This window comes from Globicephala melas, chromosome 10 (genome assembly GCF_963455315.2).
Source record: "Globicephala melas chromosome 10, mGloMel1.2, whole genome shotgun sequence".
NCBI lineage: Eukaryota > Metazoa > Chordata > Mammalia > Artiodactyla > Delphinidae > Globicephala > Globicephala melas.
Genome location: NC_083323.1, coordinates 1,924,757 through 1,996,417, shown reverse-complemented (window position 1 = coordinate 1,996,417; position 71,661 = coordinate 1,924,757). Strand labels below are relative to the sequence as shown.

General features: G+C 52.3%; 1 long non-coding RNA gene across 1 annotated transcript; it reads right to left on the bottom strand.

The window, feature by feature from the left end:
• Positions 1–23,493: 23,493 nt before the first annotated feature.
• LOC132597947 (uncharacterized) lies at positions 23,494–37,165 on the bottom strand. The gene is made up of 5 exons (XR_009565457.1): positions 37,001–37,165; positions 36,059–36,616; positions 32,297–32,533; positions 24,632–24,680; positions 23,494–24,173 (listed from the first exon to the last, which is right to left on the bottom strand). It is a non-coding gene; the product is annotated as an uncharacterized lncRNA (long non-coding RNA).
• Between the last annotated feature and the right edge of the window lie 34,496 nt (positions 37,166–71,661).

Sequence of the window (71,661 nt, the reverse complement as noted above, 5' to 3'; positions counted from 1 at the left end):
TTCCTAGAAAAGCCAGGTTCAGGCTACCAATGAAATTATTTTCTATGATAGGTAATGGAGTGTATTGGAAAGAGTCCTAAAAGACCTGCGTTTAACTCCTGGCTGTACCATGTACTAAGGATGTGACCTTGGGCAAATTGCTTGCCATTCGTAGTTTAGTTTGCTCATCTCTGAAATGGTTGTAGAAGCATTTACCTTACAAGGTGATTGTGAGTATTGACTGTATTCCCTTCACCTGTGTGCCAGGAACACAGTCAAGTTCCCCTTAGGCAGATGTTATCATTACTGTTATCATTATTATTAATCATTATGAATCGAGCGATTCATCAAAGAAACAATAGTGAAAAAGAAACAAACAAAAGCATTCGAACGACACTTCTTATTAAACCCCTGCTCACATTTACTGTTTTTGACATCCTACTTTACACCTTTTTATTTTCTGTATCCCTTAACTACTTATTGCTGATATAGCTGATATAACTACTTTTGTCTTTTAACCTTGCTACTAGTTTTATAAGTAACTTATCTACTACTTTTACTGTATATTTGTCTTTACCAAAGAGATTTTTCCTTTTGTATTTTTTTATATCTCTAATTGTGGCCTTTCCCTTTTTGCTAAGAGAGGTCCTTTTAACATTTCCTGTAAAGTTGGTTTCATGGTGCTCAACTCTTAGCCTTTACTTGCCTGTAAAACTTTTGATTTCTCCTTCAAATATGAATGAAAGCCGTGCTGGGTAGAGTATTCTTGGTGGTAGGTATTTTCCTTTCATCACTTCAAATATATTGTGCCACTCCTTTCTGTCCTGCAGTTTCTGCTGAAAAGTCAGCTGATGGCCTTATGGAAATTGCCTTGTATGTAACTTCTCGGTTTTCCCTTGCTGCCTTTAACATTTTCTCTTCGTCTTTGATTTTTGCCATTTTAATTACAATGTGTCTTTGTGTGGTCCTCTCTGCGTTCACCTTGTTTGGACTTTCTGTGCTTCTTAGACCTGGATGTCTGTTTCCTTTCCCAGGTTAGGGAAGTTTTCAGCCATTATGTCTTCACATATGTTCTTTGCCCCTATCTTTTTCCCTTCTCCTTCTGGGACCCCTATAATGTGAATGTTAGTACACTTGATATTGTCTCAGAGGTTTCTTAAACTGTCCTCATTTTTTAATTCTTTTTTTCTGTTCATCTTGTTATTTCCACTACTCTGTCTCCTAGGGACAGAGTTATTTCCACTACTTTGTCTTCCCTGGTGGTGCAGTGGTTAAGAATCTGCCTTATGCAGATTCTTAATGCAGGGGACACAGGTTGAGCCTTAATGCAGGGGACACAGGTTTAAGCCCTGGTCCGGGAAGATCCCACATACCTCAGAGCAACTAAGCCCATGCACTACAACTACTGAGCCTGTGCTCTAGAGCCCGCAAGCCACAGCTGCTGAGCCCACATGCCACAACTACTGAAGCCCACGGACCTAGAGCCTGTGCTCTGCAACAAGAGAAGCTGCTGCGATGAGAGGTCCGTGCACCACAGCGAAGAGTAACCTCTGCTCACTGCAAATAGAGGGAGCCTGCATGCAGCAGTGAAGACCCAACACAGCCAAAAATAAATAAATAAATAATTTTTAAAAATACTATAAAAAATAGCATAAGCAAGAGGGAAACTTTAAAAAAATAAAACAAAACAGATTGGCCTAGTTCACAAATCCATTTCTCTCTATCATCTAATCTACTGCTGATTCCTTCTAGTGTATTTTTATCTCATTTTTTGTATTGTATTATTCTGCTCTGTTTGATTCTTCTTTATATCTTCTAACTCTTTGTTAACTTCATTGTGTTCATCCGTTCTTCTCCTGAGTTCCTTAAGCATCTTTAGGATCATCACCTTGAACTCTTTGTCAGGTAGATTGCCTATCTCCACTTCATTCAGTTCTTCTTCTGGAGTTTTATCTTGTTCCTTCATTTGTAACGTGTTTCTCTGTTGCCTCATTTTGCCTAATTCACTGTTTTCATTTCTATGTATTTGGTCAGTTGGTTACATTTCCCAATCTTATAGAAGTGGCTTTATGTAGGAGACATCCTGTGTGGTCCAGAAGCACATTTGCTTATGTTCACTACAGCTATATGCTTTAAGGGTACCCTCCATGTGAGCTGTGTGAGTCCTTCTGTTACAGTGGACTGACTACTCTGTGGACACTGGTAGACCTGGCTGTCTACCAAGTCACAAGGTCATTGGCTACAGAGTACCAGGGGATCCTGGGGCTAAAGCTGGCCCACTGGTTGGGGACCTGGGTCCTGGGGTGTCTGGCTGTGGAGTAGGGTGTCCTAGAGCTAGTGTTGGCCTGTTGATCAGTGTTGCCATAGCCCCAGAGACGGAGGGGTTCCTGGGGCTGGTATCAGCCTGCTGATGGGTGGGGTCAGTTCTTGATATGGTTGGGTGCAGGATCAGGCATTACCTGGAGCTGGTGAGGGCCCACTGGTGGATGGGGCTGTATCCTAACATGACTGGCTGAGGAACTGAAGGTGTCTCAGGGCTGGTATTGGCCTGCTGTTGCATGGGGCCAGAACCCAGGCTGTCCCAGGGTGTGCTGGCATGCTGGTGGGTGGGCCAGGTCTTGACCTGGCTGGCTGCAGTGGTCCCAGGGCTAGAACCAGCCCACTGGTGGCCAAGGCCAGTCCTACAGCAGCTACCTGTGGGGGCTCTGGGGATCCTGGGGCTAGTGCCCCCACTAGTAGGTGGAGCTGTGTCCCAGGATCTCTGGTTGTAAGGCCCTGGTGGTCCCAGAGTTGGTGTCAACCTTCAGGTGGGCTGGGCCAGAGCCCAGGTGGTTCTGGGTCTGATGCCAGCCTACTGATAAGGGCACTGAGTCCTGATACAGCTGGCTGTGTCCCAGGTGGCCCCATGGCTGGTATCTACCCACTGGTGGGTGGAACCAGGTCCAGCACTGCTGGGAGCTCAAAGGATCCTATGGCCACTGGCCTGCTGGTGGGTGGAGTCGTGTCCCTGCCCAGCTAGCTGCCTGGCCTGGGTCATCTTGAGACTGATGCTGAGAGTCTGGTGGGCAGGGCCATGTCCTTGTGCTAATAAGCTAGAGGAGCATCCCAAACGGCACGTACCAGCACCAGTTCCTCATGCTGGGATGCTTTCCCATAAATGACTGCTGCTTGCGTCTATGTCCCTGGGCTGAGCACAGTTGGCTCCTGCCTCTCTGGGAGCTGGGAGGCCCTCCAAGGCCAGCAGGTGAGGCTGGCCCAGTCCCCCATCAAATTACTGCTTCTACCCTGGGTCCAGGAATGTGTGAGATTTGCGTGTGTCCTTTGAGAGTGGAGTCTCTATTTCCCACATCCCACTGGCTCTCCTGGAAGTAGGCTCTACTGGGTTTCAAAGTCAAATGTTCTGGGGGCTCATCTTCCCAGTGCAGGACCCCTAACCTGGGGAGGCTGATGTGGGGCTCAGACACCCTTGATCCTTGAGGAGAGCCTCTGCAATGATAATTATCCTCCCATTTGGGGCACATGGATGTAGATCTTGACTGCACTGCATCTTGGCTCCTCCTATCCATCTCATCATGGTTCCTTTTTACATCATAAGCTGTAGAAGGTCTTTTCTGTTAGTCTTCAGGTCGCTCTCATGGACAGTTGCTCTGTAAATAGTTGCAATCTTGGTGTGCTCCTGGGAGGAGGTGAGCTCCAGGTCTTCCTACTCTACCATGTTGGCCACTTCTCTGGGACAAGCTGTCTTGATGGCCAGCCCGGAGTCTCCCACTGTCTCCAGCCCCGGTACCTCTGATGGCATCATCATGGGAGCCCCGCAGAGGGCTACCCGTTGAGCCAGTCCATCCAAGGGACCTTACCCGTCATGGTGGAGGGCTGTGCTAAGACACACAGTGTTCGGGTGGGTCCAGAGGCTGAGAGTGTGGGGTTTTAACTCGTGCAAGATCTGGGTCCAGCACCATCTCCATCAGCCCCTGGCTGTGTCCCTTCAACCACCACTGCCCCCCCAGGCTTCGGTTCCCCACTTACAACACAGGTGCTTGGTATCAGGTTGAAGTGGCTGATTTAAGGGTCCCATGAGTTAAGTGTGTGGATGGAAGTGCCCCATAAATGCAGCTACAGCTGTTGTTCTAACACTCTAGGCAAACGCATCAGGGGCAGGTGCCCTCTGGGAGGGCAGGTGGAAGTGGAGTCTTTCCTGTGGGGGTCTGGGAGAGGATTCTGGGGGCGATAAGCCCGAGGACCTGGCTTTGCCCATCCTGGGTGTGTTATAGTGTGTACATCCCACACAAGACACAGATTTCCCAAGTGGGGGTGGATGTGTAGCACACGTTGATGCCTATAATATGTGGGGGTCTATGCAGACACATCCAGAATCCTGCCAGGCTGCAGAAATGACCCTCCTTCAATTTTTTCTGCTTCCTGCTGAGGCCCATGGAGGCTCAGTGGCCTGAGGACCCCATGGTTTGTGGTGGACGAGCTGGATTCAAACCCTTCCTATGTAACCCGAGGGCCCATGTCCTATCTGTGTCCACACTAGGCTGTCCCAGGCGCTATGGCTTCCTGGGGGCTGTGGGGACACCTGTGTGTTGGGGCAGCTCCACGAAGACCAGGGTGCACCCGTCCTCAGGACACGCTGACGGCATTGCCAATGAGAGCAGCACACACCACGTGGAGCGGTGTCCCGCAGGCCTGGGACCGGACCCCAGGGACCCCAGAGCAAGGCCACATCACACAAGAGGTGGCAGCTTGTGTTCTAAACCACAGACAAAAAAATCAGGCTACGCCAGCTCTTCATGTAAAGAGCTTTCAGACTCTGGCTCATTGCCGCCCACACAGCTGAGCCAGTTGGCACTGAAGGTGTCATTAGTCACCACGGACGACAGAGGAGGACTCTGATGTCCATGGACACTGGGTCTTGCTGAGGTCCCAGCCAGGACTCAGCCCAGGCTTTCAGACAGCCTGCCCTTTGCCCTTCCAACAGCAGGAGTGAGATGGAATGATCAATTCAGTAAAGATCTGGCCCTATCTCTGTACCCGGCCTTGCACTGGGCACCGGTGAAATGGAGATGACAAGGACAGTCCCGCCCTCGGGTGGGGGGCACTGAGGGGGTTACAGACCAGGAAGAGTGATCACAACTGCTCAGGAGGGCCATGACAGAGTGAGGCTGGTGTTCCAGGGGCCATGAAGCAGAGAGGAGGAGGGGCCAGCCGGTGTTCAGGAGAGGCCACCAGGAATGTGTGACATCTGTGCTTGTTCCCAAAGATAGTGAACGAGGGGCTGTTGTGGGCAGGGGCTGCAGGAAAGATCAAAGTGGGGACCAGCCAGAGAACTGCAACTTTGTCCAAGCCCCTGGTCTCACACGGCCTGGTCTCACCCAGGGGCTGCTCAGCCTGGAGCTTCAGCAAGACACCCTACTCAGCTGAGATGTCCAGGAGTCCTGCCCCGGCTGGTCGGCCACGAGCCCAGCCGCTGACTACACTCTGCATTCCCATCCAGGGAGGCTAGGGAGTTGTATTCTCCTGGGAGTGGGTCAAGAGAGCTGAGAAATTAAAGAACCTTGAAGCTTCTGGAATGACAGGTGTTACCCTCAGGTGCAGACGCCACACACGGAGCGATGGGGAGAGGAGAGACACGTTTGGGCCCCTTGTCCAGCACCCAGATCTCCCCCACCACATCCTCCTTTGAAATCCTTGGCGCCTTCCCCTGCAGTCTGGGCTCAGATGCCCAGATGTCCTTTTGTTGGCGTGGGCTCCACCACCCTCCAGCTCTCGGAGTCTGCTCTGCCCCCCTCTCCGGAGACCACCCTCCTGCCTTCCCGCATGTGGAAGATGGCATGTCCCATATGCTGTGCGCCCTCCCCGTGGGGCCTGCATGTCCAGCCTCGCTGACCTCTGCTTCCTCAGATAGTGACAGCATGTGACCAGCTGGAGCTCCATGCTGAGGACAGATGACAATAACAGTGCATCTTGTCCTTTACAGTGGAACTGAGAAACGGGGCTTTCTGAAGTTATATCATCAGAGGGGCATGTTTTGTACTGGACGTGAGGTCATTTTCTGCTCAGATGCTGGAGGGCAGGTGGCCCAGTGGGCAGTGTCAGCCAGGAGGGGTGGGAAGCCTGTGTGCATCGTAAGAGAGAAGAGCTGCTGTTCCAGAGTCCTCACTGAGTAATGGAAGTCAGGCCAGCAAACTTCTGTGGACAGAATTGGGCTGGGCCACAGATCGAAGGCATCCCCTGGTCCAAGGATGTTCACACGTGCCCGGCCCTCTGATGGCCTCTGAAACCAGTCATAGTCATCACCTAGAGGGAAAACGAGACTCAGGAAGACAGGCTTCCTTGGATGTTGAGTAGAACCCAATAGTTGTGCAGTCAGATAGCGGAATCTGAAACACATCAGGGGGAAGCATGATCATGCCCTCCGTGCAATTACAGTGTAATAAACAGGAAATTGCTGCTATAATTAAAGTGATTTTAATAATAACAGACCTTTATGTTTGTGGAACACTGAAGCGTGCTTGAGTATTGTCATAAAATGGGAGAAAATAAAGGAACACTTGATTCTTCGTTAAATCCTAGAATGCTTTAACTGTGGGACAAATAAAATCAACCACCCAACCCACAAACATTTCTTATGTACAGATGCGGAAAGTGGGCAATTGGGTGAATTCAACCCAATTACACAATCATATCCAAAGGCACAGATAGCTAAACAGAGCCCAAACCTGCCATGGAAAATTCTTAACAATATTGTCTGAAATTTTGCTTACTAAATGTTTTTGCATGAACAGAGAATTAAATGGATTAAGAGTTAATGGCTGGTAAAGAAGATGATACAAATTGCATCTGATCCAACGTGCAGGAGAAAGGGTGAATGTGCATTGTGGCGTGGCAGATGAGAACAAAAATGACCTCAGAGAGCTGGAGCAAAGGCCCAGTTTGGAAAAGCTGACACTAAACAGGAATGGATGTAAAGTTTTAAGCCTGAGTCTGGAAACAACAATTAATACTTGCTTCCATGTGATGGGGCCTCGTCTCTTTTCAGCAGCTTTGCTGTTGGTGACCCAGGAGGATTCTTTGACCGCAAATTTAACACGAACCCACAGTCTGACCACACACACTACGTGAACCCAAGGCGAGAGTCCACGCCAATCTACACCGGTGGAGGTGGTGTATGCAGGGAGATTTCCTTATCTGCAAGTCAAGTCCAGCTGGAGGAAAATCCATCCCCAGATGGTATCTTTCCACTGTCTTTCAAAGCAGAGGCAGTCTCACTGTACAACATCTGGACCAGCACCGAGGGAGGTCATCTTCCAAAGTAAGAGCCAAACTCTTGTATGGTGCCTTGCTGTGGGCTCACATATGTCCAGAAGTGATGTCCTGTGAGAGAAGGAAAACCTTCTGCCTGAAATTTCAAGTTGGAAAACACATTCTTTTCCTTTCGTCCTTTTTTAAAATTTTCAGCCGAAAGGATGATGTAGACTTGTTTACAATTTCTAGTTATTCTTGCCATGGAAGGAAACTCCTTTCACCACGGTCCGCCCAGAACACGGCCTCACATGTTATAAGGAGGGTTCAGATTTCACAAGTGTGCACCCACTGTCCACCCCTGGGGTTGGTTTTCACAACTATCTGGGATGTCTGCTGAACAGGCAGACACTGGGCCATTGAAAAGCTAGGTGATGTGGCTGAAGCCACAGGGCTATCAAGTTGAACTGTCTGAAATTGCCAATATTCAACTATTTTTGGACCTACACAAATAACAATTTCATAGAGTTCAAGCCAATAAGAAAGTAATGAGCCAAGATGCAGGTTTAGGTTTTCTGAATATAAAATTTAGTTCTTAATGAGTAAACAATCTTTTGGGGGAAAAATGGGGATTTTTTTACTTCTTACATTAGCCCCTTTGCATCCTTCTGATACATTGTGTTGCTGGGGCCTCACTAACCCCTCAAGGATGGCCAGGTGTGGGGTTAACCTGAGATCTGAATGAAGACCCAGTCTGTGGGGAGGTCCTGAGCTGGTGAGGGTCTGCAGCTCACCCGGACAAGGGGAATACTCATCTCAAAACAGGTAGGACTCTTAGATTCCCCGTCTTTTCAAATGTTTGCAATAACCCAAGGGTTATGTTCCATTCCCCCATTTTACGAGGTGAAGCTGAGGTCCCAAATCCACACATTTAGCCAGCAAAGGAGGTGGGATTTGTGCCCAAGCCTGACTTGTCCTAAAGGTCCACACCCTTTCTCCCCAGTCCACACCTTCTACTCAGCCTCCCAACTCCAGGCCAGGCTCCCTGATGAACACAAGACATGCCACCAAGAAGGAGATGAGTATTACCCATGAGTGAAGGATGGAAGGTCCTGGAAACCCCAGATGTGGAGAGCATCTGCCTGCCAGTCCCACAACTCAGCACTCAGTCCTCGGCCAACTCTGACTGCAAATTTATTATATGCATTTCAACCTTTTTATTTTCCCCAAATGCAATACTTCTTTCAAAAGACTCAATGACGAATGTTTTCAGCCATCATTACTAACCTTATTACATCTCAGTGATACTACAAACCAAAGTAGAATCCAATTGCAGTGCATATCGAAATGATCTTGCAAAAGAGAGAAGTGATATTCCCAAGTCTGACAAACAATTTTGAGTGCAATATCTTGTAAGACCTCGGTAATTGTTTGTTTGCGCCACTTTGGGAGGTGGCATCTGCAGCCCTGGGCAGAGCCCAATGTGGTGGAGCGTTTGTGACGAGACGCCCTACTGGTTATTCATAAATGATTCACAGGCAAATGGGGAACTCCTGGATGAGAGCTGGGAAGGAACGCCGACAGCCTTCTTGTCTCAAGAATCTGAGTCTTTGGGATGAGATGTGAAGAGTCCTGTGTTAGGACCGCATGGAGCAAGGCTCCAATGGCAGCCCTGCTGCTGCTAACACCAACCACCTGGTGCCTCTGGGTGTGTGAGTCCCTTGCCTTCAGGACAAAGGAGTTGAGTGAGCCTAGTGCCTGGTATGTGGTGAGTATGCAATGCAATCATCATCATCACCATCATCACCACCATCATCACCACCATCATCACCACCACCATCATCATCATCACAATCATCATCACCACCATCATCACCATCATCACCATCATCATCACCATCATCACCATCATCACCATCATCATCACCATCACCATCATCACCACCATCATCACCACCATCATCACCATCATCACCATCATCATCACCATCACCATCATCACCATCATCACCACCATCATCACCACCATCATCACCATCATCACCATCTTTGTGGTTCTTGCTGTTTTTGTTATACTCTGATTTTATTTTTGTTTAAAGAATGGATGACCATCCCATTGGTATCTCAGACACAACACAGACTTCCTGTTGAAAATACTTTGACATTTAGTACATCAAGGTTTCATCTCATCACCCCCACTGGGGATGGCAGGGCACACACTCTGGTTTTCCCTTGACCTCATTGCTGAAAGGGAGCAGATTCAGCAAAGAGCCCCTCTGGGACTCCAACCAGGCTGCCCCAGCCCACCTCCACCTCTTCACTAAGGGAGCCCTGGATAGAACTGCCCCAATTCTCCATAGCTTCTCAAAACCACACCCCAAACACTTCCTGGACCAAACACATTCATCAAAAGATGCAGACGTCTTCTCTCTCTGATCCTTCATTGGAAGCGGACGCTGGCAGGAGGGAGTGTTAACCCGGGACAACAGTGAGAGATGGAGGAGATAAAAGGGGAAGGATTCCAAGAGAGCAATGACTGTGTCCCTTTCTGGAACCAAGGGATCTTGGTGGGAAGAAGGGCTGCTCAGAGCTTAGGACAGAGTCGAGGGTTCCCTGGACCCCAACGCAGAGTCTGCTTGTGCGGAACTTTTACATTTCCTCAGGAAGCTTCCACCAGCATCCCTCAGGAGCCTGCCTCCTAACCTTCTCTGCCAGGATGAGTGCCTGTCCAGTGGGTGGGGTGGGGGCATCTGGACGTCCTATGAGCTGTGCTCCCAAGGGCAAGGTCCAGGTGCAAAGCTGTGCTCTGTGGGGCCTGCCCTCTCTGCTCTCCAGATCCTTCTGGTGAAATACGTTTGCCCTCCTCTCCTGCCTGTGCTCTGCTCACCGTGACAGGCTCTCTCCACACTGGTAAGACTCTAGAAAAAGCATCCCTTGATTATCCCTCGATTGGTTTAAGATTTATCAAGAAAAAGACACTCAGTTAAGTTTCCCCCCCAAACCCCTACATGCAGTACATATTCCAGGAGACCTTGGTCATGACCCTTGACAACTAGACTGGCATGGAGAAAGCGTAGGAAGAGTGGGGTGGCCATGACCTCTGGTGTGGCTGGGGCAGAGGGAGGGGACTGGAAACTGACTGAGGTCTCTCCACCGCACTGGCCGCTGTGAGCCCTGGTCTCCTGGCCTCGATGGCTGACCCTCACCTGCACGGACACAGCATCTCCACAGCCTGGGTTGCAGGATCTTCTGTGTCAGTGGTCAGGCAAGTAAAGGGCACAGAGTGAAGTCCTGAGAGACGCATCTCAGACGGACTGAGATTCAGGACCTTTGTCTTCAGGACCTGCTGACCTGGAGGCACAATGACGGCTGTGTGGTGTTTGGGTTACAGAGAACTAATGAGTGAGGTTGGAGCCTCTAGGCTGTAAGAAGATGCATGAGTGGACACAAGATATCTGCCTCAATCCACCCCTCTTCATCTTGTTTTGAAAAGCGTCCGGAGCCAAAGAGGGGATGGAATGATGTCTTAACACAACCACAGACGTCTGGATGTGTTCTCTACAGCACCACCTCAGGCAGGTTCTGGATTTGGAATTGCGAAAGCCTGGTGGGTGTGTTCATGAATGGGATGAAGAGGAATTGCCGGGGGAGGGGAGACGGCTATTGCACTAGGCATATAGTTCACCGTTAGTCCAAACCCCACAACTGGAAGCCTTAGATGTACAGATCTGATGCCTCAGAACCGGGAAGAAGCTTGGGGGCAGATCAAGGAAATGCCAGGGTGTCCAGGTGAGCTCTGGGTGTCAGAGAGAAAGCAGGGTGAGTGTCAGGTTATGAAGGAAGAAAGGGATCCCACCCCCAAGAGGAAAACTTGACAGTATGAAGGAGATACACCACATTTAGGTCTCTTGAAGATGGGACCGAAACGGGGAGTATTTTGTTGCAAGAAGGACTGAAATGCTTTCTCTGATGAAAGAAATCAACAGAGAAAGAGAGGTGGAAACTTAGAGGGTGGATCCCAGGGACGACCACCCGCCCCCCCACAGAGGACAGCACCCCCAAAACCGAGCCCTTGCTTGCAGACACGGGGACAACTACGACAAGCAGTGTGTTACCACCCGATGGATTGGAGGGGGCTCATGGTGACACATTTGCTCCATGCGTGGGCTACAGGTGCGGTGTGATCCATGTGCACGGGCCCAGGAGCATTGGGGTAGAGAGGAGCCCTGCAGTCTTCCTGCAGGAGTCAAGGCCAGTCTCGGGGTACGTGTGGCTCCCAGCCCAGCCAGCGGAAGGAGAGCAAGCCTTGTGAGAACCCTGGGTGGTCCGCCCAGATCCCAGGCTCCTGAATGCTCATCTTCCAGTGGAGAACTGAACTGCAGAATCTGGAGGAGGAGAGAGCACATTCTGAGTCCCCACATCAAAAGCAGTGAAAAGCAGGAGACCCTCACCACCCCTGCAAGAGGTCCTGCAAGAGGAGGACAAAGGGAACTCCAACCGCAGGTTAGAAATGTGACAGCTCGGGCTTTCTGAACGTGGCAAAGGAGCCATGGAGACATATCTCTCAGGGCAGAAGAAAGATGTTACAGCAAGAAAGGGATATGCTGCCACCAAAGAGGCCTCGTTTACTCGAGGCCCCGTCTGTTCAAAGACCGAGGACAGGCAGAGTCGAGAAGAGCTCACGGCCCAGGCGTTGATCCGCAGCCTCCCGGGTGTGGTGGCTTCCGTGGCATCCGAGGCAGGGTCCGCGAGGGACCTGATGAGGGAGACTCTCGGACGGAGACCAGCACGGGGTTGACAGTGTCAGAGGACTCAGCAACTGCAGAGCAACAGGTAGCTTCCAAGGCCACGTAAGGTCAGAGTGGCCAAGCCTGCTCACGAGGAAGGCGGGGGGGCAGAGGGTGCCAGGGACACAGGCTACTGCGTTTTCGTTGAGTGGGTTGGAAAAAGAGGACTTCAGGCCGAAATAGGTAACTGAGGGGGGGCGTGCTGCAGGTTTTTACCTAAGTGTGTTCTGCACCGCCCTCCCCCCAGACAGGGTAACGACCTATGGTCATAATTACTGTGGATGAAAAACGTCGTCTGCCATATCTGTAAACAAAGGATGCTGCAGCCGTCGAGCCCTCAGCCACTGCTGCTGCCCCAATGGTGAGCCCTGAGGGATCCCAGGATGGGAAAGCACAGGATGCTGGCTCCCAGATGGTTAAGATGCGCATCAAAGCCATGATCTCAATGAGCCCAGACTCTTGCATCTTCCCATACCTAGAAAGGTGCTAAATTCATTAACTTGAGATTTTTTTTGGTTTTTGTTTTTTTTTAATTAACAATTCTCTTTTGATGCTCTGATTACCTGGGTCTTTTTGCAAAAACTCCCATGTATCCTGGCTCCTCCCTGACCTCTTCAGAGCAGTTCCTCACAGCGATCTGAGAGGCTGCGTCCCAAGCTTAAGTCCTCAGAAATTCCACTGAATAATACATAACTTGCAACTTTCAGGTTATGCATTTTTTTTTCAGTCGACATTACCTGCCTGCAGCAATAGTATTCCAGGGCCATGGACCGCAGACGACTTGACCCACTGATCGGCCTCCGAGTAGGTTGAAACCAGAAAATCCCTCTCTCTCTCCATGCCCTCTATCTACCCCCTGGCTCTCATGCAACATGAGTCATTTGGCCACAATAACCTGGACCTCAGCTGTCCCAAACACCTGGTTCCAGGACCATCACTTTCTCTGGGAAAACTGCCCTAGAGGCTGGTGACCTGCACGGAGGTTTCTACATTCTGTGAGTGCGGGGCTGCCTCTGCTCGCTTAAAAACAAGGGCATGAGACAGGCCCGGCGGGATTAACTCTGATCAAATGGTCCTGAGGAGCTTGACTTTCCAGGGAGAACCAGGTCAGACCCAGCAGCCAAGGGAGGCAAACTTTGCAGGAACAGTGCTCTCAGCAAAATACAAATTGCAAGGCAAAGGGATTCAAATGCTCATTTTTTTTGTATTTGAACATGCAAAGTTTGGGCTTAACGTTAAAAGACTATTTAATATTTGTACTTAAATTTTCTCCTCAGTCTTAAGCAGTGGGAGACAGTCTGCTTTCTAATTGGGCACATTTTTAAGTCACCGACACTCTATTATTTGTGACATTTGAGCTACTGCGTAGCCGCTGGTAATTTATACTGATGAGTTAAGTGTATAACTCCTCAATAGAATGGGCAGTAAACGCCCATTCAGAGGAAGGCACGTGCTTCAATCCAAATGCGATTCTGGTCCATCTGAGACTTCTGGAGGCAGAAGTCACGCGTCCTACCAGGGGCCTTGGGAGGGTACTCGATGGGGCGAGGGCTTAAGGGAAAGACCCCTAAAATCATGGGCAGGACCCCTGAGGAGACTGTGGGTCTCCCCCAACAAAGAGAGACACACTCCCGATTGACCACAGTTTTGTTAGATACGATGCCCAAAGCACAATATTAAAAACGTCTGCTCTTCAAAAGACACCCCTAAGGCAAAGAAAAGACAGGCCACATACTGGAAGAACATATTTGCAGATCAAATATCTGATAAAGAACTTGTGTCCAGTATATATAAACAATTCCTACAACTCAGTAACAATACTAAGAAAAACCCAATGGAAAATGGGCTCAACATTTGAACAGAAAGTTCACCAAAGAAGAGGTACACATGGTTAATAAGCATGTGAAAAGATACCCAACATTATTAGTCATTAGGGAAACGCAAACTGACCTCAAGATGAGATACCATCCGTACGTCCAACAGTGACTAGAAACAAAAACACAGATAAAACCAAGTGTCGGTGACAATGGAGCAACTGGGGGTAAACAAGATAGCACTGTCACTTTTAGAAACTAGCTTGATGGATTTTATAAAAACTGAAACATATACTTTTCACACTACCGAATGGTTCGAGTCCTTGGTAGTTACCCAGGGGAAAGGAAATTATATGTTTTTACATAAGTATGTATGCGATATTCATAGCAGCATTATTCAAAATAGCCAAACATCAGAAGCAACCCAGATGTCCCTCAACTGGCGAACACACACGGGGAATACTACTGAACCACAAAAATGGAACAAACTACTGGTACCTGTGGTAACACAGGTGACTCTCAAAGCATTATTGTGAATGAAAGAAGCCAAACTCAAAGGGATGCAAGCTGTATGATTCTCTCATTTGACGTCCCAGAAAAGGCAAAACTCTAGGGACAAAAATAGGTCAGTGGTTGCTACAGCCCGGGGTTTAGGTGAGGGCTGACCGCAAAGGGCTTGAGGTCAGTTTTTGGGTGATAGGACGTTCCATATCTCGGTTGTAGTAGTGGTTACACCTCTGTGTTCTCTTTTTCAGAATCTATAGATCCGCACACCTAAAAAGGATGAGTTTTGCTGGAAAAAGAGCAAACGTAAGGAAACACCCACCAGCCAGGCTGTTGGTGGCCTCTCTTGCCCAGGTCCTGGATCCCCCTGCGGGCAGCAGCTTGGCTCCGGGGAGGGCAGAGCAAAGGATCCTTGGCTCCAGGGGCCAAAAACCATGCAGAATCCCGTCTCCACCCGCAGTGAGACTTTCCATTTTCGGCACCTGTGAGACTCCACGTTCTCCGGGGAAGGTGGGTAATTCCTTTCCTGCTGGGGCAGGCGGCGCTTGTGGGAATTGCCTGACACATGGGAGGTGCCCACTCTTTCGCTTATGACTGTGTTAGTTTCCCAGGACCATCATAACAAAGCACTAGACTGAGTGGCTTAAACCGCCTGAATTTATTCCCCCTGCTCTGGAGGCCTGAGATCAACGTACTGATCGGTCCCTTCCGAGGGCCGCGAGGGGAATCAGCTCCAGGCCCCTTTCCCAGCTTCTGCTGGTTTGCCGGCCGTCTCTGGTGCTCCTTGGCCTGCAGAAGCATCACTCGGATCGCCGCTTCTCTAGCCTCAGCCCGTGGCATTCTCCCTGAGTGCATGTCTCTGTGTCCAAATTTCCGCTTTTCATAAGGACACGGGCCACACTGGTTCAGAGCCCACCCTACTGACCTCATCTTAACCAGGGACATCTGCAAGGACCCCATATCCAAGTAAGGTCACATTTGGAGGTTCTTGGAGTTAGGACCGAATATTTGAATTTGGGGCAGGGGCCTTAATTCAACCACAACATGGATGCCACCCAGAATGAAGGGGAATCCTCAGCTGTTAAAGAGAACTTCCTGGATGAGGATGAAGACTTCAAGAACTGCTCTGCCGATGAGCAGTGGTGCTTCATCTTCCAGGAGACCTGCTCATTGGGACTGAAGCCACGGCCACCTGGGAGCTGTCTCGACTCCTCCTGACCCAGCCCAGCACCAGGACAGCAGACGAGACAGCTGCAGGGAGGCCTTCCTGGACAAGGTGGCACTCCTAGACCTTCACGCCCACTAGCAGCAAACCTCGTCTGCCCGTTTGTTTACAATCCCTTGACTGTGTAGTCTGACTGTTCGCCAGCCTCCAATTAGCGCTGACCCAATGCGGCCACCTCACAGGGCTGAGCACTGCAGCTCTGCCCGCCTGAGAGCTTGCGCGTCTGGCCCCGTGGACCCCGTGCAGCCGGGCAGGCCCGCGGCTCCACCAGGGCTGGTTGCCACCTGCCCTGGCGGGGCTGCCTCCAGAGCAGCTCTGCTCACCCCAGCCCCAGAAAATCCTGCCTTGAGTTTTTTAATTGAATGTTTTTAAATTCTGTGCTCGAGCCTGGAGGCAACGTGCTCTCAGAGGGCATGATTTTACAAATTGGAAAAAAATAAAATAAATCAAAGATCTTTTCATTCTCTCCCTGTTCCCGTTAACTTTATGACAAGACCAGTATGACCACAATGTGTTGGAGAAAGTCTGTGAACTGCCTGGAAAATCCCAGAGGTGCACGTTACCCCAGAGGCCCAGGGGTCTGCCCACTCCTCATGCAAGAATCAGGACTTGGAGGGTCCACGACCCAGCAGGACCCAGCACGCCCAGCCTGCTGCCCCGAGTCCAAGCAAGTTTGGCTGCGTGTAGCTCACACCTGATCACGGATGAGCTGAAATTAGCATGAGGTACAGACATCTGGATGCCTGGCTCCCAGTGAGGATGGCCAGGTCTTTGTCCCCGCATACGCGCACACACACACACACACACACACACACACATATACAGACATACACACAGATATACACAGACACACAGAGACACATACATAAAATACACATATACACATGCACACACACATACATGTACATAGACACACACACAAACACACACTCACACTAAGAGACTCAGTGACTCTGTTCTCTGCAAACTGTCCAGACAGAACTCTTCCAGGACCTCGGTCCTGAGACCCTAGAGTCCCGTGGGTGGGCCCGTGATGCAGGTCAGACATCTTCTCTGGGGTTTTTCCAAGCTGGATCTCAGAGAGGGTGGTCTTTCCTCTCTGGCTACAAGAAAGTGAAGGCGAAAGCTCAGCTCCACTTTCTGCCTTGTGTGCAGCTTGGAGGAGGCCCAGCTATCTCCCAGGAGGACCATGGAAACGTGCAAAAGGAGCAGAGATGGGAGAGAGGGTGGGCAGGGGGACGGAAGGGTTTTGAGCCCCCAAATTTGTTTACCTTGAGACCCGAGAGTCTGGTTTAATCTGGTTTAAGTCGCTTTTCTCTTACCTGCCCCAGAAGAAATCTGGACACAGAGGCGGGAGAACTAGGAAGAAGGACAGAAAGGGGGGCGAGAAAAGGCATCGGGGGGTCACCACGTGCCTTTAACCAGGTAGGAGTCACCTGCAGGCGCTGCCCTTCTGATCGCCTCTCAGGGGGCTGAGGGATCCTTGGGTGGGGGGCTCCAGGATGCGGTGTGTGCTTTGCCTTGTGGGGTCTCCAAGCGCAGTCCGGACCCTCTGTCTGGTGTGCAGCCTGGAGGAGCATGTTGGGCAAACAGCCGAGGTGGATTTACACGTTTCCAGAGGTGATGATTCTGAAACAGGACCCAGGGAAACCCTTCTCCGAGGTCACTGATGGTCCACTGTTAGTGCATCGTCCCGGAGAAGCCTCAAGGCCTCTACCAAATCAACTCTTCTAAAACAACAATACAGGGACTTCCCCAGCAGTCCAGTAGTTAAGACTCCACGTTTCCACTTCAGGGGGCGCAGGTTCGATCCCTGGTTGGGGAGCTAAGATCACGCATGCCGCGTGGCCAAAAAAGTAAATAAATGAATTTTAAAAAATCAATATGACCACGTCACATTCTGTTTAGAAACTTAAAATGATTTTCTGTTATTCACAAACCTCTTAATTATCAATACTCGGCCCATCTCTCAAACCTCATCTCTCATGCACCCTCCCTCCAGACACACCTGCCTGCAGCCTCCCCAGCAACCACCTTGCAAAGCACTGAACTTCTTGTCCTGCTGTGTGCCTCTGAGCCTTTGAAGATGCTACAGACTCTACCTGATGAACTTCTATTCATCCCTCAAAACCCAACTTAAATATCTCCAACACAGGTGCATTCTTTCTCCTCTCATCGGATTTTATGTGTCTTTCCTTCATGTCCTCACCTTCTCCATCATACCCCAGACACGGAGGATCCCCTCCCACTGGAATATGAGCCCCTCTGCCACTGGGATGGTGTCTTGTTTGTTGTTAGGTACCCGGGGTGCCAAGCTCAGCCTTTCCCCAGGCCAAGCGCTCAGGAGTTCCCTGTTGAATAAACGTGTGGTCTTCTGACCTCCCAGTTGCCTTTGCAGAGAATACACTCTGAGCCACGGATAACATGTGGGCTGCTCTCCCATGACATCTTTGGTTAGTTAAAAGGCCTGCTTGCAAAGCTCAGTGGGGAGAGGTCTGGGCTCAGAGGCAATGAGAGCAGAGACGGATTCATGAGGTCCACCCTCTGAGAGGAAGAGGAAGGAATGGAAGCCTCAGGGTGTGCGTGCTCTGTTCTGACTTTCTCGGGGCGGGGGCGGGGGGGAGAGAGTGCAGAGTGCACAGGAAGGGAGAAGTCGAGGGGAAGCTGCCAGGGAGAGAGCCCTCCAAAACCAAGAGCCAGTGGCCTTGCAACCCCTCTAGATCTCTGTGCAGGAGGAAACAGCTGCGCGTGCCTAGTACCTGATACCACGGTTCCGGACACACAGCGTGGACCTGAAACAAGGTGGTGACCCCCCTCCCCCAGCTTCCTGAAGCCGATGTGCAGCCTGCCTTTTCCAAGACCCCAGGCCTTGAGCTGGGCAGGGGCGCACCTCGGGATGCTGGATGTTATCTTAGCTGCAGACGGTGATGTCGAGAACAGGGCGTCCCCTGCCCATGGCGACGAAGGGCGGTGCTCTCTGTGACTTGTGCCTTTAAGCGGCGTGAAAGATGAATTCTGGTCTTGTGTCTTTCCTGTGTCTCAGCAGCTTCTCATTTACTCTGTGCCCATGCAGTGTTTATGTATTGGCAGTGCCCTCCTCTCTGCTCCATGCAGCATGGTTGAAGTCAGCTGGGGAGGTGACCCGCATGAATATTTTATCAGAACACGTGCACGGGTAATGAAAATGAGGCTCACGCCGAATCTGACAAAGTGGGCTGGATCCCGCACGAAGGGGGTGGCACGCAGCCCCATTGTTCTTCCCTTTGACAAATAAGAGAGATGTTGTGAGCCGGGCGCGTTGTCAGAACCCAGGGAAGGAAATTAGCTCCTATCCATCTGTCACGGGCAGATGATGAAGTACCTTCCCAGTCTCCTGTGCGATGCCCTGAGACGAGTCTGCTTTTAACCACATTCTCTCACAAGCATGAGATGAGAACACACGAGAACAGAAGTGACAGAAATCGGGGCGGGCGGGAAATTCACCTGTGCGTCGTACAGCGCAGAGAAAGAGGGAGCATCACCCTGCTGCAACCTCGGGGTGGTTTCTGGTTTGGGGTTTTTTGAGACATTGTGGGCGGGAAACTGCAGACCTGGCGCCCAATTTAGCAGATTTAAAGCTGGTGGGGACAGAGCGAGTGGGTCTGTAAGAAGCTGGTGATCTTCCTGAGGATCGTGAAACCGTGTGCTCCTTGTGACTTGAAATAATAGTGAGACGCAAACATGCACACACAGGTTCACGGCTGCCAGAAGATGAAACAGCTCACGTGTCCATCCAGGGAAGAATGGGTGAGCAGAGTGTGGTCGATCCAGACGAAGGAACATCATTCAGCCACGTACAGGAAGGAAGGACCGACACAGGCTGCCACATGGAGATGCCTCAAAAACGTTCTTCTCAGTGAAATGAGCCCATCACAAAAACACTCCAGAGGGGGGTGTTTGCCATTTGCAGACTCACCAGGAAATCGCAGGACCTGGGCTGGGCCTCCCTGTGGATTCAGGTCTGAGGTCTGGGGAAGAGGAGGCTGTGACAGGAGGGTGCAGTGCCTCAAAGGGCCTCCCACTGCCAGGCTTCCCATAGGGAGTCTGGCCGCACTCAGGGTTCCGTCCACAGAGGGAGGCCCCACGTTCTGGAGGGCCGACCATGGAGTGCGTGCTGCCGCTCCCTGGGGGCTGGGCAGCACAGATGCCCTTCACTGACGTTGGGAACAGCTCCAGTTGGGGCTACGCGGAATACGGATGGGGCAGCGCATGGGAGAAGGGACCTGCGTCCGGTTCTGCTCGAGTCTTCAGCCAAGCAGGCGAGTCCAGGTTTCTGAAGGGTTTTCCCACGGACAGGGTGGCGCGGGGTCCAGGAAGCATAAGGCAGCAGCCCCCCCATCAGCAGGGAGCTCACAGCCTAACGCAGATGGCGAGATGGCCACGGCTGGGCCCGTGTCTGCGATGCTGACGAGCACAGGCTCCCGGGCTCTGGGCCCAAGGAGAGGGCAGGCTGGGGCGGGGCCACCCCAGGGGCACTGGACTTGCAGAGACCCTGGGCGGCAGAGATGCTAGGCGAGGGCATGCTGCCTCAGGAGCCAGCTCGAAAGGCAGGTGGCCCACTCCAAGGACCTAGGAAGGAGGGCCAGCCCTGGGCAGGGAGACCCCAGGCCCCCAGGTGGGGACGGTGCCAGGAAGGAGGCCCTGGGGACAGTGACAGGGTTAGGGCTTGTTAGTGCATGTGCTCTGCGCGGGAGGCTTGCCTGTGAGGTAATAGTGGGATGAGCCTCCCAGGTGTGGCTGCCTGTCCTTTCTCTTCTGAGACATGTGCACACACACTCACAGATATGTACACGTATGCAAACACAGTGTATATGTGCACACACAGGTGTGTACACTTATGCACGTACATGCACGCACATACGCAGCAATGCACATATGCACACACATATATGCACACAAACACGCGTACAAGCCACACACGTGTGTGCTCATACACACTCATATATGTGCACACAAGCATGTGTGTGCATGTGCGCCATCACATGCGTGTACATGTTTACAAACACACTTGCATGTGTGGACACACAGATATATATGCTCACACATATATGTACACATGCACACAGTCACCTACATGCACACATACAAAATTATACATACATACATAAACATTCAGTCACTCATGCACACACATTTACTTACATACATGCACAAACATACACCCTCACACACATGCACACACATACCCCACACATATAGACATGCGCACTCGCACATGCGCGCACATATACCCTGAGCCCCAGGCGGTCAGGGAGAAGGGCGCCTGCCCTGTCTGCCTGCATGGGCAGTGGAAGAAGCCTTGGCCTGTGGGCAGGACACCCATGAAAGTGAACATGTCGCTTTCCTCCCAGACGCTGCCTCGTCAGCTGTCAGGTGAGCTGCAGCCCGGGTGGAAGGATTGCAGGGAGGGAGCTCTGCAGGTGTAGACGCGCTGCCAGCCCTGAAGCTTGGGCATCAGACCCACGAGCCCACACCTGGGTGTCGCAGCATAAATCATTACCTGTGTGATAGGCTGCCATAGAGCGTGGGCGCCGGGGAGAGACAACCTGTGACATTTCGGGAACTGAAAATGGAAATAGGATGAAGGGGAGAAGAGACACTTAAATTTGCTCTCTTTGTATAGTGAGTGTGATCTAGAGAAATTCTAAGGAACCGTCTAATTTGTGGCAAGAGGGAGGGCGCTCATAAGGGAAGGAGGGAGGACAGAGTAGCGTCTTTTCTCCCAGCTCCGATCCTAGCCCCCTGCTCTCTGACCATCCCCACCCCAGGCCCAGACCCCAGCTTCCTGTTCAGTGGGCCGTGTCCGCCTCTGCCGGGCTGTGGCTCCCCGTGTGGACAGAGTTCCCTGAGCTAAGCTGCCCGGTCCGCTCCCTCCTTCACCAGCTGAGAGAACGAGACCCAGAGTTGGGAGGGGCTCACCACCTCCCACCCCCGCCAATGGTGGGAGAACTGAGCCCTATACGGGGCATGAGATCATTGCAGATCCACCCCCACTCACCCCAGTCAGACTGGGGGAGAGAAGGCTCTGGAACAGACTGGAGCAATTCCACCCCTGCCACTGGAGGTTGCTGTGGGCCAGGCAGTTGGGCCTGCCGGGAGGGCCGGGGTGGGCGTATACCCAGCTGGCTCCCTCTGAAAGTGGGTGCCTGATTCCCAGGCCCGCCTGGACACTAAGTGCCTTCTGCGGGGGCCTCCTGCCCAGGGCCGGTGCCCAGGGATTATCCTGCCCGCAAAGGGCCTCACAGGCTTGTTGGTTTGGCAATTACTGAAAAGAAAGCGTGGTTATTATTCATGTCGTGTGTTGAGAAATCTCTATAAAGTTTTACAGCAGCAAATGTAAAAGAGTTTTTTTATTGGCTTAACATCCTCCCCCACTCTCCTCCCCCCACCCAGAATCTGGTCTTTTTTTCCTGCCTTCTCTGCACGGGGGTTTGAAGACGGCCTCCACTGTGCCCTCCGGAGAGAGGTGTGGAAGTCCCTACAGGGAGCGTGGGGCACCACCGTCCCCAGGGCCCACCCCGACCCACAGGGTCTTATCCCCTGTTGGGTTTCAGCCACCCTAAAGGACAGCAGCATCGCCAGCTTCATTCTTTTATTCAATAAATAGGTTCTGAAGGTCTGCAGAGGGTCAGAGACACTTTAGGTGCTGAGAACACAGAGGTGAGCAAGATAGATATTTATTTGCTGAAAGAAAAGAGAAAGAAACAATAAAGAAAACAAGTAAACGCGTATACAGGGAACAGGTGTGACTCAGAGCCCCCACCCGAGGGCCCAGTCTGGCTTTACTGCTCTCTCTTGAAATATGTGATAAATGTGGATGCTTTCCTTCTGCATGAGGCCCAGCAGGGGGGAGGCTGAGAGCATCCAGGTTGGTGAGGATGCGGTGGCCAGGAGGGAGGCTCTGGGGAGGGACGTGAGAGCAGAGAGCAGCATAGACCAGGGGACAGGAGCACAGAGGCCGAGAGAAGGCTGCTCAGGCAGAGGGCCGGGCTGGGAAAATGTCAGGGGCAGAGAGTTTGGAGGGTTTAAGGTGAGGCAGGGAGGCCGTGTGGTTGGAACACAGGAAGGCAGGTGAAATGAGTGAGGCCTCAGCAACCCAACCGGGGAGGGAGCTTGGATTCCCGTTCAGGAATGTGGGAGGTTCTTAGAGGTTTGAGATAGCGGTAGCCAATCTTTCCTCTTAAAGATCGCCCTGACTGCCATGCAAGAATTAGGTGTCCTGTACAGAGGCTGTAGGCAGCAGTGCGGGTTAGGGACCGTGACACCTGGACATGGGAGCAGGGGGCCAGCCAGGAGCTCTGGGGGTGGGGGGGATCCACATGAGGCCTGCCAGAAGGACAGCACCAATCACAGGCCACCGCTCAGACAGAAGTCACAGCACTTGGCCATGGTGTCTTCCTTCCCCTCGTGCCCACAAGCAATCCTCCTGCTGAGCAGGTCTGGTTGACCTTGGGGAGAGATCCTAACTCCTTCCACTTCCCATCACACCTGTTAGGTCACATTCAGACACAGTCAGACAGATCTTGCAGGGTTTTGTTTTGTTTTTTCATTTTCAAAGTCTTTATTTGAAAGATATTGTCAATATAATGAGTTTTATAAAATAAATATCTCAGATTGAATCTTTAGGAATCATCAGATAAAGAATTATTTATATTGAAAGCTTTGATACCACAAAGAAATTTTCTGCTTATCTTATGTAAGGTACTTGAAAGTATGATTTTTTTTTAACATCTTTATTGGAGTATAATTGCTTTACAATGGTGTGTTAGTTTCTGCTTTATAACAAAGTGAATCAGTTATACATATACATATATCCCCATATCCCCTCCCTCTTGTGTCTCCCTCCCACCCTCCCTATCCCACCCCTCTAGGTGGTCACAAACCACCTAGCTGATCTCCCTGTGCTATGCAGCTGCTTCCCACTAGCCATCTATTTTACATCTGCAGGCTTTTAATTAGGGTCGATGCTTGCTTAGCTGAGGAACCGCTGGGATAGAATTATGCCCAGAGAAAGATTTACCAACAGCACCAATATTATAATCAGCCTGTGAGCTACACCATTTGCTGCAGTGTTCATGGTATTCTGTCCTCATTCCTCTGTCAGGCCAAGAAGGAAGGAGGGTGGAAGGCACATCACCAGTAAGGAACCTGGGACCAGTCATGGGCATCTCTCTCCTCCTACCAGGGGGCTGTAGGGAAGCATCCGCTGGGCTGCTGTGATTACACATTGTGTCTTTGTAAATACACGGAGAGACTTCCAGCTTCATCTCCAACATAAAAAGAGCTTGGAGGTCATCACTCCTGTCTTCACAACACAAAAAATCTGAGCAAACTGAAAATCAACAACTTAGCTCCATCAGAGAATTGAGGTCCCAGGGCAAACTGAAGAGACACACAGGGGATGCAGAGAATTGCAGCTGAGATCAGCTTCCTGGGAGCAGAAGCCAGCAGGACCAGGAATTGACAGGACACTTAAACAGTGACTGAAGAATCTCTGGAGGCTGAGTGTGGACTTGCTGGGGACCCAGTCTTTTGTAGACTTTACTTCCAGGAGCTCCAGCTGGGTCTCAGACTGAAGATCTGAAGATCAAAGAAACATTATGCATCAGGGAAGGACAGGGGCAAAGTAACCAAACAGACCCAGTAGGTTCTGTTTCTGTAACAAAGCCTGCCCTCAAGAGAAACCGCTTTACCAGAGACTTATCTGACTTCTAATCCTCTTGTCTCACTAAGGCAAGAATAAAAAAGACTAAAAATACTACTGAGGGTCATAGCTCAAGAATTCAGACTCAATAATAAAACCTGAAATTTAATCATAAGACCATAGAACACTGCCCCTACCCGACACCTTACCACCAACAAGTCTCCAATATGATAGCAGGGGTTACAATAGAAAGAGCTGCAAAGTACAAACTCAGTTTAACAAGGAGTTCTTAGGTAAACCCAAGACAACAGGAGGGGAAACAACAAGCAAAGAAACCAGAAGATCTGGCACATCAGGAGGCACCACACGCAGGCAGAGCAACATAAAAACTTACACTAAAAATTGATGTCCTCTGTTCCTATTCCCAGATACATCATGTCCAGCTTTCAGAAAAAAAAAAAAAAAAAGAAAGTCTTGTGAAAAGCCAAGGAAAAAACACAATCTGAAGACACAAAGTTAAGCATCAAAACCAAACTCAGATATAACACAAATGTTGGGATTACCAGACTATGAATTTTAAATATCTATGATTAATATGTTAAAGGCTTTAATGGAAAAAGGAGACAACATTCAAGAACAGATGGGCAATTTAATTAAAGAGATGAAAAGTCTGAGAAAGAATCAGAGAGAACTGACATGAATCAGAAATATTTTAACCAAAATAAAAAAATGCCTTTGATGGGCTATCAAAATAGAGCAGACACAGACAAAGAAAGAATAGAGATTCTTGAAAGATGTGTCAATAAAAACTCAAAAACTGAATTAGGAAGATAAAAAGTGTATGAAAAGAAAAAAGAACAGAATATCCAAGAAATGTGGAACTATTACAAAAGGAGCTGGATATGTGTAATGGGAATAGCAGAATGATAAGAAACAGAGATGCTGGAGAATATGAAATATTTGAAGTAATGATGGCTAAGAATTTTCCAAAGTTAATAACAGACACCAAACCACAAATCCAGGAAGCTTAGAGAATACCAAGTAGGATAAATACTAAAAATCTGCACATATGCATATTATATTCAAACTGCAAGAAAGCAAAGACAAAGAGAAAATCTTGAAAGAAACCAGAGGAAAAAACCTTGCCATTTTGAGGAGTAAAGATAAGAATTACCTCAGACTTCTCATCAGAAATCATGCATGTAAGAAGAGATTGGAGTCAAATATTCATGGTGTTGAAAGCAGAACCAACCAACCTAGATTTCTGCATTCAGCACAGTTACCTTTCTACTGTGAAGGAGAAATACTTCCTCAAAAAACAAAAAATGAGGGGAGTTTTCAACAGAAAACCTGCCCTTCAAGAAATGCAAAAGGTATTCTTCAGAGAGAAGAAGACTTATACAAGTCAGAAATTCAGATCTACATAAATGAAGAGCCTGAGAGAAAGAATGAAGGTAAGAGAAAATCCTTTATTTTTCTTATTCTTAATTAATTTAAGCAATAACTGTTCAAATTCATAATAGCAACAATGTACTGAGTGATTATAACATATGAATAAAAGAAATGAATGACAACAATGTTATGAAAAATGGAGGGAAGAATACAGAACACTCTGTTATAAGGAACCTATATGACATGTGAAGTGATAACATAATGTAGTTTGAAGGTGGCCTTAGATTAGTTGTAAATGTATATTCCAAACTCTAAGAAGACCACTAAATTTTTAAAAAGAAAGGTAATGCTAACAGAGGTATGCTAACAGAGGACAGAAAATAGAATAGTCAAATAGTCAGTTGAAACCAGAGAAGGTGGAAAAAGAGGGGGGATTTAAAAAAATGGAAAGAACCAACAAATGTGATGAGTAGAAAACCGTGTTAAACATGGTAGATATTAATCCAACTATATCAATCATCACTTTAAATGTCAACCGTCTAAATAAACAAATTAAAAGGCAGATACTGTCAGAGTGGATTTTATAAAAAGATCCAACTACATATTATATATAAGAAACCCATTTTAAATATAAAGATACACATATATTAAAAGTCAAGGAATGGAGAAAGGTATACCAGGATAATACTTATCAAAAGAAAGCTTAGGTGGCTATATTAGTTTTAGACAAAACAGACTTCAGAATAGGAGAAAGTGTCAGGAATAAAGAGAGGTTTTACATAATGATAAAGAGATCAATTATCCACAAATACTTAAGAATATTTAATGTGTATATACCTAATGACCATGTCAGAATATGTGAGGCGAAAACTGATAGAACTACAAGGAGAAATAGACAAATCCACTACTAGAGTTAGAGACTTCAATACCCCTCTATCATAATTGGTAGGTCCTGCAGGCACAAAATCAGAAAGGATGTAGTTGAACTGAACAGCACTATCTATCAACTGGATCTAATTGACATTTATAGAATACTTCACCCAACAACAGCAGAATACATATACTCTTCTCAAGCTCACATGCAACATTAACCAAGATAGACATTCTGGACCATAAAACACACCTTAACAAAGTTAAAAGAATATAAATCATAGAAAACATTCTTGCACACCACAATGGAATTAAGCTTGAAATCAATAGCATAATGCTAGCTGGAAAATCTCAAAATATTTGGAGTAAACAACACACTGCTAAATAACATATGGATCAAACAAGTCTAAAGAAAAAATTTAAATATTTCTAAACGCTTAGAGGAAAATTTATGGCATCAACTGCATACATTAGAAAAGAAGAAAGAAAGAATGAATGAAGGTAAAAGTCTTTTATTTTTTATTCTTCACTGATCTAAAAGATAACTATTTTCTTGAAATAATAACAATGTATTGGATAATATAGCATATAGATAATTAATATAAATGACAGCAATATCATAAATGATGGGAAGGAAGATTAGGAAGATAACCACACTGTGTGTGGAGCAGTGGAGCATTAATGAAGGTGGACTTCAAATATTTAACTATATATTGAGAAATCTAGCACAACTACTAAAAAGAGTACAATTGATATCCTAAGGGAGGACATAAAGTTCAATCATATAAAATGCTCAATTAAAACCTGAAAAGGCAGAAAAAGAAGAGTGAAAAAAGAAACTAAAAACAAATGCAACAGGTAGAAAATAGTTCCAAACATGGTAGATATGAATCCAACTACATCAATAATCACTTTAAATTGGAACAGTCTAAACATCCCAATTTAAAGACAGAGAGAGAGTCATACTGGGTTAAAAAAAACAAAAAAAAAGACCCAACTATATGTTATCTACAAGAAACTCATTTTAACTATAAAGGCCCAGAGAGGTTAAAAGTAAGGGGTTGGGATTGACATGTACACACTGCTATATTTAAAATAGATAACCAATAAGGACCTACTGTAAAAATAAATAAATAAAAATAATAAAAATAAAATAAAATATTGCCTTAATCAGAAAAAAAATTAAATGTTTGGGGAAAGGTATATCAAACTAACACTAATCAGAAGAAAGCTGGAATGACCATACAATTTCAGACAGAGGTGACTTCAGAACAAGGAGAATTATCCAGGATAAAGAGGGGTATGACATCATGATAAAGGGGTCAATTTTCTACAAACACATAACAAACCTAAACACATATGCGCCTAACAACAGAGAATCAAAATACACAAGGCAAAAACTAACAGAACTGCAAGGAGAAACAGATAAATCCACTACGACAGTTGTAGACTTCAACACTCTTCTGTTAGTAATAGATAGATCCAGTCAGTGGTGAGGACACAGTTGAACTGAGTATCCTACCCATTAGCTTGATTTGATTGATATTTACAGACTATTTTATCCAACAACAGCCCAATACATATTTGTTCCCAAGTTTTCATGGAACAGTCACCAAGACAAACCACATTCTGGGCCATTAAACGCAACCTAATACATTTTTAAAAATAGAAATCTGACAGAGTGTGTTCTCAGACCACAATAAAATTAAACTAGAAATAAATAGCAGGAAAGTGGCTGAAAAATCCCATATTATTTACAGGTTAAACAACACAACATCTAAATAACACATGGGTCGAATAAGAAGTCTCAAGAGAAGTTAAAGTGAACTAAATGAAAATGAAAATACAATAAATCAAAGGGCTTTTCTATAAAAGACCTGACAGTATTCTTCAAAACTGTGCAGATTATCAAAAACAAGGGAAGCGTGAATAACTGCTACACCCAAGAGGAACCCAAGGGGACATGACAACTAATTTTTCTGTTCCTAGAACAGAAAAAGGACATTGCTTAACAACTAAGAAAATCTGCATAAAATATGAATTTTAGACAATAGTACTCGATCGATATTGCTTTATTAGTGGTAATAAAGGTATCACATTAATGTGAGATGCTAATAATAAGGGAAACAGGATATATGGGAACTCTGTACCTTTGCAATGTTCCTATAAACCTAAAAGTCTTCTAAGATTTTTAAAGTTTATTTAATAAACATAAAACATCAAAATTTGTGGAAAGCAGTGCTTAGAGGACAATTTATAGCATTTAATGAATATATTTAAAAAGAAGAAAAATCTGAAGCCAATAATCTATGCTTCAACCTTAGAAAACTGGAGAAAAAAGATCCATTGGACCCTGAAGCAAGGAGACAAATAAATAAATAATAAAAATTAGAGCAGAGCTCACTGAACGTTGAAAACTGGAAAACAGCAAAGAAAAACCAATGAAACCAAAAATAGTTTCTTTAAAAAGGTCGCTAGGGCTTCCCTGGTGGCGCAGTGGTTGAGAGTCCACCTGCCGATGCAGGGGACACGGGTTCGTGCCCCGGTCCGGGAAGATCCCACATGCCGCAGAGGGGCTGGGCCCGTGAGCCATGGCCGCTGAGCCTGCGCGTCCAAAGCCTCCCGCGACGGGAGAGGCCACGACAGTGAGAGGCCTACATACCACCAAAAAAAAAAAAAAAAAATCACTAAAATGGAAAACCTCTAGCTGGTCTAAACCAAGTAATTTACTAAATTACTAGTAAATTACTAGTAATTAAATTACTAGTATCAGAAACGAAAGAGAAGCCATCATTCCTGATCTCACGGCCATTAAAAGGAAGATAAAGGAATCCTGTGAACAACTCTATACCCACAATTTGGTAACTTAAATGAAATGGGCCAACTCCTTCAAGGACACGAACTGCACGAACATCCATAACGAAATAGATCGATGTAACGGCTCATGTCTGTTAAGGAAATTGAATCAAATAATTAACAACATTCCAAAAAAAGAAAACACCAGGTTCAGGTGGTTCGCTAGTAAGAAGGAAATGATACCAATTCTTTACATCCCTGCCAGACACTGGAAGCCAAGGGAACATTTCCTGTCTCATCCTATGAGGTCAGCAATTCCTTAACATCAAAGCTAGTTAAAGACATTATAAAAGGAGAACTACAGACCAATGCCTCTAATGAGCGTAGACGCAAATATCCTCAACAAAATACTAGCAGATGGAATCCAACAATGAATAAAAAGAATTAGACACCACAACCGAGTGGAACTTACTCCAAGTATGAGTTCTACTTCTCTCTTGAAATTCCTCAGTATCTTGTTGACTTTTTGTGGCTCTTAATGGATTGTGGTTTCTATTTTAAAAAGCTGTTTTGTTGTGTTCAAGGGCTTGTGCCACCAAGTTGATTACCGGAAGGGAAATCCCAGGTCCTGTCTTCACGCAGTGTCGAGTTTGCAGCACACAGCAAAGAGTTCTGTACTTAGTGGGTGCTCATTAAACGTCTGACGAGTAATTTATGAAGTAAATAGGCAATGAAGGAACATGGCTCTTTGTTTTTTGCAGTGATTGTGATGCACAGATAAAAGTTTTCCTGCTTTATTCTAACACATGAGACCATCTCCCTCCCACCCCGCTTCCAGCAGGTGCGAAGCCACACCTTTGTCCTGAGTCCGGATGGCTGGGATGGAGCTCCTGGCAGAGAACCCGGTTGAGGAAGGTTTGTCTTCTCTTTATACAAACTGCATGCTTTTGAGTCTAGTGAGTTGATGTGAGCTGAGTTGACTGTAATTCAGGGGAAATTGAGGAGGTCAGGGAAGATCCCTGGGGAAAAGGCACTGAGTTCCCATGAGCCCTTCAAGTTGAATAGTGGAGATGTAGGAGGTGTTTCAGAGCAAACAGCTGGTGCCAATGCCCAGGGGCAGGACAGAGCACCCCGTTTAGGAAGTGAGAGATGTCCAGAAAGGCTAGAGTGGGGATGGGGATCTTGGACCCCAGCCTGCAGAACCTTGAGAAGTAAATTGTGTTGTTTAAGCCGCCCAGTCTGTGGTACCCGAGCTGACCACAAAGGAGAGGCCATGGGAGAAAGGCAAGCAGCGACCAGCGTGGTCAGGGGTTCACCTGCAGACGTGCTGGGCAGATGCGGTGGTGGCTCTGACTGAGGGGGTGAAACTGGGGATGAAGGGATGAGGGTTTTAGTTAGTCAGGGCATCAGCAAGCCGGGCTGGTTAACTGGATACTGGGGAGCAGGGAGAGAGAGGCACATGCCAAGAAAAATGCCCAGATTTGTGTCTAGAGCACCTGACATTCAGGAGGCAGCTCGTGAGGTTTGGGGAGATGAAGCAGATCTTCATGGACGTGGCCAAGGGGCCCACAGGAGCATCTTCTCCCATCTTTGCTCAGTCGCGGCCACTGGAGAGCCTGGGTCAGTCCTGTGCCAGCCGCTCAGGTGACGGCAGCCCACCCAGGTGAGCTGTTGAGGAGGGTCCAAGGGAGCTCCACGCTGGGAAAGGGAGACGCCCCTGAGTGGGGAGACGCAGAGGCCTCTGGGCACCGTCAATGTACCCACGGCTCACGTGATGCGGCCCATTGTGGATTTGTGTGGAAGTGACATCCACAGGTGGGAGTTCGGGGGTCTCTCCTGAAGTCTGTGCCCCAGGCTGGTGTCCTGGTACTGAGCCCTGCGGACGTGCCCTCCAGGGGCCCCTGGTCCCCACGTGGTGAGGGAGCAACAGGGTCCAGCCGACCCTGGGCACGCCTGGTGCTTGCTGACCCTCAGGTAGGAACGTGCAGGCGAGTCAAGCCCCAGGTGTGGCCCTTTCCCCCCCTGCCCTCTGGGGACAAGGACCCCCACGCCCCATGGCCACCCCCAGCCAGGACCCTCAGCACAGCAGCCCAGCCAGCTCCCACCTGCCAGCCCCGGCAGAGCAGCGGGTGGGCGGCCCACCTCGGTCTGGGCCCGCTGCCACCCAGAGACGGGGTCTGCTGCAGACCGCCAGGGCCTTTGTCTGCGTGGCCTGCATGTCAGGAGGCCGGCCTGGCCCCGAACAGCTGTCTGTCCTGCGTGCAGCTGAGGGTGGGTCGGCCTCTGGCGGTCGCCTCGGGGGTTGGCTGGGATTTCTGCACCCCTGCCTTCACCAGAGGCTCCCCAGAAGTGCCCAGGGCTCCACCAGTGCCCACGCGGGCCTCTGTGATCAGCGGAGCCTGAGAAGTCTGCTGTGGAGTTCACTCCCCCCATCCGTGTCCACGCGCACCTGCCCGGGGTCACTGGGTACCAGGGAGGAAGACACCCGTCCCCAGCCCCTGCTCCTGGACAGGAACCACCGGCCATGAAAGCATCGACACCCTTTGAATGTGTTTCCTGGGATGAGGGTCTTCAACTTACATAACCCTCTCTGGGAGGGGTCTTCCTGGGCCCCAACTTCCTCTCCAGGTGTCCCCTCACAGTGCCCTGCTTCTCTGCTCCCACCTCACATACTCAGGGTCGATCTTGTTTATACACTTACTTACTAGCTTATTGTCTGTGGTTACACACACACACCACACACCAGACACACCAGACACGCTCACACACAAAGGAATATAAGCTCCCCGAGTACACGGAGCGTTGCTTATCTCATGCACTGGTATTCAGTCCATGCCAAGTTCAGCTCCTGGACAAAGGAGGTGTTGCCATGGTACCAGCGAATGGATGAATGAATGAATGGGTGGATGAATGAATGGGTGGATGAATGAATGAATGGATGAATGGGCGGATGAATGAGTGAATGGGTGGATGAATGAATGGGTGGATGAGCGGGAGGCACCTCTGTCTGGCGTGGCAGCCAGGTAGACCCAGGTCTGACTCGGGGCTCCATGACTCGGCAGTTGCGTCGACAGGGGGTGATGGAGTCACCTGAGATTCGTGTGCAGAACAGGGAAAAGGACGCTGCCGACCACACCAGTCCGTGGACCCCGCGATGCAGCCACGATGAACACACCCGGCTTGATCGACAAGCGCACTGCTATCCCCCGACCACGGAGCTCCCCGGCTGGTACGTAACCTGAGATCCCACAAAGGTGTGAGCCCAAGTCCACAGGGTAGATGTACTGATCATAAGACCCTAAATCCCCCACAGGGGGAGAGTAGACTGTACTGTGTGCACCCACGTCATAAACACAGCTGCCAAGTGTTGTTCCCAGGCCTCGTTAAACGACAAAGCAGAACACAGATCTTTCATTGTGGTCTCCTTGTAAGGACGAACACAGGTGTCATGGGGAGGCTCTGGGGTGGGGGGCCAGTCCAGCGATCATTTGGGGGCATCTCTGGAGCTAGGAGCCTGGATTGTAGTCTCAACGCATCCCTCAATCAGCAGCCCTGGCAGCCAGGTAACAGCCTCACCTCCGCTTTCTTATGTGTAAAATAGTAATACCTGCTTCTGGGGCTGCTGATGGGAGCAAGAAAGCCCTGCGTGCAAAGCGCTCAGAGCAAGCCCTGGCCCAGGGCCCAGCCACGCCTTCATTTTATTCTTCAGGTACAAAGAAAAGATCTAGAAGGAAATATACACTCCCCCCAAACGTGGTAGGTTTCCTTAAGTGACTGGATTAGGTATTGTTTTCTTTTAACTTTTCTCGTTTCTACAATGTGCACAAAATACTTTTATGATTGGAGGGAAAATTACCCCTAAGAAATGACGTGAGTGCCCCAGGGCCAGGCGCTGGGGAGGAGAGCAGGCTGGGCGGATGGGGGCAGGGGGCAAGTGAGCATCCCTCCCCACCACATAAATCCACTTCAAGTCACTTTATCCCGGGAGCTGCTGGCAGGCGACACCCGACCCTGAGCACCTGCCAGGACCCACGGGCACATTTGCAGAACACGCATCCGCTCAGCCCAGCTCAGCAGCCTGGGGGAGGGGGGACCACAGAGCCTCTGGCCCCGTCCTCACACTCCCTGAATTTCCCTCTCTGTGTCTGTTTAAGCCTAAAAAGCTTGCCTTCCCCAGACATACTTCTAATCACTGCCCCTCGGGATGCATATGGCAAACAATTACCTTACCAGGGGTCGCCCGAGGTTCAGCCTCTTCCCTCCCACATCCTGCAACCTTTGCAGACTTACCGAGGGGCCCTGGTCACCCCTCACCTCGGATATAAAGGGAGGACGGGAGGCCTGAGGCCCTGAGTCTTCTGACGTTCGGTGGACTTTCAGCCTCAGAGGACGCCGGGCTTTCTGTACATCCTTCTCCCAGCCACGCCCGCGGGGACCCCAGGGGCTCATGTGGCTTTTCTCTTCACCCACTTCCCGCCACGCCCCAGCGTGGCATCCCTGGGATTTGTGTGTGTCTCTTAATACAGCTATTTTGACAGGAAGACGTTTTGATGAGGAATCAAAAATTAAAATAGAATTTCATCTTTGTAAAATCTCCCAGCATCGTCACCTCAGCCCATCTCCCGCGCCCTTTGAGCGGAAGGATCCGGACAGGCAGGGACTTGGGTCCATGTGGGACGAGGTCAGAACTGCCTCTGTCCCTCGCCCCTCACAACCAGGACTCCTCTTGGATGAAGAAGGGCCCGGAGAGGCTGTGGACCACGCAGGCTGCACACGGCCCCTCCATCCACCCAGGAAGTCGGGCTCCAGCTGCTGCAGGCTCCGCAGCGCTCAGGGTCAGGTCTCTCTGCGTATCTCGGCAGGATCTCTTCCCTGTCTGCTGCTAGCTGGGACCGGCGGGGATGACCAGCGGCCGTTCAGGACTGTCGCCCTGCCAGCTCTGCAGCCCTGGCAGAGACTCAGAGAGGAAGCGGTTTTCAGTGACACTGGCGCAGTTGGGCCTGATTTCACACGTTGTAACCAGCCCTTTGCCGACAGGGCACTCTGTGTCTACTGACAGCTGGGGAAACTGAGGCCCGGCCGGGAAGGAGGGCCCTGGCTCTTTCTCCCTGGGCCCTGATGGCTCAGCCAGTTTGGCTTAGGAAGAAGGAAGAGGGGCAAGGCCAGGAGATGAGAGGGGCTTCAGGGTGGACCCCCACCCTGCCCCCCTGGCTGGACCACTGTGGACAGGCGTCCTGGCTACTCTGGACTCTGGGCTCCGTCGTGAGGTGACGAAATCACAGGAACCATCTCCTGGGCTTTCTGTCCCACAAAACACAGAAAGGGCCCGGAACACGGTGAGCGCACACTGACCTTGGGAACTTCCGGGAACCCGGATTCAGCCATCCTAAGGGGGAGCTCTCACCCCAGTCCAGGGGGCTGCCCGTCCCTCTAGCCAAGGGCAGGGCGGGAGAGAGAGGCTGTGCCAGCTCCCTCCCTCTCCCCCCACATCCTTCACTCTGTGTCCCTCTGTCCACCTGCCCAGGGAGCCTGAGGGCCAGCGGGCTCCAGGATCAGCTCCGCCACCTGCCCTCTGGGTGACTTTAGGAAGACAGTCAGCTTCCCGGGTCTCAGTTACGTTTCTCCGCTGCAGACGGCAGCCCCACTCTGCCTTCTCCGGGGCATTCTCAAGCCAGTTTCCTGTATATGTTCCTTACTTGCAGGTGTTTCCACTTGCACTGTCTCCAGGTATCTAGGTAAACCCCGAGTTTTTATTGAGGCCCATCATTCAGGTTGAGGGGGAAAAGGGGAGGCACAGGTGGCCTGTGGGGGCTGCAGGAGGATGGGAGTGAGAGCCATCGTGACCCTTGTGATTTTCCAAGCAAGGTCCCCGCATCCCTGCTCCAGACCGTCACAAGGTAGATCCCTCGCTTTTTGCCTGTTTCACCCTCACTTTATAGGGTGGATGTGATGTAGCAGAGAGCATCTTCCACAGCTCAGCCTGGTGGACAGAGAGAGCATTGGAGGTGCCTCTGTGTCCTGTGGTGTCTCCCAGCACCAGGCAGCGGCCGTTGCTGAACTGGATGGGGGGACCCACGGAGGAGATGTAGGCACAGGTGACTGTGGCCAGTCCCAGCCCAGCTCGGGGCTCTGCATTCCAGGCCCAAAGTGAGCCCGATTGGGGAGCAGCTAGGTCAGGGCAACAGCATCATCCCGTGGTCTCTGCCCACAGGTTCTGAGATGTTCCCGGCTCCCTCGGAAAGAAGGAGGGGAACTCCCTGATGCGTTATACTAGGGAAGAACCCTCTTACCAGGGTGTCTGCCTTTAATACACAGTCATTTACTGAAAAGGGAGAAACTGTCCTGCCAGCGGATTTTTACAGCCATGGCTCAGGCCACCCTTTTGTGGATAAATGGTTAAGAGCTATTTTTCCATAAATTAACAAGAGAGGAAAACCCATAAAATTTGTCAGAAGGCTTCAGAACTGTGCTATTTTCAAACAGCATGCATTGGGGTGAGCTTGGAGACAGATGGTACCTCAGTATCAGGAAGGTAGGCAGCCGGTGGACCTCTCCCCCAGCCCCAGGGATGCCGCCCTCAGAGGGACTCACGGTCACCTGTGACTGCACAACCCAGTGTCCCTGGGGGTGTGACCTGCCTTCTCACAGGGAGGAAAATTTAAAATAATAAAACGGACGTCACACCATGAGTGCAGAATTAGTGAGTCACTGGATACAAGCTACCACACCATCACCCCAGTGTGGGCAGTGAGGGCATCCTTACCTCTTTGGTAGGCAGGCCTGGGGCCCACTGAGAGCAGCAGCTGGGAGCATCCCTGACGATCAGGGGACAGACACAGACCGGGTCACTGCCAGAGGCCACCGGCACCCAGACAGCTTCCCACACCCACCACCAGGTACGTGCTGTGTCCCAGACAATCGGCTCGACTCCCACAGCAAGTCTCCCAGGTTGGGGGTATCATCCCCATGTTGCCATTGAGGGGTGCTGGAGATCAGAGAGGTTAGGACACCTGCCCAGGGTCACACAGGTGGTGGCACGGTGGCTCCAAAGCCACTGCGTTTCAGCGGGCCGGCCTGGGTGGCATCATGCAGCTGCAGAGTCTGCTTGTTTCCCCGGGGCCCCGTGTGCTCCTGCCTCACAGGAGGGCAGGTTTGCAGTTCGTGGACAGGCTTAGGCTTCTACAGAGCATCCTGGCTCATGGACACTTACAGCAAAGGGACAAAGGACAGATGAAGGAAGGTCGCTGGTGTGTCAGGTTCCCCAAACCTGTGACCAGACAGCAGGGACTGCTGTGTCCCAGCCCCCAGTCCCGGGTGTGGCCTGCAGGGAAAGGATGTGGGGGGATGGAGGGAGGAGAGAAGGAGGGAGAAAGGGGGAGGGAGGGGGAAAGGGAGGGAGGCAGGGTGTCAGAAAGAGGGTGCCTTCGGCTGTGCAGAGGACCAGTTCCTGCAGCTCTGGTTCCCTGTGCCTCTCCGGAGCCCTGGTCTCCAGCCCCTGTAGCTCTCAGCACAGCACAGAACTCACACACCCAGGGCATCACCCCCTTCCCCTTGAGGCTCAGGTCCCCTCCTGAGAAGGGCCTGGAGTAGGCCTTAGTTCCCTCATGAGCTCAGGGCCTGGCCCCAGAGCTCCCCTGCGGCCCCCAGCTCCCCACTGCCTCTCCCTACCTGTCCACTTCCGGGGCTTTAGGTCATCACACCTCACCTGGTCAGAAGGCCGCTGAGTCATGTGGTCCCCGTCAGGTGAGTGGAAAGCTGGATGGGGGCAGGGCCCGTCAGAGGTCCCCGCACCCCTCATCTGAAGGCTTGGACGGCTGCTGATGGAAGGAGCAGTCCCGGATTAGGACTTGACAGCCGAATTGGAAATGATGTTTCCTCCCAAATGAATTCTAAAATAAACACTCTGGAGCCTGCGTACGCTTCCTGTGCCCTGCTTCTCAGCACAGCCCGAGATTCAGCGATGATCTCGTCGGTTATAAATTGCAGACTGCATTTCTCATATCAAAATGCACAGCTAGTGATATTTAACTCTAAAGAAATATATCCTCTGGCAATGAATACAGTCAGAAATTACTCACTGAATTTAACCAAGTAGAGAATGCTGCCATATAGATGTACTGCATAAATCCAGAAATGTGGGACAACGGCCGCCATCTATTAACATTTTATCTCCTCGTGGAAATGTTTGACCTTGCTTCAGCAGTTTTATTGGGAGCAAATGCTCTGGAAGCTCCCATTTCCCCCCTTTTCCAAGGCAACCTGAGCTGTTCCGAGTGGCGTATAGCACTTACATTGTCATTTTCCTGATGTCTTCTTTAACCCAGGAGAGGGAGGAACATGTGAGGGGAAAAGGCCCCCCAGAAAACTGCCTCTCGAACGCATGGAAATTCAGGTCATTTAAATAGGCTTCAGTTCATAAAGGGAAATGAAAGCAATTTAATTGTGAGGGGCTGAGGTTTCCGACAGGCACTCAGGACCCGGGAGGATTGCTTATTGGAGAGGGCAACTGGGGGGCCTGTACCTAGCAGGCGTAACCAAATTAAATCCATCCATTCCTGCCACTACCAGACCCTGAGCACTTGCTCTGCACGTGGCCGTGGGTGGGGGATGAAGCTGTCAGAGGAGGAAGGAGCTCCTGGCCTCGGGAAGCTGGCAGTCTAGGCAGGGAGATGATGGTAGGTGACAAGCCCTGCAATTAGGGGGGTGTGACTCTCCTCTTCATTGTGCCTCCTGGCTCTCTGTCCCTCTCTCGCCCACCTGGAGGTCCAGGTGCTGTGTCTCCCAGGTGTGCACAAGCAGGTGGAGAGCAGGGGACCTGGTTGAGCCGAAGCCCCCTCATCCTCCTAGTTGCTGAGCTGAAGATGGGCTAATGTATTTGGCTCCAGCTGTCTTTCACGCCGTGTCCAAAACAACCTGAACAAGGAGGATAGTGGCTTAGAGGGTGTTACCATGTGCCAACAGACCCCGAGTGATGGGCTGAAGATGTTGTGAGATCCAGGCCCAGGTACCCTCCCCAGATGAGCTGCCCTGAGCAGCAAAACCGGCCTTCCTTTATTTCTATTTAGAGTGACATCATAGACTTTGCAAATATAATGTGTTTTTCTTGACCTCCAGCATCATTATTCTAAGTTTTCCTCTGAGGTGAGGGAAAATAATAACATGAAAACTTTAGGTTGACATTATTTTTCCTTAACATGTTTTCATTATATTTTGTGACCCCTCCCAGTGGAAGATGAGGAATCAAACATTGAAACACCCAGTCCCCCTCACCTTCGGCTTTCCAGATTTTTTCCAACCCTGTTACTTTCATTTTTACACTATCAAGGTTTATAAAGGTAAGTTTTGTTCTGGGACGATAACTCACACAATAATTTTCATTTTGTCCTAATTTTTAAAGGACTCAATGCTCACTGCCAAGCCCTAGAAACCCGTGTCTTCACAACCTAGTTATTTATTTTGATTCATTTTTTGGTCTGTTTCATTTTTGAAAAGAGCTCAAAAAGCCTATCTCCTAAGCTCCTTCAGGCTGGAGAAGGTCTGCAGGTTGATTGGATACTGAAAGGCAATTTAGCTGGGTATAAAATTTTTAGTCAATATATTTTTTCCTCCCTCAGGATATAAGTGACCTTTGTTCTTCTGAGTTGATGTTCAGTGTTGAATTTGTTGTCTTCGTTTTCCGTCTCTTAATTTGCCCGGATTATGTATTTACATTTTTTTTCAAGAAGTGCTCATTGGTAATCTTTCATGCTTGAGAATGTCTGACTCCTACATTTATATTTAAATAACAAAAGTTAGATATAAAATTCTACATTTAAATGACAAAACTCTTAGGTCACAATTATTTCCTCTTAAAATGCTGCAGACAGTGTTCTCTGGTTTGAGCCCAGGGTGGGGACAGGTGAGCCCTTGGAAGCACAGAGACCCCAAAATTTGCCTCTCTGATCCTGAACTGCTTCCCCCACCACACCTGAGCCTACTGTCGAGGAGAAGCCTGACATCAGCCTGATATTTCCATCTTGTGGGTGATTGAGTTTGTTTGTTTTTTCAGCTTACACATCCAAAGGATTATTTTATTATCTCCAAGATCCAGTAATCTAATCAAGATACATCTTGAGGTATTTCTGAATCAGATTTTCTGGGAACATCCTCTGTTTATTCACTACAGGGAAGGTTTTTCTTGTTTCTTTTTTTTTTTTTTTTTTTTTTTCCTCCCTAGTATTCCCTTTAAATACACCCGCTTCCCATTAGTTGTTCTCTCTGTTACAGAGGCAACAATGACTCACTTGTCCTCCACTCGTATTATCAACTGCTTAATTGTCCTCTCTGTATTTTTCTTCCATGTTGCTGTGATTATCTCAAGCTTTTCCTAATGTCAGTAATTCCAGTGGAGCCAGGTTCATTCTGTTCCTTGTCACTTCTAATTTACTTATTGGCTCTCTGTTGGTGTTGACTGCGCCTCTGTTTTTTGGTTTCTTTTTTTTCTCAGCTCTGCCCTCTTCCTTCCATCCTTCACACTTGTTTCATCATCTGGTCTTTTAACTCTTAGTTATGTTTTTTAATTATCATTAACCATCTCTTAATAAGGTCTTCTGTAGGGCAGAAGACCTCTGGAGAATTGTCTTTGGCTCACGGGGTTAGCTGAGCTGCAGATTAGGGTCTTCTATGGCCATTTGTGCACTCTGTTCCATGAGTTTGCTCATTTCCCATGTGTTTCCCTTCTTCTTCTTGCTCAGGTGGGGGCTGGGCTCTTCTCTGCCCACCTTAAGAAAAATTGTCTGTCTTCCCTTGAATTCCATCTGTAGCTGTGGTTCTTGGGGGTGGGTTGTGGGGAGGGGGTCATAGGCCAGTTCATATGAAGCTAGTTCATCTTTTTTAGAAGAACTGGCTTATCCTGGTCCTCTGGGCTGGTCCAGGGCTCTTCATGGTGCTGTCACACCAAGGGCTCTGCATCGCATCCCATGCCTGGGGACATCCTCAGGTCTAGGTCACTGTCTGCATCCTGAGCACAGAGGCCCCATGTTCCCTTCCTCCCTCACTCATCTCCCCCAACCCGCCACCAACACCTTATTCTTGAAGTGACATTAAAGTCACTTCAAGAATCCACTTTACCAAAGAATGTTTCCCCGCCACCACATACAACACAGACACTCCCTCCATCTCATCTCTCTGTCCTCCTTATGATACAGATTTTCCCCATAGGTCTTCACACCACCTGACACCCTACATCGTGAGGTGGTCCTTTATGTCCTCTCCCATCCAGGCTGCAAACTCAGCTGGGAAGGTTAACTGCTCCAATCTTGTTCCTGGAGGGGGCAGACACCTGACAAACACAGAGTGGGACATCTCCAGGGTCTTCTCTCAAATGATGCTTCCAGCGTTGGGTGAGGTGGGGACCCTGAGGGGCCCGAAGGTCCTCTGGAAAGGAGACGTCAGAGCAGACTTAGGAGTACAAGGGCTGATGGTGGGGGGTTGGGGGGAGATGCTGGTTAGTGATGGGCAGCAGAAGGTGGATCTGAGCAGGAAAAGCTTTAGGCTGTGATGCAGACCTGGGAGTCCTGGCTCACCCACGGGAGCTGCAGAGCAAAGAATCCTGGGACACCTTGGGGCCATCCAGCATTGGGCAGAGGCCAAGCTCTGGGGCCCTGGAGCCCCGCACGCGCTAGGCTCTGGTCACCTACAGCCTCAGCATCAGGCTGAACAGGATCCTGAAGGTGCTGAAGCAGGAGGCCATGTCGTCGACGACCATCCTGAAGGTGCTGAAGCAGGAGGCCAGGTCATCACCGACCATCCTGAAGGTGCTGAAGCAGGAGGCCACATCGTCGGCGACCACGCTCCTGAGGCTGAAGGCAAAGCTCTTCCCAAAGGGAAGGGGTTGGTGCTGGTGCAAGGCTGCTACACAGCTGCCCGTCCAGGCACCTCCCTGACCGGCCTCCAGGCAAGGCTGCGGATGGAACCACTACAAGGACATGGGCGCCACCACCTCCCGCAGGTCAGCCCAGAGCACCAGCCCCAGGCTGCAAAGGGCCCACGTGCTTCAGCCAACCCAGAAACCAGCCCCTGAAAACCAGAGGGCATTGAGAGTAAGCGATTTCCAGCAGAAATTGGCATCTGGCTTCCAGTGGCCTTGGATTCTGCTACGGCCCCCGGTACACTGCCTGGCTAGGCGTGTGTGTCCTATTCTCCAAGGTCCCTTCAGACCCCCTCACTGATTTAGGATGCCCAGGAGAGACCTGAAAGCCCTGGAGTCTCCACCCCTCAAGTTCTAAATTTAACCAGTGATTTAGAACTTGAACCCCCACTCTGACGTTCGGAAGGACCTTTCTAGGCAAGAAAGCAATGATCTCACAGGCTCAGGGCCTTGTGAGGGCCCACGGCCCCATCCCTACCAGTAAGCCAGGTGCTTGCTCTGCATGTCCCCCTTGCCCTGTACCCAGGGTCCCCGGGAAGGAACTGGGAGCTGCCCTCCTGGAGGGAGCCAGCAGCTCCTGGGAGACAAGCGCCCATCCGCCTCCCCTTTTGCCCCCACGCTCCCCAAGGTTAAGTTTGTCTTATTTAAGACGGTGTAATAAACTGATCTCTTTATCATCCTTGAGGCAGGTAATAAATTCTGCAGAAGGAGCAACAGCCTTGAAATTAGAGAGGCTCAGAGAGGGGAAGAGAGGACTCGAAGGCACAGGAGATCTCCGTGGAATATGGAAACATTGCCACATGCAAATCAGCTCCTCCCGATGTCAATAACACATTAGCATATTGTGCCAAGATCCAGGTGGTGACCCTTCCCCCTGGACCAGCCAGAAAATACATCCCAAGGGACAGAATGAGCAGAGTCCCTGTCTCCACCCAGCACATAGCCTTCAGGTACACAAGCACTTTCTTTCCAGACCCCCAGAGGGACTGTTCCAAACTGGCCAACGACCAGAGTGTTGTTTCAGGGCTGGGTGTTCCCTCGGGGTGCCCGGGGCTGGAGAATCAGGCTCTTTAATGCATCTTCCAGACCTTTCCCTCCAGTGGCAGCTCCAGGGAAGCAGCAGGTGGATTTGATGGACAGGCTGCTCCAAGCAGGCAGGAGGGGAGGAGGGCAGGTACACAGCATGGGTGATGGGAAGGGACCTGGGCTCATCAACTACACTGGGATGTCTCAGAGCCTTCGCCTGGTCTCCTGCTTCCTAACATGGGGACAGGAAGGTGTGTCAAAAGGACTGCACTGGAGCATGCCCGCTCACCCCACAGCAGTGTCCTGCTGACCCCGACAATTATCCAGAAAAGAAAGAAAAGCACACAGACGGGTGAGTGCTCTGTGCAGAGAGCCGCGGAGGGCCTGGGCACTGAAGGCTTTGTTCTTGGGACTCTGCTGGCCCGAGGTCTCTGGAAATTCAGTGGGGGGTGGGGTGGGAGGGGGTGTTACAGAGGCGTCGGGCCTGCAGGACAGGTGACCTCCGCTCCTGCCCACTCTCCGACCTGCCATCGCCCTACATGCACCCCGTCCAGGCTCCCCACCTGTGAGACTCCTCCACCTGGATTCTGGTCCTGCAGTTTCCACCCCCCAGACCCTCCCACCAGCGGCCTCTGCAGGGGTCATCCCGACCCCAGGTGCCTGTGCCCGGGGAAGGTGACGCTCAGAAGCCTCAAAAATGCTGGGTCCGTGCTCCGGCTCCGATGCTCACTAGCTGAGAAAAATCTCAAGCACGTCCCTCGCCTCCCCTGGGGTCCAGGCTCTGAAATGTGGAGGCGACTCCTGAGGGTCCGCCCCACTCCAAGAAGCAGGGTCTCCATGAGCCCCTCTTCAAGTCTGCATCTGCCTCAGGATGGATCCCTCCTGCCTCTCATCCCCTCAACATCCCCTCCGTTCCTGACATACGATCTTGGACACAGTAGGTGCCGGGTGTTTTTAATGAGGTTATTAGACAAACATGACGGGGCAATTTGTAGGCTCAGTGTGAGTAGGGGTCCCGCGAAGCTCTCTGCTTTATCAGTAGCGTGTGGCTGGTGGGCTCCGCAGCATCTTGGGGGCTTGGTGAATATTGACGGACAGTGAATGAACAAGTGAGCAAACGGATGAACTAGTGAACGAAGAGACCAGCTTTCTCTGCAGATGAAACAAGAGAAAATAAGTTCCTTCAGCAGCCAGGGCATAGCTCTGCACAGAAAGACATCCTCTCAAACTGAAGGCAAGTAGAGTCTGTCCCTCTGTCCTGGGTGGAGGACAGCAAAGGACACAAGACAGGCAGGACTCTCTCCTCCCCACTGGAGCAGCGAGGCAGGCCTGGTGGGGTACAGAGAATAGGCAGTTTGGCCCAAGGGGCTCCTCTGGCCATGACCCACCTGGAACCACGGCCATCCCCAGCCGGCTGCCTGGTAATGGCCCGTGAATCAAATGAAGCAACTCGACCTGAAGCTAATGACAAAATCTGGAGGCAAACCCACCTTCCTGGGACTCGTCGAAGAGGATGCTATGAAGGGAGCAGATGGAAGAGTGAAATATTTGTGGATTCCAACCACCATCTGGTCACAATTGATGGCCCATCTGAGGCGGGTTCTTACTGTCTTTCTAGCATCATTAAAGACGTGTTATTTATCCCTGTGCACCATTTCTGGGTTTGACGTGAGACCTTGGAAGACTCCTGGGCTCTTCTCTTGAGGGACCTATCGTTCAGCAGTGTCCTTGGGTCTCCTCGGCTCTGTTCTCTAGGTCTCTGGCCAGCTTCACTCTCCATTCAGGTGGCTAATTAATCAGGCTCTGCCTTCCTGTCCTGGCTCTGCAGCCTTGGTGATGCACCCGGATTCATCTTTCACCATTGATCCTAGCTTGTCTCATTTAACTCTGAAAACTTTCAAAAGACTCCCATTTTCATGCTACACTTAACAGTATTTCTGCCAAATTAATCCCTATCTTTTTTACTTCAGATTTCATTGGGTGGGGAAAATTGTCTCTTCGTTTACAGATACCCGGCTTTATGGCTCAGAACTCTGTCGGCAACGACACAAATTTTGTCCTGACGTCGGCTGGCCATGTTCACTGGGGGCTTCCAAAAACAGAAGAACATGTGTCAGAAAGGGGGAGAAGTCATTTATGAAATTCTCCAAACCATCTGTTCACAGGCAAAAATATTGGGTTCGCATGAGAAAAGAAAGGAAATGTGTGATTTTTAAGAAAATTATTTAAGTGTAAAAAATAAATTCTTGTCCTTAATTGTAGATGAAAACATAATTTTAGATGGTGGGGATTACACATGAAGAAATCTCTCTCTCAGAGGCATAATTTTAGGAATAGATGTACTGTTTAGACGTATCACTGGGTGGTTTCTATAATGCGTCAGGGGTTCCAGATCTGAGCAGGGGACACATATAGACTGAATGGGACGAAATGTTTGTCTTCAGGGTCAGCTCCAGACAGACACCGGCGCTGCTGAATGAAGTGGCCGAAGGAAGTAGTCGCGTCCACCCAGGCTGAACTCAGGGCTGGGCAGCCCAGGTATATTTTGTTGTCATGTTACTGCATTTTTATTCTGGTAAAATATACATAACATAAAATTTACCATTTCAACCACTTTTCAGTGTACAGTTCAATGGCAGTAAGAACATTCACATGGTCGTGCAACCATCCCACCATCATCTCCAAAACCTTTGCATCTTCCCAAACTGAGACTCTGTTCCCATGAAACACTCACTCCCCATCCCCCTCCGCCAGCCCATGGCCCCCACCATCTACTTTCTGTCTCTGTGAATTTGACTCCTCTAGGGCCCTCATATGAGTGCAGTTATACAGTATTTGTCCTTTGACCTGGCTTATGTCACTGAGCATAACGTCCTCAAGGTTCATCCATGACGTAGCCTGTGTCAGAATTTCCTTCCTTTTGGAGGCTGAATAATATTCGCTTGTATGGATGGACCACATTCTGTTTATCCATCCATCCATCCGTCAGTGGACCCTGGGTGTCTCCATCTTCGAGTGATTGTGAATAATGAACATCAGTGTACAAATGTCAGCTCACGTTCTTGCTTTCAGTGCTTTAGGGTGTCTCCCCAGAAGTGAGACTGCAGATCAAATATGGTGATTCTATTTTTAAGTTTTTGGGGAAACACCATCCCATTTTCCAGAGTGGCTGCACCATTTCGTAATTGTGCCAGCAAAGCGCTAGGGTTCCAGTTTCTCCAGGGTGCCTTACTTTATGATTAAATTGAGAAAAAAAACCAGTAACAGAGCAGAATCCAGGATGGACACACCGGAAGGTGCCAAGCCTGAGGTCGCTCTGCAAAGCCACCAGAGTACCCAGAAACTGGGCCAGAGGGAAGAGAGCCAAGAGCTGGCCTGCGGGTCATCCAGGGGCAATGTTCACTGTGGGCATAGCACTGGACGTCAGGCTGAATCCTGCAAGCCCCTAAACCCACATCCTGTGACCCGGCTCTGAGCCCTTGTTCTACAAAGGAGGACGCCCCCTGCCCTGCCTGCCCACTCACTCCACAGGCCACCTTGGTGTGTCCTCACCCCCTCCCGGCTGCCACTTCCTTGCTCCACTCCTCAGCTCCCTTTGCTGCGTCCACCCTCCTGCCCTGGAGTCTGGCTAGAGAAGGGGAGCTGCCCCGGCAGTGTGATCACTGGTCATCTCAACTCAACCAGCAGGGACACAGTGCACGCGAGCCCCACTGGCTGTCCAGCTGTCCGTGCCCGGCCCTGTGGAGCCACCAGCATGAGGCTTGGCATGGGAAGCATCCACGTGGGCATCCAGACAGTCTGCTTGCAGGAGCGGACGCGATGCCCCCAGGCTGATGGGAACATGTTCTCTTCTCCGGTACACCCATCCCTGGTGTCGGCGGCCAGCAGTGCCCGGCATTCCGCAGGTTGTAGTTCATTGACTAATTGGCAGGAAGAGACGGGCCAGGAAGGGGCTGCTGGGACCAGAGTCTGGTCCAGCCTCCGTTAATACCACCTTCTGTTTGCTTCGCCACGCTCCGAGGAGCCCGGTGTTCCGGCAGATCCCACGTTGTCGGGGCTCCTGGTCCACTGGACCGAGCAGAAGGTTTCCCGATGACGCATCCTGGGCACGTGGTGGGCACACCGCCCTTGGAAGTGGAGGGAGAGCAGGTGGCCCGGGCACTGGAGGCAGGCTGCTCGGGGGACCGGGGACACGGTCCTGGAAGGGCCTTGGCAGGCCCGTGCCCCTCCCCCATCTCGGACATCAGGGGAGGCCGGTGATCAGTCACTTAGTGGGTGAACCGGCCAGACTTTGTCCGGCTGAATCGGGTTTCGGGGAGGGTAGGTGCCCAGGCTTGCAGGCTGGCCTGCCTTCTGCCTGGAGCCTGGATCCAACTTTAATCATCGATGCTGCAAAGCGGGGTCCTGTGACCGGTTGTTTAGGCAGGGCGAGGAGGACTCTGCCCCGCTGGCGATGGTGGGACAAAGCCCTCCCCCTCCTGGGGGTGGATCTGGACGGCCGGCAGCCACCCTTCGCCCTCGCCCTTGTAGCAGCCACAGGGGTGACACGGGTGCCCCAGCTCAAGGCCACTCAGAAAGGCTTGGAAGGCACGGTGGGCCTCTCCACCCCACATCAGGCCTCGGCCAGTGATGGGTGGGGGCTGGAAAGGGGGTCCTGATGTGGGAGGAGCTGTGAGCCGCTGGGACCAGCAGAGGGAGCGGGCGGCTCTAGTGGAAGCAGAGGCAGGGATGGCAAGGGGCTAAGGTGGGAACAGCCATGACCCAGTCTCTTCTGGGGGGGAGAAGGGGGCACACAGCACAAAGCAACATGTGTGCATGGACGGTAAGTAGGTGCACAGCCCCTCCCAGCCCAGCCTCCGTGAGGACCCGGCACTGCGTCAGCACCGCACAAGTTGAGGGGCCGTGCTGCTGTCCGGGAGAAACTGCGTGCTGCCTCCGGCACCGTTCCAGGGCGTCTTGGTGGGTGGAAGTCAAAACAGGGCTGGTGTTAGGGCAAAAGGACAGAATCAGGGCCCCCGAGAGACAGGGGCCTGGGCCAGTTAAGGGGGGATGGCTAGATTTATTATCAACAGGACCAGGGTCAAACATTTCTGGATGTTACTGGGAGGATGCTTTTTCAGATAAGATTAACATTTAAATTGGATTTTCATGAAGCAGAAGCAGAGGCCCTCCCAGATGTGGGGAGGCCTCATCCAGTCCGTTGAAGGCCCGAGTAGAACAAAGCCTGATGTCCCCATGCAGACAGGAATCCAACGGGCGGCCTGGCTGAGGACCCCACCTGAAGCATCAGCCCTTCCCCCGTGGCAGGCGCAGGACCCTCATTCCGCTCCCGGCCCCAGGACAGAGGCAGGCAGGCAGAGGCTGGGCCGGCTCTGGGGGCGGGAGCGGGACACACGCATCCACCCACTGGTGCAGGAGGAGTTGCGGTGCCCAACGGGCTCCTGAACCTCTCATGTTTTCGTTTCTTCCTCCGTCACGTGAGGCTCCTTTGCAGCGAGATCGTCCTGAGGCTTGAAAGTGATCGGGAGACGTGCTCAGGAAATGTGAGCTGCCCGCTCTGAATGTCAGAAAATATTATTTTTGAATCAGCTTCAAGAGATCCCTTCAAGAGGCAGTATTGGAACATTGATTTTTCTCTCTCTGTGGCTTAACCAAACGCCTCCTGCCTTGGTCGTGCTGAGCTGTTGTCGTTTGCTTGTAGGGCTGCCACTGCTGTCCGTGCCTGGAGCCCCACCGGGTCCAGGAGAGGAAGCAGATGAGGGACAATGGACGAATGGCTGAGAGGAGAAGACGCTGGACACCTTGGCCCCTCTGCGCCCCGCCCCCAGCCCGCCCACCACGCTCCATGCTCCACCACTTCCAGCACTTACTGGTCTGGTCCCCAGGCTTCTGGGAACAGCAGCCTGCCCATGGTCCCTCTGGCCTCTCCAAGAGACAGGGAAGCTCTGCGTCATCCTAGAACATTCCAGGCTGGAAGGGGCCTCAATGTCACCTAGGCCAGTCACCGTCCAGGCAGCTGTCCAGCTCGGAGCCCCCAGCCTCTGCGCCCACCTCCACTGTCCAGGAGCCTGGGCCTCGCTCCTGGTTCCGGGGCCGAGCTGGAGCCAGCCAGCATCTGTTGACGTGAGCTCAGTTGAGCTGCGCGCCCCAGCTGTCCTCCAAGCCCTTCTCTGTGCCCCCGGACAAGCCCCGGCGCCCTCTGCAGACCACGCCCAGCCCTTGGCATCACTGGGTGCCCGCTGCCCAGGACCGTCCCGCAAGAAAGCCCTCCCACCATGGCCCCTTGGTTTGCAGTGTTCCCAGGGCCTCACGTCAGGGATGAGAGGTGGTGCGTCCAGGCCAACGTCCAGGCTCCGAGTAACCAGGCCTGGAGTCAGGTCTGTGCCGTCTACGCGTGTGGCCTTACGGGGGTCTCTTCAGTTGGGTATTTTGGTCGTAAAATGGCAGGGGAGTCGGCAGTACTGAGCTCGCAGGGTAAGAGCCCAGGAAACGGTCTCTCTGTTAGTCCTGGCGATTGTAACAGGAGCACAAGCGAGCTTGGGTCCAGGATGACACGGGGGCAGCTGGTGAGAGGAGGCCCATCATTACGGTGGGAAGAAGCTCCTGGGGGCGGAGTTGGATCCAAACACTGCAGATGAGGTGTGGCTGAGTCACACACACACAGGCATACACACACAGGCATACACGCGCGCGCGCACACACACACACACACACACACACCTGCTGACGCAGAGGAAGGACAGCCAGCGCCTCCTGTTCTTCTGGACGCCGGGATTCCTTTGGACCGCAGCCTCCCACCTGCAGTGAGAGCCCTGCGTCCCCTCCCGGGCCGGCTCTCACTGCCCAGAGTGCGGCCTCCCCAGTCCTGCCCAGTCCTCCAGCCACAGTCTCAGGCTCCGTCCCAGCTTCTGGCTGTATCTACCCTTCCCACTGGAGGCTCAGGTCTGCTGTCCGCCCCTCCCCTCGGGGCTCTGGCCCGGAGCCCAGCGTTAGATGGGGCCCTGAGGTGCAGTGGGTGCCCCCCTACCGTCACCCCACCTGTGGGTCCTCCTGCAGCCACCCTGAGCCGTCAGGCCAGGGGCTGCCCTCTGTGGGCTGCACACAGGGCCCTGAAGGAAGCCAGGTCCCCAGCCCCAGGCCGGCCCCCAGGGAGGAGAGCTGCAGGGCACCAGGAGGCACCAGTGCCCTTCCACCTCTGCCATCCTGGGGGACCCTTTCCCACCTGGCCCCATTTGATCTCATTTTTGGGGGTCCTCTGAGGTCATGTCCTGGGTGTTCCCCACTTAGCCGCCGTCACCCCGTCAGCTGGGCGCACGGGCCCCTTTACCACTGTCCCAGGCCTGGGTCAGCCAGCGGTCTGCGCAGTAGCTGCAGACGCGGTGGGACCTCACCTGCATCCCCTGGGGCTGTGGTGGCTGTGGCAGCAACAGCGCCCCCTGGAGCAGAGCCAGCCTGCCCACCCGTCGGGGAGCACGGCCAGTGCCTGAGCCCGTGAAGCTGGCCCCATAGCCAGCTTCCCACACCAGTGACTGGGACCCAGGGGGAGCCCTGCTGGGGACCCAGGACAGCAGGTAAGTGTGCCCTGCTGGCATCCGTGTGGCTGCCCTCCCTGGGGCTCTTTCTGGAACCTGGCGGAGCCTTGGGGGCTGACAGCGGTGGGTTGCAGGGCCCGTCGTGCCCTCTCTCCCCCACCTGTGGATGGAGGGGCGTTCCCTTTGCATGAGAGTCTGAGTGGACTCTGGCCGGGGGCTGGCCCTGCTCCCTGGGGGAGTCCCTGGCTGTGCCCACGGCCCGGGGTCTGGGGAAGGCAGGGAGGGAGCGGGAGCCGGCAGTGGGTGTCCCAAAGCACATAGAGCAGAGGGCTGAGTCCTGGCCTCGGGCCTCTTGTCACTGTGTTTACTGGACACTGGAAGCGCCAAGATGAGCTGACTCCTGGGCCCAGCTCGCTCCTCTCCAAGTGAGAAGGCCGGTATCGATTCGTTTTTAATGTGCTTGTAATGGGGCTTGAAGTGAACACAGGCTTATTTATTTTCTTTTTTGGTTCCTGGCACCATCCATGGTGCTGGCAGCCCGGGGACCAGGGTGGCGGGGAACCAAGACCCTTCTCCTCCAGCCACCAGGACAGCCAGAGACCCCGCCCAGCTCAACCCGCCCAGGGCCCAGGACCAGACCCCAGACCCCAGACCCACCAGGGCCGCTTGGCCCCTTCAGCCCTGCTGCTCGGGGGAGGGACAGGGAGTGGATATTTCCCGGGGACAGAGTTTCCATCAGAGACAATGGAGGCATCCTGGAGATGGATGGTGGCGCTGGCCACACAACAATGTGAATGTGCTTAGAGCCGCTGAGCTGTGCACTTGAAAATTGTTAAGATGGAAAATTTTCTGTTCTGTGTATTTTACTACAATAAAAAAAATGCTTTTAAAGAAATACTGTTGCCATCCTGGCGCCCTTGCCGCCTGCAGCCCGTGAGCCCTCCCCAGCCCCCAGGCAAGTCTAGGCCTCAGCACAAGCCAGTTCAACAGGGGGACGCCCCCCTCCTTCACAGGGTGCTCCCACCGTCTGTCTTCCCAAGGCCACCTCCAATGTCTTCTCCTGCATCCAGCCTCCTGACTCCCAGGCAGGACGAGGGAAACCAACCAGACCATGAGTGATCATGGGGCCCGTGAGAGTAGCCGCAGGGGCCCCGTAAGCTCTCGTACCTTGTCCCTACCTGAGTCTAGCAGGGAGGGGGAATGCTTAGCAGTGCCTGGGACCATCCCTTGCCCCCAGAACACGGAGTTCCTGCTCTTGAAACCCGGAGTCCAGGCAGCTCTGGGGAGGGTGTCCGATGGGGGTGGTCAGGTCAGCATCTCAGCACCTGGCGAGGCTGTGAACCAGCTATGGGCGGTGGGACCGCAGAGGATGAATCAGGCCATCAGAGAATTGCTGAGCCCCAAGCAGACCCCGCGTCTCCCATGTGCCCAGAGCCCGCGAATGTGCTGTCACCCAGAACAGGTTCTAAAGCCCCAACCTGAGTCATCGGCAATTCTTCCCTTGCTCTTCCCCCTGGGGTTCAGCCTACAGACACAGCAATGCCAACACCCTCCATATCAAACAAACATCATCTCTCACGATGGCTTCTCACAGTTGGGTCACTTTGGGCCATGTAGGGTGAGAAACAGACCATGCGTCCCGGAAAGAACGGGAAGCTGTGATTTGCTGGACCCCATGCAACTGGCTATACATAAATGCAGAAAGCGATTCTCATAAATTCTTTATGCTATTTACTTAGAGGCTGTGTTTATTAAGCTGGTTGGCTTCCAAAAACTTCTTGTAGATTTCTTTCTCAAAAAAGTAAGTTTTATTTCTCCAGCCCACCATGAATTAAAAATGGGTCTTTGATATACTCAGCAGACTCTGCCCCATCCTTTTAGACTTACATAAGAAGTAGAAATAGACAGTATTCATCAGCAGTTCAGATACACACAGCTCTTTGCAGTCGTCAAAGCTTAACAAACTCTCAGACGGGCTTCTCCGTGTCCCGTCTTTCTTCCTTCTTTGCTAAGATTTTGTGGATTCTCTCTGGGATTCTTTCAAACTGGGGTTAGAGGCCTTGAGAGAACCCCTCTTCCATGAAAACAGCTTTCAAGCTCCCAAGCCCATTCATACCTGAATTCACTTTGGATCGCTGTACGCCTTTGAAGATCAGCTGATGAAGACACCCCCTTCACTGGTGTCGAAACTGAGGCCGGGTTGGTGGTGGGTTGCCCAGGTCACAGGGCAGCAGAGACAGCTCCTGAGCCTCTGTCACTCCCACTGGGATTGCCAGGTGCACGGGGACCCGCCAGTGTGATGCCAAGTGAATGAGGCCTGGCTCTGAGGCTGGAGGAGCAGAACCAAGGCAAACCCCACGGAGACCCTGGGCAAGTCGCCGAGTCCCTCTGCAGGGTCTTGGTGTGTGTCCACAGGGACCTCCAGCCCCACACCCCAGGAGCTCCCGGGGGGCCTGGGACAGACACGGGGGCTGCCCTCCCACCCTGCAGTCGGGGTGGGAGACGTGTGCAGGGCAGGCGGTGATGGGGGCAGAATCTTATCTCCAGGGTGATCTTATGATTAAGATCTAATATATAATTTGTCAGGCCAGTGAAAAATGCAAAACGTGTTGTCTCTTGTTCAAAAGGCAGGAAACAAGTGCCGATAATGATCCTAAAATGTAAAGTTTTATTCTTTAAAGTATTGTATTACCTCTAGGGTGTGACAGGGATACAAGCGACACACAAGTAACAAGAGAAACGTACAAAATTGCAAAATAATAATATTTGGGACTCAGTTTTATGTAAGATAATAAATAACGATACTTTGTTAATACAATGTCTTGACTGATCATAAAATTACTTTTCTGACTGCAAATATATTTATTAGGTCGCCAAAACCAATACTTTCAGCAACTTTTCACTAATGTAACTGAAAATGATGTCAATTGTTCTTGGCAAATGGAAGATTACAAATAATGTTTGATAATTTTTACTTTTGCGAAGGATTTTTGTGTTAGTGCAATAGTTACTGCAGCTGTCGCAAGTATTTATAGGCTATGACAACTCTGATAAATTTCTGATAAATTAGTTTGAAATATAAATTTTAGTACGTCTCCAGTTAGCGATTCTTGTAGAGCAATTTTTCCAAAAAGACTTAACTCTTTATATGAATCCATTTTGTGTAATTCTGAAATTAATTTCAAATAGAAATTTATACAATGGCGATTTAGTGTTTCCTTTGATATTTCCAGTCATTGGTGGCATTGTGTAAGAAACTGAAAGTGGTTTCGTGATTTGTACGTAATTCAAATGCCTGTTTCTGCATTCTAATGCCAAATCTTCAATTAGAAGGAAAGTTTTCATTTAAAAAATCGTCTGTCTTATTAGTAATTGGCCCATCTGAACTTTCCTATGCAAATAGGATTCTTTTCTATCAAATCAATGATTTTTTTTTTTTTTTGGCTGCCAATCACCTGATACTCAGGATACATGATCCTCACTTTTCATCTGTGGAACACCTCCTCTCCACACGAAAAGATGGAAGCCCTTTGGGAGGATATCAGAAGAGTCAATATACTATTGGTTCTCAGAGACAAGCAAAATCATCCATCGCTTCCTTGACAAAAATGAATTTCTTTTCAAACCTCATTCCACGAATAAACTTCACTTTCACCTTATTCCACATCCGTGTTCATGTTATTACCCTCGTGGAGAACACTCATGAGCAGTGGTCATGGTCACTTGACCATGGTCACATGGTCACTCATGAGCAGTGGACACTTGGTCATTGAGACAAATATCAGGGGAAGAGAACCATCAGATTCTAGGAACCAGATGGAGATTCTTTTCCCTGCTCTGTTGCTCACAGAGCATTTGACCTTGAGCAAGTGGCCACACATGAGTTGGCCACCCTCTCCTCATCTAGGAGAGAGCTGTTTCCCAGAATCACAAGGATTAACTGCAACGATGTTCTGGAAACAACTATAGCAGCAATTATTAGTCACTGAGTTTGTACCAAGTGTCAGACATTAGCGAGATTTCTGTGTTGACTCTTTGTAATAAGGCTGCAGGGTGGGTACTAGTGTCTCCTTTATACAGATAAGATCACTGACACTTAAATCAAAGAAGCAACTTGCCCCAAGTCCTGTGGCCAGTTTGGAACCCACCCACCGGAGGCTGTGTCTGACCTCAGGGTCTGGGCTTTCTCCCACTGCATCAATTTTTAATGCAGAGAACAGGATAGCTGGCATACAAGGGATCCCCCCAAAGGGCTAGGTCACTGCATTCATTTGCTAGGGCAGCCATACAAAATACCATAGTGTACAGCTTAACAACAGAAACTTAGTCTCTCAGGTGTCGGCAGGGTTGGTTTCTCCTGAGGCCTCTCTCCTTGGCCGCCTTCTCACTGTGTCCTCACGTGGCCTTTTCTCTTTGTTCACATTCTGGTGTCTCTCCCTTTTCTTCTAAGGACGTGACTCATCTGGGATTAAGGACCCACCCCACTGGCCTCATTTCAACTCGATCACCTTTCTAAAGACCTTATCTCCAGATATGATTATATTCTGATTATATTCAACACATGGATTTGGGGGGACACATTTCATAACATCCACTATACGTAACAGGTTGCATGTGGTCTCCCAAAGCCTATGTCTACCTACTAATCTCTGGAAACTATGCATGCGACTTTGCTTGAAAAAAGGATCTTTGCAGATGTGATTAGGTTAACAATCTCCAGAGGAGATCATCATGGATCAGGGACCTTAAAGCAAATGATGAGCGTGTGATGAGATGTACCGGATAGACACGTGCAGAGGAGGGCGGCAGGGATCAGGGTGACGTTCCACGAGCCCAGGAAAGCCAGGAGCCACCAGAACCGACCAGGAAGGAATCTTTCCTTGAGCCCCCAGCAGGCACGCAGCCCTGCCAACGTCTCGATGCTGGACTTCTGGCCTCCAGAACCGTGAGACAGTCGCTGTCTGGTTTTTCAGGCGCCTGGTTTGTGGTCTTTTGTTACAGCAGCCCCAAGACAACACACCACCTCCCCTGACGCACAGTGTCGGCTCTAGACGGAAGCAAAGTCTCCCCGGAGGGGGCTGATGTTGAAGGGATGCCCCTTTGAAGGAAGGCACGTCCTCTACAGAGGGCCTGATGTCATCCCGATGTGACCTTTCCTTAGACAGCCTGGCCCAGGGCTCCCTCCACAATGCTCCGCAGGGAGAGTGAACTGCCGGCTCCTCTCCTGCACGTAGAGCCGAGCTCTTTAGTTCCCTTTTGGGAATCTTGTCTATTTCTTCCTTGCTGCAACTCATCTCTTTTCTTCCTAGAGATAAAATAGCTGGGTTTCCTATTCAGGATTTCGTATTTAGCTGCCATTATGTAACTTTGCAGAAACCTTTTGTCGGGCCACTGTGGGGTGACCGAGGTCGGGCTTAGTAGAATGGAACACCGTCTTTGAAAAGAGAGATTTCATTTGGCAGCACCACGCCTCTGCCGGGGCTTTTGCAAACAGACCTCTCCTTGGGTAGAAGTCCAGGTGGACGGGACTGCATGCATTTGTCAGGATGAGTGACCAGTCCTGGGGCTGGGGCTGTTCCCTAAAGGGACGGTGCTTCCAGCTCCTCTGAGGTCAGAGGTGCTCAGCTGGGGGTGCCCAAGGCCCCACTGCCTGTGTGTCCACGCGTCTGTGCGCATACATGTCTGTGAACCGAAGCCAGTAAGTGCTATAAAACAGCCTCTAATTTGGAACCTGAGCTGTGAATCCTCTTGCAGAGCAGATAATGGTCACTGATGCCACTGTCTGAAAGGCCAGGTTTCCCATTTGGACTTTGATTTAAACAGAGGAGACTTAACTCCGAATCAAGTGCGGCACTGGCAGCGTGTGGCGGGGAACCCACCACTGTCCGTCTACACTCGCAGTAATGAAGCCAGGGAGGATCCGGAGTCCCAGCCCACGTTCTTTTTCTTCTCACGCTTCATGAGCGAAGGTCTCTATTTTCCACGCTTACTTCAGTCAAGGCTGAGTGTCTACTGGGTCAAAATCAACCCTGGTAACAGTCGTCTACACAGCTGTCGAGCCTCCCTGTGCCGCCCATCCTCCGCCCCACTGTCTGGAAGGCTTTTCAGCCCCGCGGGCAGCCCTCCCCACACCAAACTCGCCCCCCCCTCAGGCAACCTCAGGCCCCACACGTGGCTGCTCAGACCCGTCCCCTGCCTGCCTCCACCATGTCTCCCTTCCCCCCACAGAACCCACACACACACCCCTGGACACATCCCAGGACTTGGCAGTGCTGGAGACCCCAGACCCCAGAAGCAGACCCTCCCCACACACAGCCTCCTGTCTCTCCAGTCCACAACCTCGGGGCCCCCGACCCAGCCGCGGCACCCACACCTGCCTCACCAAGACACACCTGGACCGATGGTTCTCCTACCTGCTGGGGCCACCCTCTCCTTTCCTGGCTTAGAATCCACGGGACTTCCTCATGGTCCTTGGGGTCTAGCCACTGCCATGCAGGACCCTCACAGCTGTGCCCCCCTTCCCTCCCCTCTGGCACACGTGGTCAGTGCCCAGTTCCAAGGGAGTCTGCCCAGCTCACTGCTGCAAGGCTTTCCCCTGGGCACACAGACCCTTTCTGGAGTATTCTTCCACCCCCTCCTCCCTTGGCTAGCCCCTTACGTTCATGTCGTGGCTTAAGTATTGCGCACTCAGAGAAGCCTTCTGTGACCGTGCGTGTGTGCTCAAATACATGCATGCACACACACACACACGCACCCACACACACACACATGTACACACACAGGATGGAACCAGCCCTCAACTTCACTCCCCCTGTGGAGTGACCTGATCTCTTGCCCACAAAGCATCAGGCCCTGTGGGGAGAGCCCATTTCTGCCCTAATGCCCGGCTCCCAGTACTGCAGCCAACCTGCCCCCACCCAGGAGCTCAGCTCAAGTTCTAGAAGCACCAGGGGCTCCCACATGATGGAGTCACGTTGGACGTACATCCTTCAGCCCCCTTCGAGCCATCAGATGAGAGCAGACCCTTCCAACACGTGACTGCAGCTGTCAAAGAGATTCCCAGTGAGAAACACCCAGCCATGCCTTTCCAGGATTCCTGGCTAACAGAAGCCATGAGAGAAAGTGAATAATTGCTGTGGTTTTGAGCTGATAAGTGTTGAGTGATTTTCTGCTTAGCCCTTGATAACTGGAGGAGATGTCTCAGTTCTCCTTCCAAACTCATCCACCAGGTGGGTCCCCTAGAAGGAGAAGGTGAAGGACGGGAAGGAAACACTGGAAGTGGGAATAAACATTACCTCAGCATCCTCAGCTTTTTGGTTCCTTTTCACCTTTGGGGACTTCCACCAGCCCAGGTCGAGCCAACAGTTTCCACCAGGATGTTCCTGCTACCGTATCTACAAACCACTCCCCCAGAGCCAGCCTCCGGCTGCTTATAACCCCCTGGGGCTACTCATAGTCAGTGTGGATTCTCCCCCAGAAGCCCCTGAAATTGTTCAGAAGATGATTCAACTAAATCTAGGCAAAGGCTGCCCCAAACTGAAAACGCACCCTCTAGTGCATTCCCACTTGAGGTGGTCAGCTTCTCAGATGTCTTCCAATGAGCCCCACCTTCTGGTGCTCATGTGACCCCCTCCTATGAGTCTGTGCTGGACTCATGACCTCCCTCTAACCTGTCTAGAGGGAACAGGACATCACTTCTGGGGTTAGGCTGTGAAAAGACTGTCTTCCATCCTAGGAACCTCCTCTTTTCTCCCCTACTCACTCCAAGCTCCCCTAAGCAGAGACCCACATGGCAAAGAACTGAGGGAGACCTTCACGGGACAACCAGGGGAGAGTAGGTACCACCACCCCACAGCCCCGAGGAACTGAATCTGTCCTTTGACCGTGTGAGAGAGCCGGGAACAGACCCTGGCCCAGTCCAGCCTTCAGATGAGACCACGGTCATGGCCAACAGTGTAAGTAACTTCACCAGAGTCCTGAGCCTGGAGATCCATCCCAGCCACACCTGGATCTCCAACTCACAGAACCTGTACAGTAATGAAGGTATTTTGTTTCAAGCTGCTAAACCGTGAGGTTGTTGGTTATCCAGTAGTATGTAGCTGATACACCATCCCCAATTATGTCCCGCGATGTTATCCAATACAACCAGCCAGAGGTTCTGCAGTGAAATTCAAGGCATTTCAATAGTAAAATGTGAAATAGAGACATAGAAACTCCATCACAAAATGTCAAAACCATAGAGAGACAGGACCTGCAGATATAAACTTGCTCCCAATTATGATTATCCTAAGGGAGGAATTAAATTCTAAAGATCAAACCTTATGAGTGAAAGTTCAAAAACATTAAAGCCCAAAGGGATCAGAGCCCCTTTGCCTATGTTAATAAACATTCAGAGAATCATCACCACGTCCAAAGCCTTCTTCTGCTAATTCTCATCTGGGCCGTTTCTCCATGCCAGGGTGGAGCTGGGGCTCTGACGGCCACCAGCTGGAGCCTGGGGCGGATGCCCACCACTCAGAAGTGCAATGAGCTCTGTGAAGTGTCTCCTTAGCCTAACGTTTTAAGATTCCCAATTGTTAATGGGACAGACACGATAATGCAGGAACTGGGTGAATTCCAGGAGCATCTGGAGGAGAAGCTGGGGGTACCCTGGCTTACACTCCCCCTCCCACACTGCAAGGTGCACACTCGTGGCCCCTCTTCTCCTGAACCCTCTGCCTTCACATGACTTTTCACTCCATCAAATTCTCCCCACCCTCGCCCCTCCTGCTGACACTCCCTGTTTCCCCTTTTAGCCTCCTTCCCACCGTCAGCTGTCCTGGTGATGCCCCGGGCCTCCCAGGGGACGACAGGTGAAGTGTGAGGTACGTGATGGATGAGGTGTGTCACGGGCACGCACGATGACCCAGCTTTGCAGATCGTGACTCCAGCTGCCTCTGGCCATCCTGGCTGAGAGCCTTCTCACCTCCATCACCTCCTGCTGCATCACGGCTCTAAAGCACCCAAGGCTCTTCTGCTTCTCAGCCGTTGAGCGCGGTTGTCCCCAACCCTTTTGGCATCAGGGACCGGTTTCCTGGAAGACAATTTTTCCACGGATGGTGGGGGGTCATGGCTCAGGAGGTAATGCGAGTGAAGGGGGGCGGCAGATGAAGCTTCGCTCGCTCCCCCGCCGCTCACCTCCTGCTGTGCGGCCCGGTTCCTAACAGGCTCTGACCGGTACTGCGAGTTCAGTCGGGACCTGAGTCTGAGGCGCTGACAAGACACGCAGGTAGATACGCGCCAGGCAATTGGAGGTATTTGGACGTAGATCTGCGCCCACTCTCAGGTCCTGGGACCACCTTGGTCCCTTCTCACAGGAGACTGGCTGATGGTGGCACTGAGGGAGGCCTCTCCTATGCCCCTCTGATGCCAGCACACTCCTCCCGTCCACCCCCATCACCGGTCCCCACCCCAGGCGCAGTTCACACCCAGGATCCTGAGGGAGCGGCCTCCGGCCAAGAGCACGTTCTCAGGCTCTGGAGGGAGAGGTGAGCCCAGGGCAGGGAGAGTGAGGGAGAGACACAGGCAGGGCAGAGGGAGAGGAAGATGGGCACCAGGGACTCAGTGGGAGCGAGGCCAGCTTCCCGGGGAAACCCAGCTGGGCACTGGCCATGCAGGCTCTCGGGACGGCCTGGAGGAACCACCTGGTGGCCGACGTCTTTGAGGGCAGAGAGGAGCCCACCCATCACTTCCTTGGCCGGGGTCTGGCTTAGGCTGACTCTGCCTCTGGGAGCTGCTGAGGAGGCCACACCCCATACCCCCTGTGACCCGAACCCCAGCCCTCCAGGGGGCGGGGGGCCCTTGTGTCCAACATGGTATCCAAAGTCCTGGGGGCCAGGCTGGACCTTCCCGGCGGTGGCTGTGCCAGGGGTCTGGCCATTCTGGGAGAGGTTGGGACAGTCAGAGACCTAGGGGTCTAGGAATGGTGACAGCGGCAGCGTCCAAGGACCCGGGGCAGGGGGGTGATCCATCTGAGAGGCACGGACGTGGGTCCCATCCTCACACATGCTCCTTCCAAGCTCTGGGCCTCCTCACGCTGGTCTCTCCCTGTGATGCCCTCGAGAACATTCCCAGGTCTTTTCACAACCGGGAAGACCGCTCTCCATCCAGGGCAGCTGTATGCACTGGCCCATCTCATGCTCCCATCTCTGCTAGGTGCCCTGGGGACCCAGCCACCCGCCCGTGGGAGCCCAAGCCACAGAATCTGCCTGTCCGTCTCTTCCTGACACGTGGCCCCGAGGGGTGGGGCTGTATGCAGTCAGGGCTCAATCAGCCCCCGGAGGTGGAAGGAAGTGACACGTGAGTGCCTGGGACCCTGACACCCCACTCAGGAACGCAGGCCCTGTGTTTCTCCCAGGGATGCACAAGATGAAAGAGTAGCCCAGAGGGGTGACTTCCCTGGCCACAGGGCCACACCCCGCCGAGAGGCCAGGGTCGGGGGATCAGCGTGACTTCCAGGGAGAAGGCTCCACTCACGGGCAAAACAGAGATCCCCGAGGCCCAGAGGAGGCAGCTGAAGGGGAGGTGCCCAGCCTGGTGCAGAGCCGTGTCCATCTGGGCAGCACCTGACGGCCCTTGCTGAGCTGAGCCGGGTGGCCTCCGGGGCCCAACCACTCGGCCCTGTGCTTGGCTCTGCGGCCCAGGCTGCCTCTCCCTCCAGCACCTGACAGCAGGCTCACTTCTTCCCCAGGCAGTCACCCTCTCCGAGTAACGACATCCCCAAAATGTCGTGGTTGCCCTTGGTAACCGGTCACAGCTCTGTCCCATTCATCTATTTAAATGAACCCAAGGTTGCTGGGTTTCATTCTGGGCCACCACTCCCCTCGCTGGGGGTGGGGCCCCCCCTCAGCATCCTCACTGTTCCTGGGGGCACAGGGACTCGGGAGACACGGCCACCCCCGGCGCCCTCTCCATCCTTGGCCTCTGTGAGCTGAACCTGAAGAGAACAGAACAAAGTGCGGCTCTTTCACTGGAATCAGAGCCCAGGGCTGCCCGCCTGGGCAGAGGGATGCTGGACAGTGGGACCTCCCAGCTGGGCTGGTGTCCCCCACTCCCCGGGGTGTGTTGACCTTGGGCAAGTCCTTCCCCGTCCTGGTCTGGACGTCAGGTACCCATGGGCCCTCAGGGAGGATGCCAGTGGCCCCGGGTTGGCCCCAGCCTCCCACCCTCATTAACCCTTGCCTGCGCACCGTTCCAGGGGAGGGAACGTGCAAGTTTAAAGGACGGCCCCTTCCTTGCCGAGGCCACGCGCTGACGGGAGCGGCAGGACATGGGCCCTCAGGCCGAAGGTTAACAGAGCTTCCACAGCTCTGGGCCTCATGCAGGCCGCACCAGGGCAGAGTCCACCGTCTCATGGCTCTCCGGCCCGACACACGCCCCAGCTGGGCCCCGCTCTCGTCACGCACAGGAAGTGGGCGGAGCCCCCCAGAAGCAAAGGCCCATCGTCGGCTCGCTCCCTTCTGAGTACTTTTCTCTACCACGAAGGAAGCAGGCAGCGCTGCGACAGGCATCACTTATTTTTGAGGCCGAGCCAATAAAACGCAGTGGCGTGCATCCTCCAAGGAGACAGAGAGGAAGGGGCCTGGCTGGGCAGACCGGGCTGGGAAGGGTCTTCATGGCCCCACCTTGGCATGGGCAGATTCGTCAGGCCGGGGTTCAAAGGGCTCCTCTTGTCCTGGCCTCTGATGCTCAGCGGGGACAGGGACGGGGCGTGGTGCCGACAGAGGCCAGCCAGGCCCAGGCTGTGCAGACCCCACTGACTGCTCTCCGGTCCCTTGTCCCCAGGAGGCCAGCACCGCCCCTCGCTCTTACGGGAGCTCTGCGGACTCTGTCTCGGGCCTCACCCTCAGCACCTGGACTCCGGTTGGGGGTCTGGGCTGGTGGGACAGGGCGGAAGAGGGGAGGGGAGCAGTCCCGCCCATCTCTCTGAATCTGGGTTCTGTCTTCTCCAGACCAACCTCAGGCCAGCAAACAGCATCTGCTCAGAGGAAACAGGATCCCTCCTCCCAGCCTGTACCCGTGGCAACTTAGCTGTACCCCTAGAGGAGGGACACCAGTGCCCGGACCACAGGGGCAGAGCCGGCCCAAGTCACCCATCACACACCCACATCTATGGAGCCCCTCATGCAGGATGTGCTGGGGATACAGGCCCTGGAGTGCTGCCGGTGGACAGCTACCCCACGAGGTACTGGTGAGAGAGGGATGCAGCTTCCCATGCTGGGGTCCCTGCTGCTGGGCCGGGCTGGGGTGGGGGGCATGCAGAGGGGCAGGGCATCCTGCACCCTGAGATGCAGAAGGTGGGCACGTGCAGAGAGACGCGTCGGGTAGGCCTCTCGTTCTCTTCTGTGGTTTGGCCTCGAGCAGCCTCATCTTACAGCTGCAGTTACCTCAGGTAATGACGGCCCCGGGGGAGAGAGGGCGAGGAGGAGACAAAGAGAGAGGGAGGGAGAGAGACGGAGGAGAGAGACAGGGAGAGAGAGGGGGGAGGTGGGGGGGCTCGTCTTTCCAACCGGAATGCAAACTCCTCAGAAGAGGACTGCTACCCCCCGCAGGTCACCACCATGCAGGGCAGAGGGCCTTGGGGAGGTGCGAAGGTGAGACCAGCCCTGGGGACAGGAAGGAGGTCTGAGACGTCCCGTGAGCTGTGCACAGGCGGCTCAGCCAGTCTCAGCCCAGGCTGCCCATCTGAGCCTGGGGGCTGCTGGGGGACACACCTGGGTGAAGGTGTGACCGGAGGGACCACTCCCTCAAATGCTCAGGTGAGGCAGAGGTGAGACAGTGACTGGAAGGGAGTTACCTGCACCAGCCCCGCCCGCCCCGGCCCACTTCCACTGACTCACCTCAGATCTTGCCCAGAACCCTGTGGTCCCTCCTTGACCTGGAAAAACCTCTGAAACAGTGGTCTGTGCTCAGCAGCTGGGAGGCCACGGGGAGGCACGGGGCAGCCCCAGCTCGTCCCCCCAGCCCGGCCCGCCAGGCGGCTGGCTGTGCCTGTCTCCCCGGGACTCCCCTTCCTTCCTCCATTTTTTTATTAACACACATGAATGAGCGTCGTAATGGGGACCTGATGACAAGCTGAGGAGTGGGTGACCTCCTGCCCCCTTGCTCCGCCTGGATGTGGGGCCGTGGTAGACAGTGATGCTTGGAGGACCGACCTGGACCCACCCTCAAGCTCAGATGGGCGGGTACCCCCTGCCCTAAGCACGCAGGAGCACCCGAGGAAAGAAGGTTCTCAAGTGGGATCCCCGAGGCTGCCCCCATTTGTGGCGAAGGTCCCCCAGATTTCTCCCAGGGCCCCTCTCAGAAACAGCCCTGGGTCTGGCTCTGGACTGAGTGGACGGAGGGCAGTGGTGGGTGGAGGGGAGAGGGGGAGGGTTGGAATGTTCTAGAACAGGAGTTCCACAAGGGCGTAGGACAGGTACTCCCTATGTTCATGCAGACGTGGGTGCCACCACCAGGGGCTGGCCGCTTTCCTGCCAGGGAGGTCAGCGAATTTAGGGGACCTTCCCGGCCCACCAGCTTTGGAGGATGACACCAGGATGCTTCGCTCAGGGCTGTGCCGTGTCTCTCCAAAACGCTGCTGCCGGCTGACAAACGCACCCAAAGACACCCCATTCATCAACCACAAATCTCCCTATTTAGTCATCAAATAACGTCTTAAAGAACCCTCAGAAGCGGTGCTTTGCTGGCTGTGATTTCATCACGCCGGTTGTGCTCAAACTGGCTCAAGGACCTGCTTCCTAAAGTTCTCCCCTTGAGTCCTTTCTGCCCAGTGAGAGGGTGCAGCCCCACCCTTCAGCTGAGGGCTCGCGGCTCAGATGGGATCAGAAGGGCAGGAAGTGGCAGGGCTGGGCTGGGGGCTGCAGGAGGCCTGGCGTGGAGCAAACATGGGGCCTGGGGAGACATGGGCAGGGCAGCCGAGCCAGGTGAGTGAGAAGCGGGGTCCGCAGACCGGGAGACAGGTCCTTGGGAGCTGAATGAGGGCTGAAGAGGGATGGGGCCAGCTTCTACAACTTGACCCGGGCCGGGACTCCTCAAATCCTAGGCTTTGACGAGGACCCAGAAGATTCTGTGACCGACTCTTTCCAAGTCGGGAAACCCTAGAAGCTTAGACCAGAGGAAGAACCCGAAGCAGAATCAGAGCCTTGGTTGCCCTGCTTTGCAGCCACAGGACCAGCCTCAGTGTCCTGTCCGAAATGTGGGCCAGCAGAGCCCCCCCCCCACCCTCAGCTGGCTGGCGTGAGGACGGGAGGAGGCCACTGCGGGAGCCCCGAGGCCCCCCAGTGCCAGTCTGTGTGCCAGCCTCCACCCCCCGTTGGCATCCTGCTTATCCACTGTGCTCGTCACCCGTCCTTTCCTCCCTCCCTGGTTCCACGTGGTGGCTCATCTTCACAAGAGCTGAGAGGCCATGTGAGGGGCCAGGTGTGGTTTCCGCGCTCGGAAGCTCACGGCCAACGTGCTGAATTAAGATGGTCCACCTGCCTGCAGCCCTGTGGTTCTCTCTAAGAACAGCCTCTGCCTATAACCGGCCCTCTGTCCACCTGCCCCGGTACACACCTGCCCCCAAGGTACAGCACTGTCCTTACCGCTCTACACGTGCGCAGTTGAACCCGGTCCTCCCTCACCCCCCTCATCGCACTCCTGGGGGGGTTGTCTTTGCCCCACAGGGGCTGAGGTCATGCCAGGGTCACTGCCGCATCCTCCACACGAGCACCTCCCTCCAGCGCTGCGCCCGAAACAAACTGCGAGAAGGGCGAATAGGCATGGCAGAGCCTGGGTTGTGCCGCCAGGCCCCCTTCAAGGAAGGACGACGTGTCGCCAGTTTCCAGGAGCACCATCCCACACAGCCTCCAAAAGTCACCCTTGGGGGCTTCCCCGGTGGCGCAGTGGTTGGGAGTCCGCCTGCCGATGCAGGGGACGCGGGTTCGTGCCCCGGTCTGGGAAGATCCCACATGCCGCGGAGCAGCTGGGCCCGTGAGCCATGGCCGCTGAGCCTGTGCTTCCAGAGCCTGTGCTCCACAACGGGAGAGGCCACGGCAGTGAGAGGCCCGCGTACTGCAAAAACAAACAAACAAACAAGTCACCCTTGGGGTCAACCACGCCTCTCCCTTCCCCACGCAGTCCCCAAGGGCACTGCGTGAACACCCACGTGCCAAACTCCATCTCAGGGTCTGCTTTCAGGGACCTCAGTCGGCTACAGTGAGGGAATGAAGGAGTGAGTGATGTCAGCAGGCAACGATCATGACTTTTATTTCAAATGAGGGAAATGAGACTTGGAAAAGACAACCAGCTTGGTCAAGGACTCACGGTAATGATGAGAGGAAGCCCTCAGGAGCTGTCCTCCTAATTGCAAGATGACACCGCAGGACGCCGAGAGCAGCCATTGTTCCCAGGACGGCCCTGCCCGTTGGACCTCCACGGTGGCTGCAGAAAGCCAAGTCTCCCCTGCTGTCTCTCCTGATTTGTCCAGACCCACCGGAGAGCTGAGGTACGTTTATCCCCTCACTCCCAGCTTGAGAGTTGCCTCTATAAGGCTGGGGTAAGAAGAGGTGTTTTTCTCCCCAGAAATAGGTCTATTCTCTTTGGGAACCATTTTTACCGAACCCGTCCGGGCTGACAACAAGCTGGCTGTTTTCATATGCCTTCCCGAGGTGCAGACTTCTCCGTGGTGACAGCCATCTCCTATAAATGCACACGTCTCTTCTCGGGAGTTTTTTCACCACCGTCTTGCTGGTCCCACCCACTCATCTGGTCCCCTCCTTCCTGTAATTGAACGCACAGTTCATTAAGATCTTTGGTTGTGGCAGAAATGTTACAGGGGAAGGAAAAGCTGTTGAAATTTTTATTTTTAAAAGTCACTAAGAATAGGGTGAACCTTGTAAAAATAGCAAGCCTACCACAGGATTGCATCCAAGGCCAAGTCCTCCTTCTAAAAATCAGAGTTTGGCATTTAAGTCACAGAGGTCTTGGGGCCGGGAATGGAAACTAGGATATGTGTCCTGCCTGGGCCACCACTGAGCAGTGGCTTATGCAGCTTTCAGTCTTCTCTTTTCCACCCAAATTCATTTAAGGCAGAACCTTCCTCCCTACTCCCACCCTTCAGAAGACAAAGAGACTCATCCGATCTACCTGGGTTAGGTCCGCGCATCCCCTGATACTATGAGGAAAATGTCCTCTGAGATCATCGTTCATACTATCCGAGAGATTAGGAGACACACGATGCTACTGGAGATACTGGGCTCCTCTGCAACTCTCGAATATTCATTGGGAGGAACTTGGGTGTTTCCATCACGGCTCTTGTGTTCACCCTTGACCCCTGGCCAGAAGCGATGGAAGATACAGGGCAAAGATCTTCGTCTGAGTGACCCTGAAGCAGCAGGTGAACGGGGTTCTGCAGCCTACCTGCTGGAGGTGGGGGTGATGCTAAACCAGGTGTCTTAAGGGTCTTGCCCACCCCTGTGTCCTTGGCAGGCAGAGTCCTGTGGTCCTGGGTCAGCAGTTTCTTCTGGCAGGGGCTCCATGAACAAGACCTGAGTGTGGACACCACACTCTCTATGGTCCTGCACTGCAGCAGGAAGCACATACTTGCTCTGGGAAATTGTGGATATGCCTCTCAGTCCTTGGAGAGTCAGGAAGACCAGGTGAGGCCGAGTCATGGGTGCTGAAGATGGAGTTTAAGTGTGAGGCACAGGAAAGGAAAGTGCATGCTCAAACCCTGGAATCTTCCAAGAGCTGTTCCTGAGAGCTGTGAAAGGGAAGTCTTGTTGCAGCTGACCTTCCAGTGGCTGACCATTAGAGGCTGCTGACCATCGGGGGTTTCCAGGGAGAAAGAGGGGTCCACCCAGCCCTGCACCAGCCCCAGCCATGGTCACTGAGGTCCCTGAGCCCACTCTGTCCTCACAGAGCACAGAGTAGAGGGGAGACCAGAGGTATGAAATCCCTAGAGAAACGTGTAAGAGCTCTGGGTTTCTAGGACAAGAACACTTGTGGCATTTGTTCACTAAGCATCTAGAAAGCACCTAGTGTATACTCGGGTCAGTGCTGGGTCCTGAGGTCACAGAGACGAACCTGGAGGAGATGTTGGCCAGGCAGTGCAATGCCGTGTGGCCAGGGCGATCACCCTGTTCCACGGGGTCCATGGAGAGATGGGCGGAGAGGGATAGCACAGGAGGTGACACCCCTGTGACGCTGGGACTCCAGATCTGGACCGACCTGAAGGCCCCCTTCGTGATCCAGATGACCAAGCCCCAGAGATAGAGACAACTTGCCCCAGGCTTAGTATCGGGCCCTCGACTGACTCTCTCTGGTGTACGATGTTTCAGAAGCAAGTCATGACATCTGGAGCAAGCCCAGCTCGCGAGATTTCTCTGCAATGGCAGAGTCAACGGATCAGATGTGGGGCTTCAGGATTTGGCTTCCGATGAAGAATAAAAACCAAGGCGTTAGTTAAACTAAATTCCAGGAAGTAGAAGCATCTTCGTACTCTGTCCTTCTGAGACTGGGCTCCGAAGTCTCCCTTCTATCGACCTCTGGTTTCACAGGTGGGGCTGCAGCGTGGGTCTGATCACGCCCTGCTGGGGAGTGTGCCCTGAGTCAACAGACAGCAGAGAGCCCGAGGCCCCTCCACGGTCTACCTATGCTGCCAGCCAACTCCCACCGGCTGGTACCTGCGTCTTTGGGAGGGAGGTTGCCCTCAGACTGCAGAGCCCACCTCCCCTGCTTGACAGGGACAAGCGCCAGCAACTAGCACGCCTGGCCCCTCCCTCCAGTCCTGGGCCCGCGCTGGTGGGCGTGGAGGTGTGAGTACCCAGGCCTGCCCTTGACCCTCGTGTGGGGGCAGCCTTCCATCGCGTCGCAGCTCCTACTGTTTAACTGGCTACCGCCCCCCCCCCGTCTCTGCCCTCCACGGTGCAGCCACGCCTCCTCCGCGCTGTGCATCTCCAGTCTCAGCTCAGACTCTGCTCCTGGGGAAATGTGACTGGTACACAAAGGCCTCTTCCGTGTGTGGCCGCATCTTCATCTCCATCTTTGCTGCAACGGCAAACACACACTCTTCCAAATCATTAGTGGGGCACTCCAGGGCTGCGTGTTCCTGTAACAAGCAGGTTTCCTGCACCCCAGACTAAAGCCTGGTACCCCAGAAAAAACACGCATTCAAGCTTTTCATGTATCAGTGATGCGACCTCGGCGAGACCCCTAACTCCTGAGGGCAAGTCCTTCATCTTTAAGAGGAAATCGCTAGACCAGCCAAGCCAGCTTTTGAGTGACACGCTATGTGTCAAGTGTGTCTGTCCCCTGGTAGCTGCAAAAATGACAACTGTTACCTCCTCCCCATTCATCCTGGTCCTGGTCCACGGGCACTGGTTTTCCTCAAAGCAGCTACCAGAGTCCTGCACGAACTCAACATTCTCCATCCACAGAGTTGATGCTTTACAAACTATTGACATTTACGGGCAAACAGTGCTGAAGCTCTACTGTGTGCGGCTGTGTCTTAGACGCTATGCAAACAGTAAGGCCTTCCAGGTTACCAAGTGGCTGCTTAATTATCCTCCCGCTTCCAATGAGGGGCTGCGGCAGAGAGGTTGCGTCGCTTTCCGGAGGTCACACAGCTAAGAGTCAAGCCCAGAACTCGGGCCCAGATACTTTGCCTCCATCATCCAAGCTCTCAGATTCCCTGCTCTCAGACCCCAAGGGCCTGACCACTCATTTAATGCACACTCGACAGACCAGCAACCAGGGCAGAATAACTAGATCACAGGCTAAGTTAACTCCTCTGTTTATGGAGATCGCGTCTCAGGCAGGGTATTCTTAGACAGTCTGGCGTTACGATTCCCTAACGTTGAGACTGTATCCAATCAGCCCTCATTCCTAAAAATACACCCGGTGCCCATGCTGCCTCTCACACCTAAGTGAGGCAACTGGCAGGACCAACAGCATCTGGCCCTCAAGGCCGGACCAGTTGGCACGGAGACACCGGGGTTTAGAGGGTCAGGGTGGGACGTCCTGGCTGACTCGTGTGTCTTGTGGGCGATGCCATTTTCTGAGCTCTGCCTCTGAGCAACAATCCGAGGTCCTCCAGTGTTGAGAAGGGGGCTCAACACAGGTTAAAAAAAGACCAACAGAGATGGAGAAGAAAGACAGGCAGAGAGAAGAGAACAGATCCCCTACTATCCTCACGCAAAGGAGACACAGCACATGGGAAAACTCGCAGAGGAATCTAAACCGACTCCGTCTGGTCTGTTCCACCTGCTTCCTATGTTGAACCACAAGGTCAACAGTATCAGTCGTGAAGATGTGATTCGAGGTCCAGGAATAAGATGAGCCCAGGGAGGGAGGGACGGGGACGGACACTGGCTAAGCACCTACTGTGTGCGGGGCACTGCCCAGCGTCACCGCCGTCTCTAACTCCATCCTCACCTCATCGAGGTTCCGACTTTACACGGGAGGAAAGTGCACATCAGAGAGGTTACGTCATTCCCCAAGGCCATGCCGCCAGCACACGCCCACTGGAACCCAGCCAGCTCCAGCTCCATGTCCGGGTCTCACCTACTCCAGGCTGCCTTCCAGGATTTTAGGAGTGAGGACAGGGTGACAGGACCAGGGCTTCCGAGGGGACTCTGAGTCAACCGGGCAGAGCGCAGTGAAGTTAGCATCCCCACTGCAGTACTGTGTTATCCCCAGACAGGACAGGGGAGCCTGGGCCATGTCCAGGAATGTGGAGCCCAGAAGGGCCCGTGCGGAGGGGTCGCCATCAGGTCTCGGCCCCCAGTGGGGAACATGCGTAGTTGGGGGACGCGTGCGGGAGAAGGACTGAAGAGGGGAGAAGAAGGGTCAGCCTGGCCCCCTGCACCCTCCCCAGCACAGGAGCGCCCCCGGGGCACTGTGCCACGTGACTGAAGAGCTTTCCCTGATATCCTGAAAACAGGAACAAAAGGACCTCCCTAATGATGGAGACAGGGCTCTGGGACAAGAGCTCCTGCAGATGTCAATGTATCCCCGTCAAGATAAGCTACAGCTGTGGGCCGAGGGACGGAGGGGGCCTGGGGGTCGCCCATATCAGCCGCTCCCCTGACCCACGAGGGCAACCGCGGCTCTGGCGGTGAAGCAGCCGCTCAGGTCACTCGCACCTGAAGCCGCAGAGCGACAGCCTCTCATTCCCGGGTGTCCGCGTCCAGAGCTATTAAAACCTCTTGTTTACAGGGTATCACCCACGGCAGGTGCCAGCCCTGCAGCAGGAGACGCACAGGCTGAGGACCAAACTGCAGAGCCCCATGCGGCCTGCGCTGCTGAGCCACATGGCCTCGGGCAGCCCCACATCCCTCCTGGCTCTGCCTTGAAGCGGGGGAGAGAGCCTGTTACCCACCCCCAGGGGCACAAGAGCATCACACGAAGGGTTGGAAGCCCACCCTGGCCCTGGGCTGCCCGTGACTTCTCTGATCCGTAGAACCAGTGGTGGTGAGGGCGTGTGAGCTCTGAGGCTGGGCCTGGAGACGCCCTGGAGCCCTTCCTGCCACGGCTCTGGGACTCCTGCCTGGAGACCATGCTGGGCAGGAAGTGGTCCAGCCTCTGGGGGATGAGAGGAGACCCCACAGGCCTTCCAGACTGAGCTCTGTCTCAAGGATGCTCTCCCATGTGTTGATCCAATCGTCTCTCTCCCCCAAAACTCACTGAATTCAGGTTATTCCAACCAACAGACAAAGTGAACTCTGTGCCCAGGGGTGTGGGCGTGGGTGGGGGTTGTGTCGTGAATAACAGGAACAGAATTTGGGAAACGACGGTGGTGCCCACGTTTCATAAACCCTGGTGTCATGAGACGCTGATGTTTCAGGAAACGAAAAATGCCCCTCGTGAAAGAAATACCTACTAGCTTCATCTGTGTTTTTGAAATTTGTATAAGCTTCTATGGAAATATTTGAAAAGCAGTATATGTGTACATACAGATGCAGTGCGTTCTCTGAGAGTGACTGTCACTGCAGAGGCCCAGCTGGTCCCTGGGCCTCACCAGCCTGCGGTCACCACACAGCCCCTGAGGCAGGACACACGCGGCTCGCTCCCCAGGGGCAGCCCGCCCCCGCCCGGAGCCCAGGCCCTCCATCATAGCACATTTTTCACGCTCACTTCAGCTTTTTTTGTGATGTTAGTCAATGTTTTTTCAATTTATGCCACATTTTCTCTGGCCAGTCTCATTCCTAATGGCTGTGGCCGACAAAGGGAAGCTTTACATGAAAATACTCGTTTGCTGTCTTGTGAGCGTCCATGCACACCTCCGACACACCCAGCTGGGTGAGCACCCTACACAGACAGGGATTCCTCACCCTCTCACGTGAGAAAGGGTGCAGTGTACACGGCCCAGGACACATGACCTCCATTTCCAGGTTCACATCATGATACAAAATAGCTGCACCTGCTACAGCCATCACGTCTGCATTCCCACCAACCAGAAGGCAGAGAAGGAAGGATCAGGTACACTTCCCTTTAAGGGGTTACACACTCACCCTTGGCCACTGTTTGGCTAAAACCTTGTCTTACAGCCACATCTAGCTGTAAAGGAGGTTGGGAAAAAGGTCTTATTTTGGGCAACCTTGTGCCCACCTAAAATGGGGGGGGCGTGCCATTATGAGAGAAGAGAGAAAGAATGGATGTTGGGGGCAACCCGCAGCCTCCTTCACAACCAATAATATGTATCAATGTCATAAATCCACTCACTAAACTTTAAATGAACTAAGTAAGTTATGTTTCTTCTTTTGTGAATATACTCTTCAAAATAAATACATTTTATCTCTGAGAGCGGTTTTAGGTTTACAGAACAATTGAACAGGAAGTACAGAGAGTTCCTATATATTACACACACACACACACACA